This window comes from Crocodylus siamensis, chromosome 4 (assembly GCF_052110815.1).
Source record: "Crocodylus siamensis isolate JL-2025a chromosome 4, ASM5211081v1, whole genome shotgun sequence".
NCBI lineage: Eukaryota > Metazoa > Chordata > Crocodylia > Crocodylidae > Crocodylus > Crocodylus siamensis.
In genome coordinates this window covers 85,820,478-85,876,327 of record NC_143398.1, presented here as the reverse complement: position 1 = coordinate 85,876,327, position 55,850 = coordinate 85,820,478, and the positions used below count along the sequence as shown (strand labels likewise).

Below are 55,850 nucleotides of genomic sequence, written 5' to 3'. Positions count from 1 at the left end.
TTTAAAAAAAAACAAACAGGTTGCTGTATGTGGTGTCATTCTCTCCCTCTCCCCCCAATATATTATTTTCCATTTTTTCTTACTTAAGGACAATTTAAATTTTGTCTTTGAAAGGGGAGGATTTGCTACCTCGAAAAAGTACATGAAAGTTGTAATAGGAAGGTTTTATTTTTTTTATGACTTTTGAGTTCTAATTATTGGGGATATTTTGAATAACTGTAAAAAACAAAACAAAAAACAAACAAAAAAAACACCTTCTCATGGTCTCACACCTTAAAACTAAAACTAAAAAATCTGCTTTGCTGTCCAATTTATTATTGCTCTATTCTGGAATATTTATGGTCTTAATTTTCTGCTTTTTTCCTCATTCCTTGGTACATCTCCTATTTGATCTCTTTCTTCCCATGATTTTTCTTCTTTGCTCCTTCCTGCAACTCCTACTGGTCCCATCTGTTTGTTGTTCTCCCTTATGTAGCCATTTGGAAAGATTGGCCAAAATCCCCTCATCTCAGTAGGCCACACGCAAAGCAAGATCCTTCTCTGCCTGAGAAGAAAAAGGAGGGGAGGGGAGGAGAGGCGCATAATGATCCTCACCATCTTGCACCCAACTTACTGTAGAGCTACCTTGACAATATTCAAGTAAAAATTCCACCTTATTCAACATATTAGCTATTCCTTGGTATCTAGACCTATTTGCTCATTTTAAAGACTAAAGAAAGAATTACCCTAGGGATTTTTTTTCTTTACTTATGAGACTTGCAGGATCAGTATGGAATTATTTGGGCTCCTGCTCCTTGCACATCAAGAGAATCAGTTAGTTAGTAAATTAATCCCCATTACAGCTATCTAGTCAAAGGATTGCAAAAATGTTACTAAGGGTAGGATTTAGGTCACAGTGTCTTTTACTACAGATGATGCAGAAGGATGAAAGAGCCACATTTGAATTTCAGACTGAAAATTATATGGTATTTCCTGGACTGCCAGGAAATGAAAAATCCTTTTAAAACTGAGTATGTTTGATATGGAAATCAAAAGCAACAATGAATTTGGAACCCCTTTATGCTTGTTTATTCACATTTTTCAGAAGAGCTACGTGTTAAAACTTTATTAAAGGACTGCTTTGCATCCAAAACTTGTGTGAATTCATCTTTTTTAGCTTTGTGGGAGAAAAACCATACAATTTTTTGTTACTACATGTTAATTTGGTATTGCATAGAAACACTATGGATTTCATGCTACTTCAAAAACTTGATTTGTTTTCATCTCTCTCCTAAAATTGTCAAGATACTCATCATAAAGTGGTTATAAAAATCTGTACTGAATCATCAATCTGTACATGAGTTTCTCTAGTAGAGAGACAAGTATTAAAGACATGATCTACGCCTACTGTTCTTGATCTTTGGGAAATTGTAACACGGGCAGTTCTGGTACCTAGGGTTATAAAAACCCCTAGGGGAAGTAATTGTAATTGTAATTCTTTTGTCACATTTAAAAAACTTGTTTTTATTTATTTGTAGTGATCTGGATATCTTGAACATGCTTCTGCTGAGTTGGAAACATAATGTGACCTTGGGACAGGCATGATGCAGCTTATTTATTTATTTATTTATCTTGTCTTAAACTCAACCAGAGTGCCTGGAGATCCTTTTGAGTGCTACAGGCTATCCTACCCTGCTAGGTGCGTAAATATGATTCGCAAGGTATAAACCTAAAGATTTCACACAGGAACCCATGTGTTAAAAGCATCCTGGGTGGAGATAAAGCATCAGTGTGGGGTTTCAGAGGTCTTTGCAACAGAAGAATTGGTCTACTATTATTTTTCCACATTTAAAAAGAGGGAGAACTTAGAGCTGGCGTTTTCCTAGAGGCTTGAATCTGAAAAGATTTGAGAACCACTGCCCTGACACAAAAAGGGGCCTATTGCACCAGAACCAGTTTAGTTCTTCCTCTAAGCAGAAATCAATTTTCAGAGAGATTTTGGCAGAGGGGTGTGTGTGTACGCACACACTAACCAGAGGGCAGGGGTCTGCATGTGTTGGTCGAGGGGGCAGGAGAGGCAGTGAGTCACAGCCGAGGTTCAGCGCCTGCCTCCGGGGGCGGGGGCGGGGCTGAGCTCTCCCGCCGCGCCCCGACCCGTTTCCCCAGCAACGGCGCGTCTCCCAGCGCTGCCTCCCGCTTCCGCGTTCCCGTGGTGCCCCACGGCGGCTGGGCCCGGCGGCCCTCCTGGTGCCGGCCGTTGACAAGCGGACGGGTCCCGGGAAGGCTCATGGGAGGGGGCGGGACAGGCAGTGGCGGGAGCCGAGGCGCCATTTTTAAACGGTTGGTGGCTGCCGAGGGGTGAGTGTCTGCGCGGCCGTGGCGGGCGGGGGTCCTGGGCGGTGCGGCGGGGCCCGGGCTCGTGGCGCCTCAGAGTTTTCCATCCGAGTGAGGCGTTGAAGGAGGGAGGCGCCGCGGGCCCTAGGGCGAGGCCGGGCCGGGCTGAAGTGGCGCAGGAAGCGCGGGCCGGTCTCGCCGGCTGCCGATGCCCCGTTCGGCTCCGCTGTGCGGCGGCGCTCAGTTCAGCAGTGCTACCCGAGGCAGGCAGGGGAAGGCCGACAGCTCAGCCCCGCGTGCCGCCTGCGGGGCGTGCCACAGCGTGTGCCCCGCACCAGGCACGTGAGCTGCTTCCAGCCCCGTCGCCTACACGTAGCCCTCACGTTGCCCGGAGCCCGCTGCCCAGGCCGGGTCCAGCACATGAGGCCGGTTTGCAGCGGGGGCTGTGTGCAGTGACACTCCAGAGCAGCCCAACAGGTCGGCAGGCAGGGTGCAGGGCTGGGCTGAGGCACGTGCAGTGTATGGCGCCCTACCTGCTGGGTCTGGCACAGGTGGACCTGGCTTTAGGCCCAATCTAGACCAGCCTCAGATCCCAGATTCTGTCTTTCCCCGTCTGTGCCCCTGAATGTCCCTGTGGAAATTGACATGGCATGATTCAGGACTGCAGGTCTGGCAAAGGTAAACACCATATCTTGTCATTAGGAGCCTACTTAATTAGTGATTTTTGCAGAGTCTATGGAAACTTGTGAAATCATACATCATCTGCAAAATCAAAAGAAAGAAAACAACCTTACTAAAAAATAAAATGCTGGCTCCCCAGTGGGATTCAGTGGTCCTTATGGTCACTAAAGCCCAGCCTCGAGGCTGGGGAGTCCTGGGGCGAAGTGGAGCAGCCAAGGTGGCATAATCCAGCATTTCCCAACATTTTTCACCCAACCGCACGCTTACCTAAATAAAAAAACACCACAGCATGCCGGATGCCAGGGGAAGGGATGGGAGCTGTGGCGCGCAGCCAGCCAGATGCTGAGAGGGAGAGATGGCGAACGGTCAGCCAGACGGCATTTTGGGCTGGAGCCACACCCCCTGTCTGGCAGGAGCCACGCTCCCCATCTGTCTGTGTCCATAATAACGTGACGGTAACTTATATGATGGGCAAATTTGTTTGTAATGTTCCTTCCAGTACTGATTTTCAGTTACAGAAAGAGATATACCACTTGCAAATATAGCTTGAGCTAACGTCTTATCTGCTTTTCCTTGATTTTTTAACATTTTGTCCACAAAGCTTGATTATCTTGAACAGCTACTCATGGTGGATCACGTATCTGGTGACAATGATCCTAAAAGCAAGGATCCTGCTTCTTCCCCCAGACCTGGCAGCTCAACATTTTTATTTTCCATTTTTTGCAAATCTGCTATTTCAGTTGAGCTACCAAGTTCCAACAATGAAAAGGGAAAAAGATTTTTATTTTAGCCTAGTCCAGTCTGGCCTCATGCATGAGAAAGAGAAGGAGAACCAGCATAAAGCTTGCTTCCCTCCTCCCTTCCAGAAATAACACTGCTGCTCAGCTTGCTGCTCAGTTGCCTTGGGACTGCAGAGCCAAAGGGAAGTATAGTCTGGCCTCTCCTCTCAGTCAGAGGACTAAGCTTGCTCTTCGGGATTGAAACAGTTAACTGTTTATCTATTATGTATTTAAAAAAAGATATTGTTAAGCCTAAATCACTTTGGGTGCTTAGCACAAGCAGAATACAAGTAGAAAAATAGAAAAGCAGGATACAAATATTTTAAATAAATAATAGTCCAGAGTTGCTTTAACAACTTTTAAAATTATAATGTTTTAAAACAACATAAATGCTAGTCTATACAGATGTTGTTCCACCACTTTGTTGCATTAGCTTGCTGTATATGGCTTGTGCTCTTTCAGGACATTTTCTACATGTTATTAAATATTTCTTCATTCTTGTTGTATTGTTAGCATACTCCTGCCCACAATATTTACATCTACCAACTTTTTTCTTCCTTCAGTGGCTTGAACTTCTCTATAATGATGCCACACACTAGTTTTTTTCTGATTAGGCATTATTATGACTCCTTCAAACCAAAAGCATTAAAAACTAACAACTCTTATGCAAACACTTACAACTTCCCTGAGTCAAGAAAAATGAGACACTGTTCTGTATGTTTGCTGAAATGAAAGTGAAACAAAAATTAATCACAGTTTTAGTTTTGGTTTTACTTCACTTGCAGTCTGAGATGAAATAAGAATTTTAGCTTTGTTTTTGATCTGACCTGCACAGCCAATTGGGTGAATTCATAACTTGATTTTTAGCTTGGATTATTATGTGAGTGTATTTATCCTCCTGCTCACAATCAATAGAACAAATATGTACTCTCTCACACACTCCTTAGGGATAATCACCTGAAAAACATTAATTACAGCTTTGAAACTGCCAGGCTTGCCTAATATTGTATTGCCATCCATTCATTGTTACTAATGAATTTTATGAAACAATGAATTTTTAGAAATGGAAAATTTCCCATGGAAAAATAAAGCACTGGAAAATTTTCTGCCCCACATCTCTGTTTTTTTGTTGTAACTTATTGTTTGAGTTGCATATTTTATTTCTCTACCCAGAAAGCTAGACTACCATAGTTACAGTAAATTCAGTTGTAGAGGCCTGAAAGGGAGGAGCTGCTAGTTTTAGGAACAGCTATGTGCAAAATACATTTAAAATTATGTATGTATCATTTACCTGTTTCTTGCCTAGTAATTTTCTGAATGTTTTAATATATGTTTCTTATTAGAAGCAAATGCTGTAGACTATGCAGCCCAATGGTTTAGTTCTTTTAGCCCCATATATGTCCCTCCAAAGAGTGAATATTGCTTGTTCTAGGCTAGTTGTGGCTAACCGTTTTTTGTCTGGCGTGCCACAAGTTAAGCCCTGAGCTTCCCTAAGTGCTGCGCTGATCTTTGCCCCTGAGGCGGACCTGCCTCTGCCTCCATTCCAGCACTTCCCTTTCCCATGTCCCTCAGGCATGCAGGCTGCATGTAGAAGCTACCTGTCATGAGAACCAGTTTACTTTGGTGGGAAAATGTGCATATTGAGGAGGCAATTTTCTTTCTTTCTTTTGTTCTTTCATTCTCAGGAGAGGCACAGCCAGGCCCAAGGTCAGGGAGGACCTAGTTAGGAAACTTCTGGTGTGGCTGGACACATTTAAATCAGCAGGTCCAGATGATCTCCACCCCAGGGTGCTGAGGGAATTGGCCCGGGGTCATTGCGGGACCTCTGGCAAGGCTTTACAAGCGCTCATGGTGCTCTTGCCACATGCCAGAGGACTGGAAAAGAGCTAATGTGGTCCCCATTTTCAAAAAAGGGAGAAGGAGGACCCAGGTAACTACAGGCCCATTAATCTTACTTCGGTCCAGGGAGGCTCTTTGAGAAAATCTGCACCCCAGGGTACTCAAGGAGCTGGTGAGCGTCATAGCCCAGCCCCTGGCACGGATCTTTGAAAACTCCTGGCGCTCTGGTGTAGTGCCTGAAGACTGGAAGAAGGCCAATGTGGTACCGATCTTCAAGAAAGGGAGGAGAGTGGATCCGGCTAACTACAGGCCCATTAGCCTGACTTCTATCGTGGGGAAGATCTTAGAAAAGTTTATTAAAAAGGCCATCCTTGATGGACTGGCCCAGTCTAACATTCTAAGGGATAGCCAGCACGGGTTTGTTGCGGGTAGGTCTTGTTTGACCAGTCTCATTTCCTTCTATGACCAGGTGACCTATCACTTGGACAGAGGAGAAGAGATTGATGTCATATATCTTGACTTCAAAAAAGCCTTTGATCTGGTATCCCACGATCACCTCTTGGCCAAACTGGCCAGTTGTGGCCTTGGCTCCACCACGATCCACTGGCTGGGAAACTGGCTCCGTGGTCGGACCCAGAGGGTTGTAATCGATGGCAGTCACTCATCGTGGTGCCCTGTGACCAGTGGGGTCCCTCAAGGCTCTGTCCTGGGACCCATCCTGTTCAACATCTTCATTAATGATGTGGACATTGGAGTCAGGAGTGGACTGGCCAAGTTCGCCAGTGACACCAAACTTTGGGGCAAAGCATCCACGCCAGAAGATAGGCAGGTGATCCAGGCTGACCTGGACAAGCTCAGCAAATGGGCGGACGAGAACCTCATGGTGTTTAACACTGAAAAATGCAAGGTTCTCCACCTTGGGAGGAAAAACCTGCAGCATCCTTATAGGCTCGGCAGTGCTACGTTGGATAGCACTACAGAAGAAAGAGATTTGGGGGTCATCATTGACCACAAGATGAACATGAGCCTCCAACATGATGCTGTGGCTAGTAAAGCGACCAAAACGCTGGCTTGCATCCATAGATGCTTCTCGAGCAAATCCCGGGACGTCATTCTCCCCTTGTACTTGGCCTTGGTGAGGCCACAGCTGGAGTACTGTGTCCAGTTTTGGGCTCCACAATTCAAAAAGGATGTGGAGAAGCTTGAGAGAGTCCAGAGAAGAGCCACGCGCATGATCAGAGGTCAGGAAAACAGATCTTACGATGATAGGCTGAGAGCCATGGGACTCTTTAGCCTGGAAAAGCGTAGGCTCAGGGGTGATCTGATGGCCACCTATAAGTTTATCAGGGGTGACCACCAGGATCTGGGGGAACGTTTGTTCACCAGAGCGCCCCAAGGGATGACGAGGTCGAACGGTCACAAACTCCTGCAAGACCGTTTCAGGCTGGACATAAGGAAGAATTTCTTTACTGTCCGAGCCCCCAAGGTCTGGAACAGTCTGCCATCAGATGTGGTTCAAGCACCTACACTGAACACCTTCAAGAGTAAATTGGATGCTTCTCTTGCTGGGATCCTATGACCCCAGCTGACTTCCTGCCCTTTGGGCAGGGGGCTGGACTCGATGATCTCCCGAGGTCCCTTCCAGCCCTAATGTCTATGAAATCTGTGAAATCTATGAGGCTCTTTGAGAAAAATTTCCAGGAACACATCTGCAAGGGACCGGCAAGGGAGATTATGCTCAGGGGCAACCAGCATGTGTTCATTAGGGACAGGTCCTGTCAGACCAACCTGGTTGCCTTTTCCGACCAGGTCACAAAATTCTTGGACGCAGGTGTTGCGGTGGACATAGTCTTTCTGGACTTCAGGAACGCCTTCAACACTGTCTCTCACCCTCTTCTCATTAAAAAATTAGGCAACTGTGGCATTGATGCCTTCACAGCAGATGAGTCACAAATTGGCTGGAGGGCCACACCCAGAGTGTGGTGGTGGGTGAGTTATTTTTGACCTGGAGTGATGTGGGCAGTGGAGTCCCCCAGGGCTCGATCCTCAGGCCCATACTGTTCAACATCTTTATCAGCGACTTGGATGAGGGGGTGAAAAGCACCTTGTTCAGATATGCGGATGGCATTAAGATGTGGGGAGAAGTGGGCACTCTAGAAGAGACGGACAGGCTACAACTAGATCTCGACAGATTACAGAGGTGGGTGGATGAGAATAGGATGGGTTTCAATATGGACAAGTGGAAGGTGTTGCACCTGGGGAGGAAGAACCAGCAGCATACCTACAGGCTGGGGAACTCCCTTCTTGTCAGCACAGAGGCAGAAAAGGATCTTGGAATCACTCCTGATTCCAAGATGAACTTGGGCTGCCAATGTGGGGATGCAGTCAGGAGGGCTAACTGCACCTTGTCATGCATCCACAAATGTATCATGAGCAGGTCCAAGGAGGTGATCCTCCCCCTCTGTCCAACATCGGTCAGGCCGCAGTTGGAGTACTGCATCCAGTTCTGGGTGCTGCACTTCGGGAGGGATGTGGACAGCATCGAGAGGGTCCAGAGGAAGGCCACTCGCATGGTCAGAGGGCAGCAGAGCAGGCCTTACAAAGAGAGGCGATGGGTCCTGAACCTTATCAGCCTCCACAAGAAAAGGCTGAGAGGGGATCTGGTGGCCGTCTGTAAACTTACCAGGGGTGACCTGCAGGGAACGGAAGAGTCTCTGTTCCCCCAGGCACTACTGGGAGTAAGTAGGAATGACAGCCACAAGTTGATTGACAGTAGGTTCAGGCTAGACATCAGGAAGCAGTACTTCATTGTCAGGGCGGCTAGGATCTGGAACCAACTTCCAAGGGAAGTGGTGCTCTCTCCTACCCTGCGGGTCTTCAGAAGGAGGCTAGATAATCACCTAGCAGGGGTCATTTGACCCCAGGGTTCTTTCCTGCCCATAGCATAGTGGTGTTGGACTTAATGATCTGCTCAGGCCCTTTCTGACCCTACCAACTATGAAAACTGTTCATTCTTTCTTTCATCTTTTCTATCTTTTGTTCTTAAACGTTATGTATAGTAAATTTTTTAAGTGATCATTTTGAAGGTTAGATGATGGATTACTGGGTAGAGTGTTAGTAATTGGTGTAAAGTGCATGTTAAATGCAATTTATCACATTGTTTCTACCATGGAGAGCATATGCAAATCAGTCACTAATGGAAGAATGTAGATGGGTTTTTTAAAAAACTGCAAACTTCAATGTTTTTTACAGGTATTTATAAAACTTGCCACAAGATGTCACTCTAATCTAAAATAAAGCAGTTATTTTGCTAAATACATATTACTTACTGTTGGATATTTTAAAAAATATATTTTGTAAAGTAGGAACGGCAGAGGGGATATCTTTTAGTAGACCAAGTAGATAGTTGCAAAAAAATGTCTGTATTGCCAAGCTTTCGGGCACACACACCCTTCCTCAGGCATAGTAGAATGCAAAGATTGTAAAATTTCTCCTAGGTGGAAATGAAAATTCAGTTTTGTAAACTACACCTTTTTTGTTTTCAGTATCCTCTCCATTTCCCCTTTAGCTTTGTGCCATGCAATGTCTCTGCAGATAAACATTTCAGAGATCTGTATGCCTTGGTTTGCAGATCTTGAACTCTCTGATATATGTAAAAGTCATTAGGAAGGCATATGCATTTCTCCACCTGTGTTACTTCGGAAGTAAGGGTGTAAAGATTTACTTTCTACCTTCTTGCCAGTAGTCTTTTTAGTGGGTGATGAATTCATTGTACGTCTAGCTCCCATTATTTGCTTTGGTTGTACGCCCACTCTGCTCACAAGAAGTCAGTCTTGCCCTGTTCCTTTTGAGAGTCTCCAATTCATCATCTGAACATGGATGTTTAGTGTATAAGCTACCTTTTCTCTCCAAAGTTGGCTTTCACATTCTGAAGCCTTAGCTTGGGACTTGAAACTAGTGATCTGTTTCATTATTGCAAAAGGTTAATTTTTAATGGTGGCCATTATGACCCTTTTTAGATGGTACTTTCTGGTTTCGGAATTTCTAAGAATATGTGGCTATGACTTTCTTCAATTAGGAGAGATATCTGGCCTCTAACATTGTTTATAGCCTTTATGGGTGCATCCAGACAAGCGTGCATGCGCCTCCTGCCCTGCCTCAAACCCCTTTGAGGCAGGGCAAGAGGCACATGTGAGAATGAAAAAAATTGTGGGGGGAGGTTCATGGGTGAGGCATGGCAGGGGGGTTTGGGGAGTGGTAGGGGGGCTGCAGGGGGTGAGGACTTGGCTCAGGTCAGTGCGGCTCACTAGTCTGGCTTTGCACCAGACTGGATTGCATGGCTGTGGGAGACGTGCACAGGAGCCACACCTCTTGGAGGCGTGTGACCCACTCTGGTGCAAAGCCACATTTGCAGAGAGCCACATGGGGCTGTGCACCCCGCCACAGGCACAGCGGGGCAGAGGCAGGATGTAGTGCACAGCCGGCCCTGGGGCCTGTCTGCCACGTGCCGGGCCCAGCTTGGTTCTGGGGCCCCTCTGCTGCGTGCCGGGCCCAACCGGGTCCTGCCACCCTTGGGGCCACTCTGCCACCCAGCTGGGCCATTCCTATAGCAGCAGAGCCCGGCCCGGTGTGCGGGGACCGCACGGATCTGAGCCGGGTCCTGCCAGCCCTGGGGTTGTTGGTGCTGTCTGACTTGGCCAGGCGGCACCAGCAGCCCCAGGGCCGGCAGGACCCGGCTCGGCTCTGCACGGTTCCTGTGCACTGGGCTGGGTCCTGCCACTGTAGGAATGGCCTGGCTGGGCGGCACCAGCAGCCCCAGGGCCAGCAGGACCCAGCTCAGCTCCATACAGTCCCTATGTGCCGGGCCAGGTCCTGCTGCTATAGGAATGGCCTGGCCAGGCAGTGGTACTTGGCTGGGCCTGGCACGCGGTCCCCACGTGCCATGCTGGGTCCTGCCACCACAAGATTGGCCTGTTGGTGGCAGAAGCAGCCCCAGGGCCAGCAGGACCCAGCTGGGCTTGGTGCATGGTTCCCCCACTGCTGCTGTGAAAGGTCAGTTATGGGCCCTGGGCGGGGGGTGTGGCCCTCCACGGTGGAGCTGGGACCCTGGGCAGGGGGGCTGGGGCCCTGTGGGGGATAGGGGTTGTGGTCCTCCAGGGTGGAGCTGGTACCCTGGGTGGGTGGGCTTGGGCTATCCAGGTTGTACCCTGTGGGAGCCAGGGGACCCACCCTCCTGAACAGCCCCCCTGTAGCAGGGCACTAGGGTGCCTGCTACTGAATGGTAGTGAATGGGCTCAGCTGCTACTCAGCAGGGCAGCAGGTGAGAGTTACCATGGTAACAGAGTGGGTCAGCTGACCACCAGGGGGCAGGGCCTGGCCTTTATAAACAGTGAAGGCTGAGGCCAGAGGCAGTTCCCTCTTGGCAGCCACAGGAGCAGGAGCTTGGCGGGAGAGCTGATCAGACAGAGTCCAGGGTTACAGCCTGGCTACCCTGACTGGCCACATGATAAGACGGGGTCTGGTGAAGAGCTGAGTGAGTGCGGACTTTGGGTTACAAGCCAGGAGGCTTCTTGTGTTTGTGTTATAGCTGTTTGGCTCATGGTTTAGTTATAGTTATACCGGAGGACCAAGTGAGGCTGTAGGGGAGTGAGGAGGCCTCATGGGGCTCCCCAGTAGTTTGGGGGTTCCTGGTGTCCATTAGGGGCACAGCGAGCGGTGTCAGGGTGGCACAGCGTTTGGTGCCACAGTGGGCATGGCGGGAGAGCGCCGGAGAAGCGCTCGGTGTGTGGGGTTGGGACCCCAGCCTGCAAGGGCGGTTGCCCAGTAGGGCACATGACCCGGAGGAAGGGTCAGGAGGCCAGGCATGGCTATGGGCCACCTGAGCCCAAGCGCAAGAGGGACGGCGCAACGCGGGAAGCGCGGCATAGGCCCCGAGAGGGTGAGGGAGCGCGAGAGGCGTGGTATAGGCCCGAGAAGCGCAACATAGGCTCTGAGAGGGCGAGGGAGTGTGGGAAGCGCGGCACAAGCGCAAGAAGCATGACACAGGCGTCAGAGGGGGCAAGAAGTGCGGGAAGCGCGGTACAGGCCCAGAGGGCGCGCAGCACAAGCGCGAGAGGAGCGGCATAGGCCCAGAGAGGGCGAGAAGCCCAGAGGGGCGAGAGGCCCCAGAGAGGACAAGGAGCGTGGGAAGTGCAAGGCAGGGCCCAGCAGAGGCGTTGCCAGGTGCATGACCAGCACAAAGGCGCTGGTAAAGAGGTGCAGGTTGCGCGGCAAGCCCGGAGGTGTGCTGGAAAGGGGCACTAGTGAGGAGCCCTGGAGCCAGGGGGTAGTGAGGAACCCGGAGTTAGGTGGGTAGTGAGGAGCTCAAAGTGAGGAGGGGCGAGGAGGAGCCCCGAGAGGGAGAAGGGGTGGTAAGGGGCCCCGAAGGCAGACAACGGGCCATGGCATAATAACATGGCCCAAGATAGATTACATCAGCACCATCGGCAAGGCTTGGGCTGCGGTGCAGGGGAGGAAAAGGAGCCGCAGTCAGCGTCCCCTGTCATTGGGGCGCACACAAATGGGCAGCTTCCCGCTAATTCCAATTATCCATCATTTATAAATAAGATAAAGGCGTGGCAGGTGAGAGTAGGCGGGCGATCGGCCCATTACAGGGGGGCAGAGCCGCATGTCCGGAGAGGCTCCGAAAGTGGCACCCTGTCACACCCCCCCACAAGGTCCCGCACACCGACAGTCCCCCCAGCAATTGCCCCATACCTACCCATAGACCAGCCAACCCACATCTGTCTCCACATACCCACCTGCCTTCCCCCACACCCCTTCTTACCCCATTCCTGCAAACACCACTTTCCCCCATCACACACCCATCATGTGTGAAGAAAACCAAAAGCACACATCAACACATATAGGTATTTAGAATTTATTTTATCATGATGATAGAGACACTGGTAGGCTTCTAAATTGCTTTAAAACTGTAAATATACCAATAAACTCTTACCCAACTGATCGCTGTCTCTCTATCTGTCTGTCTGTCTGTCTCTAGGTGTGTGTGCGTGTGTGTGTGTGTGTAGAGTGGTTTTTTGTTTTAACTGGAAGAACATGGATTTTTGGGTATTTTTAGAAATGGATTTGGGATGCTGCTGCAGCAGTCCTGTTGGCACAAGGGGTAGTGTCCCCAGGTACCAATTGGCTGGGCCCCAGAAGCTCCTGAGAGCGAGTAGCCCTGAGCTGCTTACCAGGGCAGCTTTTTGTATGGATCGGGCCAGGACAGGGCAGCCTTTTATACTGCTGGGGACAGCACAGGTGCTGGCCCTGCTCCCCCTGGCTGCAGATCCGGGAGGAGCCAGGCAGGGTTATTTTCCTCCAAGTGGCACAACTTGCTCCACAATAAAGTGCATGTCTGAGCACATGTGCTGAGGCAAAAAGCCCGGGCTCAAATTTGCACTGCTATTTGAGCTGCTGAAAGCACACATGCTTGCATGTGTGGACGTGTCCTATGTGTACAGAGTTGAGGTTGCAGGGTAGCATCTCATGCCCTACCAGAATGACAAGTTCAGCAACATTCAAACTAAAGGAAGCTAGGCAATGAAGAGTTAAGGTACTTCAGAACTGAATTCAAAGGCAGAGAGAATATGTGTCTATGAGGTCATTGTTCAATGAGTTACGGTTGCATAGGTGTTTATGTTAACTTTTCATTTCCTGTTTTTCAGAATGTTGTGGTTTAGCATTAAAGGATCATGGGACTGGAAGGGACCTCAGGAGTCCTCTGGTCCAGCCCCCTGCACAAATATAGGAATAGTATTTCTAAACCAGTGGTGTCCAAGTTTCCCAATCCGCAGGCCAGATGAGTGCTCAGGGTCACTGTGTGTGCCCCATCCTGTGCATTTGGGTCCATCCCATGGGGTTTCCCACAGAGGTTTCTTCCCCTGCTGGAGCCTAGTGCAAGGGAAATACCATTACCACCAAGGTGGTTTTCTTACTGGCAGGGGAAAACAAAGAATGTGACATGGAGCAGTACCCTGACCGAGGTAATACAATTAAAATGGCACTGTGTAGTGGAGGGTTGCGCTTTTGTCTGCTTGCGGACAGGACTCCCTGTGAGAGTCTCATAGTTAGCCTCCCACTTGAACTCCCAGTGGGAGGATCTCGGGTACATGCCAACTTTATTGAAATGGGAAACTGTTCCCTAACTTCCTCCTATGGCCCTACAGCTGAGGGCACGCAGAACTCAGAGGCATCCAAACCCCAAGCTTCCAGGCTGTAGGATGCCTGCCAAAGGATTTGGAAGTTTCTGAAACCCCAGGCGTGAGTGGGGGATGCTGGCTGGTAGCAGGACCAAGTATGATTCTTGAATGATTCACATGGATTTGGAATTGATTTGGAACACGAAAAATTTTCCTCAAAAAAAAAAAGGTGTAGGATTTGGCAGTAATGGTGTGGGGCATTACCATTGCCACTTCTCCCCTGCTGCCAAATTTCTGGACCATTATAGAGCCCTGTGGACCAGATGTCATGACTTCACATGCCAGATCTGGCCTGTGGCCCAGGGGTTGAGGGACCCCTGTCCTAAATTATCCCTATCAAATACTTTTGCCTAATTTTAGATTCTGAAAGGTATGAGACACCACCCAGAAGTCATTAACTTGCTTCAGCCTGGTAAATTCAATGGTAATTTATATTTATTTTTTATTTTAAAATAATTTTTTTTGTAGGAATCATGTAAATTTGCAGGTCAGGGCTACTGGACCATGTAAATTAAAAAACAAGGATATGATTCCTCAGGGTACCTCTCCTCTCCTGTAGACTTTGTTATAGTGGATCAAGGGTTGTAGGCATGTACTGAAATACCTGGTGTATGTATTGACTGATAGAATTGTTGCTAGGACCGAAATGGCAGACTCTTAATTCTGTAAAAGCTCTGATACAGCTGTGGGCATCTGAGAAAAAAACTAATGTATGGTTTCTTCTCCAGATCTAATCTACTATCTCCTGTAGCATATTGGTCCTTTCACTCTTTCCAGTCTTCTCTCTCTTCTTTCATGAAGTCACTGGCATTTTAGAAGCCATTTGTACATTATAAAGCTGTTCCCTTGCTGTCTGGTGCTTTATACATCTACATGCAGGTGCAAGCCTATAGAGGGAGGGGAGAGTTGTACACTTCTTCGGTTATGTAGCCCAGGTCCTAAGTCCATACTATGTTTTCCATCCATTTGGGATCCTTGTTCTTACTTTAGTTAGGTCTCTGAAGTGGTGTCCTTGGCTCAGCTAATTGCCATAACCTTCTGGCTAGTGCCTTTTCCACTGCCTCCCTCTAGCTAGTTCCTCTACCACATACTACAGGGTATTCTGATATTTTCAGAGATTTAGGTTGGATTATCTTTTGGTTCCCCAGGGCAAAGGAGGCAGGGAGAGGGGGCTTGGACAGTGCTTGGAATGGGGGTGATGGCTTCCCTGGATTCCAACATAGGGCCTAGCCATATGAAAGTCTAACCAATTCTGACTCTTGAGGCATGGGGAGGGAAGGCTTTCCCCATATGTATATGGTGTGGAGAGAGAAGAGCTTGAGACAGTCTAGATTCCAGTTTATGCGGGGGGGAATGCAGACAACACAGGAGGGAGGTATCTCTAGATCCCATGTGTTTTACAGTATCTGTAGAGTTTAACTCTTTGAATAGTGTTTTCAGTATTGCTTCCTTAAAGGAATAGTGGACTAGTTGGAGTAAATACTGACTGAAATCTGTGAAACCGATTAGAGACATGGTTTGATTCCTTGCGGGTATAAAACCACTGTTGCAGTTTGCTTGTGTGCACATGTTGGGGGGCTTCTTTTTTTTGTTTTTGTGAAGGGACTTTCAAATGACCCCAGACTTAAATCACTAACATCACCTGGCAATTGGAGGGTATGAACACATTACAGAACAGTAGTTGCACTGCAGCGACTGTCCTTGGGCCAGCTTTTACCCAGCAATAAGTTGGGCCAGCTTTTACCCAGCGGTAAGCTTACCCTGCAGTAGGTTAACGCTCAGTGAAAAGGGCTAATTTACCACAGGTAACCTGCTCCTTTTTACTTCTCCGTAATTTGTCCATAAACTGAGGAAACTTGTCTGTGAGTGATTGAAAAAGCAGTTAAACAGAAATAGGTTAAGTGTGTGTTCATTTCAATGTGAGGTTCTCAGCTGAAAGAGAACAAACACTTCCTGGAGATGAATGCAGAAGTGCAGAGTTCAGGCTGTATTCATCTCTCCAAGCCTCCTTCCCTTAATCCCAGGACTTGAGGGCTTCTGATATGTAAAGCAAACCCAGTTTTAGTTTTTCACCCAGTCTCAACACTGGTTGGCTCATGCTTCCATCATGCCTGTTTTCAGTTCTCCATCTGCAGAAGTAGGGCTTCCCCAGAGTTTAGCTTACATGAGAGGCAGGGAGAGGATTCACCAGATTTCAAGTCCTATGGGTAGGTAGGCAGAGGTTCAGGCATTTGCAGAGATGCTGGACCGTCCCTAACAGCCTTCATTGGAGGGGGCAAGGGACTTGTATACTGTGGGCAAACATTGGTCCCTTGAAGGGAGAGGGCTTAGATACACAGAGGGGAAGGGACATCTTCCCCTCTCTACTTGTGGCTGTCTACTTGGATTTTAAGGCTTTTGACACAGTAGCACACCCAATTCTTACAAGTTAACTAAGTAGCTGTGACATGGATTTCTTCACAGTCAGGTGGGGGAAAACTGACTTATGGGATGCACCCAGAGACTGGTGGTATATGGGTTGGTTTCTACCTGGGGAAATGTGGGCAGTGGTGTCCCCCAAGGCTCTGTCTTTGGACAAATCCTATTCAATATCTTCGTCAGTGATTTGGATAAGGGTGTAGAAAGCACTCTGTCCAAATTCGCAGATGACACCAAACTGTAGGGTATAGTAAACACACTAAAGGGTAGGGAGCAAATTCAGGCAGATTTGGATAGACTGTGGAAGTGGGCGGATCAGAATAGGATGCAGTTTAACAAAGATAAGTGCAAAGTGCTGCACCTGAGGAGAAAGAATCACCAATACACCTACAGACTGGGAAGTACCATTCTAAGTAGCACAGCAGTGGAAAGGGATCTCAGAGTCATAGTCGACACAAAAATGAACATGAGTCGCCAGTGTGGCAAGGTAATAAGTAACGCTAATCGCACTTTATCTTGCATTAGTAGGCGCATCACAAGCAGGTCTAGGGAGGTGATACTTCCCCTCTGAGGCATTGGTGAGGACACAGGTGGAGTACTGCTTCCAGTTTTGGGCACTGCACTTCAAGAGGGACGTGGATAACCTGGAATGGGTTCAGAGGAGGGCTACTCGTATGGTTGAGGGCCTGCAGGTAAGATCCTATGAGGACAGATGGAGGGTCCAGAATCTCTTCAGCCTCTGCAAGAGAAGGCTGAGAGATGGTCTTGTGGCTGTCTACAAGCTCATCAAGGGGGTCAGCAGGGAATAAGGGATACTCTGTTTACCAGGTCACCCCTTGGGGTCACTAGAAACAGTGGCCATACTCTGAAGGAGAGTAGATTTAGATTGGACATCAGGAAGAAATTCTTTATGGTGAGGGTTGCCAAAATATGGAATGGGTTTCTAGGGGAGGTGGTGCTTTCCCCTACCTTGGAAGTGTTCAAAAGGAGGTTAGACAGGTACCTGTCTGGGGTTACTTGACCCCAGTGCTCTTTCCTGCCCAGAACAGGGGGTCGGACTTGATGATCTAATAGGTCCCTTCTGACCCTAGAAACCTGTGAAATGCCTCCCCTAGGGTCTTGGTGCACATGTGAGGAGCAGGGAGCGATCTCAGAGGGCCACATCTTGGTGCAGGCATGGTGGACTGACAGGTCAACTGCCATCCATCCTCATTTATCCCTATTCCACTACTACCTAGATATCTATTCCCCCTGTTCTCAGTCCTCCCTCTTTTGTTTTCCATATTCTCTGGGCAAACATTTATATCTGTAATATGTCTGTCTTTCTGAAAATTGTTTGAGTACTTTTGGCATCTTCTGCTGATTTAATTCATACTGTGGATGTGTGGAGGGGAGGGGGAAAGAACGAAAGAACATGTGAGAGGATAATTGTACCAAAATACCTCCTTTACTTTTATAAAGATTTATGTCAGGAGACAGTTTAGGAAGGACATGGTCAAGTTGTATTTAAATGCTGCTTCCTGTCTCATTTTGCTACATAGCTCATGTGAAGACTAGCAGGCCAGAAAGTCTTTTAGCTGCTTATTTTACTCATGCTCTGTGTGATCTATTTGTCTTGTCAGTCTTAGGTGCACACTTTTTCCTCCTTAAGGCATCTGGGGGCGCTACGTTACTAGATGGGGATAAGTAATTTTGAGTTATAAATAAATAATTATAAAAATAAATAAATAAGTCACTATTTTTGAGCACTTATAGAAAGCTAACTTTGAAACAGAATTTGATTGTCAGTCTTAACTATGCCAGGGCTGTTGCTCCACTGTAAAGAAAACACAAGTGTTTGTCCTTGAACCACCAATGAGTTTTATGCATTTGTTTGCAGCAGGTAATTTTACTTTCTGAGATGCCACAGGCGAAAAGATAGATGGAAGTCTTTTGAAGGTCCTGATTTTGGACTAAATTCATTACTACGTGGCTGTTACCAACAAGAATGGATACTTTCACCAGCCTCCTCCCTCCAGCAAGTGGAAGTGGTAATCTTGCTGGTTCACAAGAAGAACTACAGAAGCTTTTAATTGATGAAAGAATGCGGTGTGAACATCATAAAACAAATTATAAAACTCTGAAAGCAGAACATACACGGTACGTACTCTAAGTTGTTGCTTTCCTTAGTTTGAGCCAAGGCTAAGTGAAGAAGAGTTTCCTTTTCATCTGTTTAGATTTCCGACAGCGAAATCTTTCTAGTTACATAGTAACAATTCAGAGGTCTCCTGAACTGTAGGTGAGATTTTCTGAATTTGTAAATACTGGTCAACTTCAACATTTTAAGATATTTGTTATGTCAAATACGAGGGGAGGAAATGGAGCTGATACCTGGTAAATGTTTTCAGACTTGCTATTTTTTTTACTTACGTATTTCTGTTACCTCTGTGATGGATATTTTTCAGTGTGATCAATTATTTCTTAGACTGTATATGACCATTCTTAGTATTTTTTTAAATATATTTTGCAGGTTACAGGATGAGTATACAAAATCACAGAATGAGCTCAAGCGGTCATTGGTTGAAAAACAAACCAACAATGATAAATTTCAGTTTCTTCTTGCTGAACTCCGAGGAGAATTATTAGATAAAACAAGAGAACTAGAAGAACTGAGGATGCAGGTGAGACATGTTACCAGCAGAGAGAAATATTACTTTTAGTCTTGTTGTAGAAATCCATCTAGAACTGTATATATCAGGGGTGGACAAAATATGGCCTGCAGGCCAGATTTGGCCCACCAGATGATTCTGTCCAGCCCATGGCTGCTCCTCTGAAAGAGAATTGTATTCAGACTGCAGCTGCCCTGGCTTTCAGTGCCTCTCCCTTCCCCTTCATGGGCTGGCCCACCCTGCCCCACTCCACTGAGTCTCCAATATATGGTCCAAGGCAGGGGGAGCTGAGCTCCTGGCCAGGCTTCTGTCTGGTGAGGTTGCCTGCATGCAGCTCCGTCTCTGTGGCCATTTGTAGACCAAACAGTCCCTGGTGAGTCAAAGCTCAGGTAAGGTTCTCCCCACGGATGAGAGAAGTTGTGCAGGGGGAAGAGGGCCAGGAGCTGCAGGCTGTCTGTGCTCTGCTGAGCCAGGGCCCGGTAGGGACATGACTGCTGCTAACGTGGTGCTGTGCTGTGTTCCTGTGCACTGCTTCAGGCTGTGCCACATGGGCAGAGCTGGAGTGGCTGGCTTGGGTCCTGCCCAACCCTAAGTCCCTGGCATGAGGTTGGGCTGGACAGAAGCTGGACCCACGTGGCCCAAAGCGGAGTGTAGGAATACAGTGAGGTACTGGCCTGGCCTAGCCTGGCTGTGTGCCAGGGACTCAGGATTGGGAAGGGGATGCAGGGACAAGCAGAGGACAACACGGCACTGGTTTGGCTGGGCTTGGGTAACTGTGGCTCTCAGTTCCCTTCTCCCTGCACTCCGTCTCCTACCTCGAGTCCCTGGCATGCGGCTGTGCTGCTCTGTGTTCCCACACAGTGCCTCAGGCCATGTGAGTTCAGCTGGCATGGCTCCTGGAAGCAGGACAGGCAGGAAGGTGAGGGCTGGGGCCAGAGCTGAGATCTTAGGGCAGTGACAGTGTAGGGCCAGGGCCTAGGGCAGAGGTGTGACCTGCTCCCTGCGTGTCTCTGTCTGCAGAACTGGTGCCCATCGTTGGGACATGTGAGGAGCAGATCATGGCTCTGTCCCCATGCTGTCACAGTCCGAAGATTCCAGCTCTGCCCACCCATCCTGCTCCCAGAGGCTGCTTCTTACTCATATGTGGCCCCATCCCATCTGACCAAGTGAGTGGGTCCCAGGCTGGTCTCTATGGAGTGTCTGCCTGCTCGCTCTGTCTAGCACACTCAGAAATGGGTACAGAGCAGACAGGGGCAGGTAGGATCAATGCCCACCCCTGCAGCCCCTGTAGCAGCTCACTAAAACTTGTAAAGTGGTCCTCCAGCCCAAATAGTTCTCACTCATGATCTACAGAATAGGTGACTTGAAGAATTTCAAGGATTATATAGTGGCTAGATTTTTTTCACACATTGCAAAAGCTACTTATGTACATATACACAATGTTACAGGATTTTTCTCTGAAATCTTCTCAACTTTTGGAGGGTTAATAAAGTTTTTACAAAATAGGAAATGCTTAAGAGCAAACTTTATGAATGGAACAGATTAAAAAAACCTCTATGTACAATTCTTTTGTTTTTAAATAAAGAATGTTTTGTTATCCAGCATTTGTTGTTTTCCAGTGTAAATCACTTGATGATACTTGAATTATTTACACCACCTTTTGTTTTTTCTTCATGTCAGGTGCTAACTCCTCAAAAGCTGGAGTTGTTAAAAGCACAAATACAACAAGAATTGGAAACTCCAATGAGAGATCGATTTAGGAAGCTAGATGAAGTAAGCAATGAGTATCTAATTCTGTTTTATTTGCGGGGGAGTTATTATTTACTGTTTCTTTTGGCATGGGGGTGGGGTTTAAATAAAAATGACTTTATTTGAGAAGGGGATGTGGATATTTTATAGCCAGTGTTGGTAAAATAAAACAAATTTCATGTGCTTAAACTTATCTTTGAGTGACTGTTCCACTTTCTAATTTAGGAAGTAGAAAAATACCGAACAGAATATAATAAACTGCGTTATGAGCATACCTTTCTAAAATCAGAATTTGAACACCAGAAGGAAGAACATGTTCGTGTTTTAGAGGAGAAAAAAATAAAGTATGAGGCTGAGGTAGGTATAAAATATTAAACTTGAATTAAGCCACCATAAAAATGAAACCACTTTAGCTTTTTATGAGGATTTTACCATTGTCGTATTATTTTTCATATATGACAGTTTTTGCAATCCCAAATTTTATCAGCTGGACTGATTGTTCTAAGTCATTTGTGTTCAATCCTTAATAAGCTCATGAGAGAAAGATTTAAATATAAAACCTTTAATAGAATTCTATTATATTCATATAGTATATTAGTAGTAATATATTTAGGACAGAGTATGTGGGCATGATGGAGTACAAGCTACTCAGGCTCAGAGCCTGTTTCCTGCCTCTGATCACAGTTGTGTCTAATTAGGAGAGCCAGGATGACTTGAACAGTAGCTTTAAAAGCCTGACCAATGGGGGCCAGTAGACAAAGGAGTTTGGTGTGGTGCAGCTGTCTTTTCTTGTCCTTTCTGAAACAGCAGGAGGAATGGAGGAGAAAAAGAAGATGGTTGCATGTAGAGACTGTGGGATGTCCTGGATTCTAGGCTGGTTCTGTGTAGAAGATATGTATGCATGACTGTCACAGGGTGGGATCCTTAAGAATGGCCGTGTTACCCCCAAGGCCCCCTCGACCATGCCAGTTTGGCCCAATGCGCACCCTCTATTCTCACCTGCCATGTCTTGTTGGAATAATTGATATAGGGAGGCTGCCTTTAAGCCTATCTGAGCACGGTTCTGATGGACTTCCCTGGGCCCCATTTCAAAATAGATGTCCCTGGACACCCGAGCCTTATGTGCTATATGCATGGCTCCAACTGCCCCTTTACCATACCCCAAGCCTTGCAGATGGTACCGGCATTGTCTTGCCTAGGCCTTGTTATAATTCAACCCAACGAGGATCAAAGGGAGCAGGAGAGCACACAAGCCTCCGTGGCTCACCGAAAGCATCCGGGAATGTCTCCTTGCTAAAAAGGAGGCTTATACCCAATGGAAGGAAGGGGTCATCACCAGGGAGGGCTATTCTGTAGTTGCTTGGGGATGTAGGGGGGTAGTCAGGAAGGCCAAGGCAGAGATGGAACTGGGACTAGCTTCCCAGATTAAGGACAATAAGAAGTCCTTTTTTAAATATGTAGGGGGTAAAAAGAAAGGTCCTGGGTAATGTGGGGCCCTTGCAGGACGCCATGGGAAACTTGGTCGTCACACCAGACGGCAAAGCTAACATGTTTAACGATTTCTTTGCCTCCGTCTTCCTCAGTAGGGACCAGAACAGCCACCTCCCTGCTGGGCCCCCCTCCGGCCCCAGGGGAGGCACACCTGGGCCACGGGTTAGCGAGGATTTAGTTAGGGAGCTTCTGGAGGGAGTGGACGTATTCAAGTCAGCCGGCCCGGATGATCTCCACCCTAGAGTTCTAAAGAAACTGGCCGAGGTCATTGCAAGTCCCCTGGCACAACTTTATGAGCACTCGTGGTGCTCTGGTGAGGTACCAGAGGACTGGAAGAGGGCCAACGTAGTCCCCATCTTCAAAAAAGGCAGGAAGGAGGACCCGGGAAGCTATAGGCCAGTTAGTCTCACCTCGATCCTAGGCAAGCTCTTCGAGAAAATTATGCTGGCACACATCCAGGAGGGGCCAGCAGGGGACCGCATGCTTAGGGGCAACCAACATGGGTTCATCAGTGGCAGGTCCTGTCAGACCAACCTGGTGGCCTTTTACGATCAGATCACCAAATCATTAGACGCAGGGGTAGCAGTGGATATAATCTTCCTGGACTTCCGGAAGGGTTTTGACACTGCCTCTCACCCTGTTCTCATTTAGAAACTGGGGGGCTGTGGTTTGACCCACACAGACAAATGGGTCTCCAACTGGCTGGTGGGCCGCACCCAGAGGGTGGTAGTGGATGGGTCCTTCTCAACCTGGAAGGACGTGGGCAGTGGGGTTCCGCAGGGCTCGGTCCTTGGGCCCGCACTGTTCAACATCTTCATCAGCGATTTGGATGAGGGGGTAAAAAGCACCCTGTTCAAATTTGCTGATGACACTAAGATGTGGGAACATTGGAAGGATGCAACAGGATACAATCAGACCTAGACAGGTTACAAGGGTGGGCGGACGAGAATAGGATGGGCTTCAACTCAGACAAGTGCAAGGTGATGCACCTCGGGTGGAACAACCGGCACCATACCTACAGGTTGGGGAACTCCCCTCTTGTCAGCACGGAGGCGGAAAGGGATCTGGGGGTCATCATTGGCTCCAAGATGAACATGGGCCGGCAGTGTGGGGAGGCAGTAAGGAAGGCCAACTGCACCTTGGCATGCATCCACAGATGCATCTCGAGCAGGTCCAAAGAGGTGATCCTCCCCCTCTGTGTGGCACTGGTCAGGCCGCAGCTGGAGTATTGCATCCAGTTCTGGGCGCCACACTTCAAGAGGGATGTCGACAGCATGGAGAGGGTCCAGAGGAGGGCCACTCGTATGATCAGAGGACAGCAGGGCAGGCCCTATGAGGACAGGCTGCAGGACCTGAACCTGTTCAGCCTCCAAAAGACAAGGCTGAGGGGGGATCTTGTGGCCTGTTATAAACGAGTCAGGGGGGATCAGCAGGCATTGGGGAAGTCACTGTTTCCCCAAGCACTGCCAGGAGTGACCAGGAATAACGGTCACAAGCTGGCAGAGGGTAGGTTTAGGTTAGATATCAGGAGGCACTACTTCACAGTCAGGGTGGCTAGGGTCTGGAACCAGCTTCCAAGAGAAGTGGTGCAGGCTCCTACCCTGGGGGTGTTTAAGAGGAGGTTAGATGAACATCTTGCTGGGGTCATTTGACCCCAGTATTCTTTCCTGCCATGGCAGGGGGTCGGACTAGATGATCTGCTCAGGTCCCTTCCGACCCTAGAAACTATGAAAATATGAAACCACTTGTCCTCACTTGGCTCTCTGCAGCCCTGTCGCTGCGCCCCTTGGCACCGGGGTCTGTCCACCCCAAATGCTGTGCTTTCTCTGGTGCCAGGGTCTGTGCACCCCAAATGCCATGTCCTCTCTGGCGCCAGGGTCCCCACTCTGTAGTGGGTCCCCAATGAGTCCTCCTTCTCCTAATAGCCTCACCCAAACCACCAGTGTTATGAAGCAACAAACAAAACACAAGCCCCTGGGCTGTAACATAATAGAAGAGACAAGGGTGTGCTCTGCCACTTTAAAAGCATAGAACTTCCTCCCTGGTACTAAGTATCTAGTAGGCAAGGGTACCTGAGGAGCTCATGGAGCCCCATTAGCCCTAGGTGCAGCATGTTAGGCAGTTGCTATGTCACTGGGCACTTTCTCCCTGGAGCCTCCTTCCCCTCTGGCTGCTAGCAGGGAACTGACCTGCCTGGTCCTAGCCCTAGAGTTTATATGGTCCTAGGGCCCTGCCTCTTCTGGCCAGCTAACCAGGTGTGGCTGTCGCAGAGCACTTAAGCAACCTGTTCCTTTAGAGAGGGGAAACTGCTAAGAAAGAGCCCGAGCAGTGAGTGAGGAGCCCCAGCTTCTGGTTGCCAGGGCAACCAAAGTTCACTGGTGACCCACACCTGCCAGCAGTCAGCTGTCCGGAAGGGGCAGGGCCTGGTTCACATTTAAACCCCAGGGCTGGAGCCAGGCTGGCAGTTCCCCACTAGCAGCCAAGGGAGAAGGAGCTCTGCCGGAGCAAACAGAGGGGAGAAGCTCCTGATTGCTGTTATGTGATGGAGAATTCCCTGGTAGGGATGGAATGATGTTTAGCTGGCCAGCTTAGATTTTATGTCATAGCCTAGGGGCTTGTATTTTGTGTTTGCTGTTTAGGATCCGAGGTTTGGGTGAGGCTATCGGGGTTGGAGGAGGCCTCATGGGGAGCCACAGCAGCGTGGAGACCCCAGCCCCAGAGAGAGTGGCAGTGAGAAGCCCCAGAGAGGGTAGCAGTGAGAAGCCCCAGAAAGGGGGGCAGCATTGACGAATGCCCAGTGCGGCGCCCTGCAAAGCAGGGCCATGGAGAGCCCAGGGAGGACAAGGGGGCCAGAGTATAGTAAGGCCCAGACTAACCAATGTGAGTACCATCTGTGAGGCTTGGGCTGCGGTGTAGGGGAGGAAAGGACCTGCAGATAGCACCCCGTTGCATCAGGGCAGTAAAATGGGCAGACTTCTGCTTAATTAACATCTTCTAATTAAGCAATTAACAACAAGGCATGGCAGGCAAGAAGGTGGGAGGTTGGTTCATAACAGGTGGGCGGGGTCACCAGTGGACAGACTCCAAAGGGACACACCTGTTACAGCAGCCAATTCCCTATTAGCTAGTTGTCATGGCAACCTGCACCTGGGCTCTTATCTGGCTTTTTGTGTTCCCTCCCTGGGCAATCTCTGCTCTAAGAGGAGCAGGCACCTTAGTGCCCTCTGACAATGAAATGGTTTTTTCGGGAGAGCTGACAAGCTTATGCAAGGAAGTGAAAGATCTTAAGATCAGAGGCAAGATGGAAAGGAGGGCAAGATGGAAAGCTCTCACTGGGTGCATCTACAGAAGCAATTAATGTGAAGTGATAAACTCCAGAGTACTTTGAGCCAGTGTACATTGCTTCTGGGTGTAGTATCTACATGTGCGCCTGGGACAGCAGCATTTTGAGCCAGGATGGAGCAGGCTCGGGGAAGTCAGCTCTGAGCTCAGGGTGGCAGGTTGGACGGCAGAGGGGCTGGGTGGGGCATGAGAGTGCTGAATATGCTGCCTGGGCTGACTGGACACAATTTATGCCTGCTGTCACTGTCTTCACACGTGTTTCATCACAGGTGACTATTACTCTGCCTTAAGGTAGTATTGTCCCCAACAGTACTATTTTATGGCAGAGTCAATTTCCTGTGCCCTACTACTGACACACACGGAGATGGTGATGATCTACTGCTTAGCTAATTAGTCTACTCTTCAGTTAAGCACATACGTGACATGCCCACTAAGACCAGGAGACACCAGGTCTGTTATTGGGTAATTCGTTGCAAAGAAATGCTTTTTTATCACCACAGCTGATCCAGAAAACAGAGTGAGGTGCTGACAGTCTGCCCAGTGGAAGATGTGGTTGTGAGGTTGAAAAGAATGCTGAAGTGAGTGGAACAGAATCTTCTGATAGTTGTTAAAGCAAGGACAAATGACAGCAAGATTCCCCCTTGTATAGGTTAAGGAAACCATGACAGGTGGGAAGAGATCCTCAACGTTCTGGGTATCATTGGCAACATTTTTCTCATCTGTAGAAATGATAATTTAAATCAACAAATGTCTCAAGGATTGTTGCTATGTGAGAGGTTTGTGGATGTTTGATTGTTGGGATATGTTAAAGAAAAATTAGTTTTGAAAGATGGACTCCATCTAAATGCCTGGGTAAAATGGCCATCTCTCACTGAGGATGCTGTGATTGAAAAATGAGACTCACATAGTGTTTACACTTGGTTTTGATTCATCGAGTGATGCAGCAATTTTTACTTGCTTTACAGCTGTATTGTCAGTTGGCCATTTATAAGAAGCATGAGATTAAGTCTACAGCCTTCTGCACTATTCTTTACACCTGAAGCACAAAAGACAGGCACTGGGATAATGTACCTGTCTGCCTATTACATCACACCACCAGTTCTTGCTTGCATTCTTATTGGGGAGGGTTGACACAGGGGTTAGAATTCTGCCAGCCAGATGTCTATTCTTGAGTCCCTGTGTTTCCGCCCAGTTTCCCTTTGATCAAGCCTGTGTGTGTCTGTGTGTCTGTCTATATTTAGCATATTTACCTGGATCCAAGATGACTTTGAATTTAAGATGGCTGGCCTCCCTAATAATTAGATTCTATACATGGAAAATTATAAATTTGTTAAAATGTTCCATGTCTAGAATTGAAAGATCATCTTACATTTGCCCCCCCACACTTCTTTCCCCCACTGTTGTGTTGGGGGCAGGAGAGCAAATAAGGCGGAAAGCAGTTGTGGAGGGGGAGGCAGATGGGGGGGACGGTGTGTCACAAGCCAGCTGGGCACTGTGAGTATATCAATTTAGTTGCAGACTGAGCACTGCAACTTTATTAGCCACTGGGCTTTCGGGATTGAGGAGGTGATGTTGGAAAGGAAAGAAATGACAAGTTTCACTTACAAAAAGGAAGGAATTTTACTTATGACAACGAAAGGTATAGTTTGCGTATAAAATAGTTAATAAGGCTAAGCTAATAAACAGACAATATAACAGTACACTAACAATAAAATTGATAGTGATAATAAAACGGATAAAGAAATTAACCAAGAGTTCCCACTTGGTTAGTAACTTATTGATAGTCTGTCGGTTAGAAGATTCACATCAAGTTGAATCAGCAAAGTCAGACGTCTCTGAACTGGGCTGCCCGAAGGAGAACCAGTGGAAACCCCTCAGTCAGGATCTGGTTCTCGCTGTCACAGGGAGTAAGAGAGATCCATGGGGGTATGGGACAGCAATGACCCTTCTGTTCCATCCTTCCCAAGGGTTACTATGACGTGTGTGTTCGTTTATATTCTAATTATACTAATTTTTTAGTTATGTAGCCATTCATAATATTGCTTTATAGCTGTTATCTTATGGATTTAAAAGGTGTTAGAAATTATTATAATAAGTTACTGCCCAAGCTTGGGTTTATCCAATAAGCAAATTGCAACATAGCATCTTCAGGTTTGAAATTAACATTACCCCACCTAAATCCAGCCCCTTCAGAACTCTCTGACTATGCTTTTTTGAGATGTTTTTTCTTGAAATGTACTAGATAAGCTAGGTAGTTGAATCCAGTTTTTATCATTATCAAGGCTAAATTCTGAGCGAGAAAGAACTATTAGGTTAGCTAATTTCACAGCTATAGCTTTGTCTTTGAGGCCTAGTCAGTTCCACAAACAGTTACAAGTTACATTTTCGGGTTACAAAAATACAAGCTTCATATTAGACAAAAGTTCCAAATGCCTCCAAGAAGCACATAGTTATTGCTTATTAATTTCTTTGGTTCTGGCTATCACAAGGGTGGGGGAAGCAAGAGCCTGACTCCAGTGCCTTCCCTCGTGCCTTCCCGCTACCCATGTCTTGCTGAGCGGATTTGTGCCACCCTCTTCTGGCTGTTTTTTCATTTGATTCTAAGATGGGGCTTTGTTTTCCCCATGTTGAATTGAGGGAAAACCTTATCTTGGAATTGAGTTAATATGGTAATTTTAATACGCTATTTGAATTAGCCAAACAACAGATGCCTGTCTTTCTAAGACCCAGGGAACCATATAGAACCAGTTCTGCAATCCTTTTGGGCACCAGATGGCGTTGATTAGATTTATGTCCTTGTGAAAGTGAACAGAGGGCTTATTATTATGCTCTGTTTTTGGGGGGCGGGGTGGAGGTTGGTGGGACACTTGCTGTTTTCTCTTCTTATTCTATGATCTTCTCTGGAAATGCTGCTTTTAGTTTTCTTATCATGGTTATAAAGTCTATAATCTATTATAGTACAAACTGCATTTGATATATTTGGTTGTATTGATTACTGCTTATGTGTTACATCCGCAGTGGCTAACCTTTTTGGCAGGTGTGCCACAAGTTAAGCCACCTCCCCTCTTGAGTGCCACTCTCATCCCAGCCCCCCAGAGGTGTACCTGATAGAGTTTGTGCCCTGCAGGCCAGACTGGAGACAGAAGGGCTCTGACCTCTAGCTGTGAGGAGGACACGTCACTGCCAAGAGCCAGGTTAATGCTTCCCTGGCCCTACAACCACTGCATTTTTATGTGGTGAGCAAGAATCTAAAGCCCTTAATTTGGCAATTGCAGCTGGTGACTAAAAACAAGTTTGGGAGGTCTCCTACTTTAATAATACTTATGTACCTTGGCATACACCAAGGCTGGTAACACAATAGATAGAATGCACCTGTAGGTAGAAAGATGGATGTAGCAACAAGAGAGAAATGCTGAGATTTGAGAAGAGTAGTCAGGCAATATAGATCAGGATAGGAGCATCTAGTCTGGTTAGAGCAGTGATTCCCAACTAGGATGCTGGAGCATCCTAGATCAGAGATTCCCAACCCCTGAGCCGTGGCCTGGTGCTGGACCAGAAATCCGGAAGTGACCAGCATACTGTGGACCGGCAGCCAACCTTTTTTATACTGAGTATAAACAAGGATTGGCTGCCAGTCCGTAGTATGCTGGTCACTTCCAGTTTGCAGTATGCTGGTCTGCAGTTTGCTGGTTCATGGTCACTTCCAGTCTGTGGTTTGCCAGTCCGCAATCTAAAAAGGTTGGAAACCACTGTCCTAGATCCTTTGAAGAGTGCTACAGAAAGTATAAGGAGATAAGTGAGGTGATAAGCAGATAAAGGCAAGCTTAAGTTTTAGGTGTGAGGACATAAGCAGATTTGGGCAGGCTCAAGCTTTCCCTGTCTAGTTGCTCTTAACTCTCACTTCGTGCCCACATTGGAAAAAATGAAGTCCCATAGTAAATCAGTTTTTGAAATGGGGTGTCACTCAATTTACAAAAGTTTTGGAGGGGGTGCCTCAAGAATGATGGATGCCTTGAATCTAAAAAAGGTTGAGAATCACTGCACTAGGGTGTGAGATGTGGCCAGTAAGAAAAACTGAAATGATTATGTAAAAGTTCCAGGGGACTGAGCAGGAACTTGAATTAATGGTGCACTCTGTGGCCCTGGACAGATGTTAAAGTAAAGGCGCAATGGGATCTGATGTGGGATTGCAACAGTCACACTTCCTGCCATGCCACTCATATTCTAAGGAAAATTTCAAAAGCTTTTGCTACTAGGGACCTACCAAGTTCACCGCAGAAGTGGGGTGTGTGGCGTCTCCTTTAATCTTGCACGTTTCCCCACATGTCCCTGTGGTGCTGATTGGTGGAACGACTGCGCTTGCAGTGCGCTCCTGATCAGTGTGGAGGCAAAAACTGTGGTTTTAAATATGGTCCCATTTTTGCCTCCCGACACTGATTGGCTGAGGAGCTCTGGCATCCCCAGTGCTTGGTGCTGAGCAGCGGGAAGCCCAACACCATGCCATGTTTAAAACCATGGATTTCACTTCCCCGCTGATCAGGAGGGAGTGGTGGGGCTCGTCTGCCAATTAACAGGGGGGATGAGGGGAGTGGGAAGAGGCACATGGGAGAACATGGAAGATTAAAGGAGACACTACACAGCCCACTTCCACCGTGAATTTGGTGGGTCCCTAGCTACGGCCTTGAACTTGTGATGTCTGAGTTGTTAACTGTGTGCCTTAGCACCTGTACTATCCCAGCCTCCATAGCTAAAACTGCTTTAGAAACTGGGTGAATTATGCTATAGATAATAGTTGTCTCAATTCACAGACTTTTGGGGAGAGATGGTGATTAACCTAGCTTTACATCCCAGAGTACTGAGAGCAAAGTCAGTCATCTGTAGTGGACCCAGGGACTGTCTTATTCAAACAATGGAAAATTTATCAGCTTTTACACACTAATTGTCTACTGTATGTACTGAATGATGCATATTATTCTCCTTAATCGCTATTAGATAACAAGACTGGATAAAGATAAAGAAGAACTGCATAATCAGCTGCTTAGCGTTGACCCCACCAGAGACAGTAAGCGTGTGGAGGCACTTCTGAGGGAGAAGGCTCAACTACATCAAAAAGTAAAAAGTTTGGAAGCTGAAGTAGCAGAATTACAGGCAGAGAGAGAAAATTGTGGTGTCCAAGCAGAAAGTGTCCAAAGAATACAGGTGCGACAATTGGCTGAAATGCAGGCAACAGTGAGATCTCTGGAGGTGAGATTCTTAGTTGTCTCCCAATGAAATATGGTAAACTTTACATTTTTTGACACTGGGCCTGATCCAGCCTCTGTTGAGGTCAGTTCCAATGATTTCCATGGAAATAGATTCTGTTCCTATATCTATATTACCAAATAGAATGGGCCACATCCAAACTGAGACCTTCTCAGTCCCTTTCCCTTCTTAATATCTCAGTTTAAATTCTTACTTGCAATCACTTAAGATGCATTTACTAGCATCAACTACAGTTACTTCATCTTATATTTAATATTGATAAAATGGTTGCCCCATACCCTTGGATACAATAAATATTTTGTCTTTTTAAAGTCTGAATCTTATAGCTGCCTTTCCCTTCATCTAATCAGTCCCTCTCCCTTGTTTTGCTATTGTTTTTTCTTTTTGCTTGCCTACCACCTGGTTGTCCTCTCTTCTGCCCATGTTGTTACAACTTCATAATTCCTTTCTCTTGCTCCCTTCAATGTATATTCCTACTGCAAGGTCCCAGTTAATTCTGGTCTCATATATGCTTCCCAGGTGTTTCTTTTCTGTTGGACATTCATTGCTGGCTCTAGGGGTTTAGTCCTTTGGTGGTTCCTGTGTTTCTCTGTTGGCAGTTGCAGTCTCTCTGGCTGCTATCGCTCCATATGTAGATGCAGTTCAGTCAGGCTGGCTTTTTTCCTTTCTGTTCTTATAGGTATTTGTGACCTTTCTCACAAGAAAAACTAGTCCTGCATAGTTACCACAGTGCTATGGATCATTATGAAGTGGTCCAAACACTCCAGTCTGAAACATTGCTATAGAATTTATTTTAAAACCCTGGAAGGCAGTCATTCTAAGTTTTCTGAATACTTCACTTTTTTCTATTTTAATCCAATGTAGTAAAAATATTAACTTTTTAGAGAAGAGTGACTTAACTGAAGAAGTAAATGTCCTATATTTAGCAGCTTTTTGCGATTTTACTGACATAATCTCTCTGTCACATAAAATGTAGAATACTGTAGGTATATTTCTCCTTTAAAACTTCAGCAGAGCCATGCTGTTGATATTCTGCTGGGATATCTGTTTGCAGACTTTTTGAGCACTGTGGATACATGCAGCCGTCCTTAGAGCCCACGGTTTTACTGGCTGAAGATATAAATATCTGCCTCCTAATTACAGGATTGTTGGTGTAGCTGTGTTGGGCTAAGGACATAGGCAGGCAAAGTTCTTTGGGTAGATGTGATCTCTTTTATTAGACCAACTAAATAGTTGGAAAACAGTTCTTTGCAAACTTTCAGTTACAAACACCCTATTTCAGGCGTAGGGAGACTCTTCTGAAGTTGTGTGTTCTCTTTTCTACCTTGGAGAACACATAGCACCAGCAGTGTCTCCCTATGCCTGACAAAGGGTGTTTGTATCTGAAAGCTTGCAAATAACTTTTTCCCAACTATTTAGTTGGTCTAATAAAAGATATCATATCTACCCAAAGAACCTTGCCTGCCTCCTAACTGAGTCTCAGTTTCTCTGACTTCTGAAGTGGGAGGGACATAATTTTGTATGGCGAACAACTGTTACTTTGAGTAAGCTACAAACAGTCCTTTGGACAATATGTTCAATTTAAGATGAATTATTTTGCTGCTTAGTTAATACCATTGATGCCCGAAAACCTACTAAAAACTGGAGTTGTATTATTCTATGCACATTATATATCAAAAGACAGTCCCTTTCTAAAAAACGTCTATTTTTATTTTTTATTTCAGGCAGAAAAGCAGTCAGCTAAACTACAGACTGATCGTATTGAAAAAGAACTACAAATGAGTAATGAGCAGAACACACTCTTAACCAGCAAACTGCACAAAGCTGAACGAGAAATCAATGCCTTGACTACTAAAGTTGGTGTTTAATCTTTTTTACTATATTTTTTCACATCCAGCTTTAAACTAGAAAGACGGTGTTATGATTTGCATTTATTATTAACTATTTTTAATGTAAAACTGTTTTCTGCCTCTTGTGATTATGTTTCAACTGTGATATATATTGTTTAATTTCAGGTGGTAGGCTAGATGCAGTTGGTGATGCTACACAAAACCATTATCCCTAATTAGTTTCTCTAGAGAGTGAGATTGTCTTTCTTATTTCATTCTCCGCATCTTTAAATGATGTGTGATGCTTGAGAGGTATGTCTGTTACTACGCTAGGGTTTTCCAGTATTCATTAACATATACTTGTTCCATCATGCTCAAGTGACAAATATATGGTGATGAAATTTGAAAGCAAAAAGGAAATTGGATTCTTCTGATAAGGTTTCTGCTGGTAGTCTTTAAAATAATTTTAGCTAAAAACAGTTTTGCTTGCCTTACGATCATTTTTTGTTGACTGAATTGAAACATTTTTACATTTTATTTTTCCCCATGGAATTGTTCCAGAAACATAATTTAAGTCAAATAATATTTATGGAAGATTATTTTTTATTTGTATTTCAATAAATACAGCATCTAATCATACGTAAGCGACAAAAGCAACTTTCTCAGTTTCCTTTAGAACAATTTCCTTATTCATGTTGTATAATCAGAGCAAATGCAATATGCATCTTCAGTGGGAATTATTTATTAAATCTGTAAAATTAATTGAAAATTCACAAGAATTAAATTTAAAGTCTGCTGTTCTTAAGGCTTTGTTCTTTCTTTTTTAATAGAAAGGGTAAATCTGTGTAGCTTTTCACATGAAAGTAGTTGTAACTGCCTTCTCTTGACTAGGGGTTAGTTTTTTTTCCTTTGATTGAAATTTATCTCAATGTGTATGGTTACCCCTCCCAACTAAGAAAAAATTTCTTGGGTTATTATTTTAATCTATATATATGAAAGGCTGGAAGGAATTCAAGTGGAGGAAATGTGTGGCAAATTAACAGCTTCTAGTTGTAAACTGAAATGGGTGTCATTTACATATTGCGGTATTGACATAGATAGGCAAGGCAAATGTTTTAAGTGAAGTATCTGTTCAGTAGCTGAGTGAAAAGGATTGAACAAGTCTGATGGAACTAGACACCTCTGCAGGCTGCGCTTACTGGCAAGTACATGACCCACATGTTACTAGCTCTAATGGCAAAAAAGGGGAGTCAGAGATTCAACATTTATAGCATTTCTGATTGCTACACACCTGTGGCAGTTGAGCATTCTCCATGGACCATGTGGAAGGTTGGTGCTTGTAATGACTGAAATAAGCATTGGTTGTTTGAAGCTTGTTTTTGCTGCATAAAGCACCATCTGGAGGTGACATTAAGGTTCCTAAGAGGAATTTCCTTTAAAGGGTTAATTGAGGTAAAACAGGAGCTTTGTGGATTAAATGCTTCATTTTAGCAAGGGTAGATGTGGCAAGCCTTTCATGTTGTGAAGCAGATTCTGCAAGGTTGCTTCTCATCTGATGTCAAAAGGGATATTAGAAAGGGCTGGCAGCCAGGCCTGATTAGTTGTACGAGTGCCGTTTTATATATGTGGTTTCATTCAACTGAGTCTACTAATTTATTGTGAGGAGAGCTATACCACACTTGGGAAGCTATATTTTGCAACAGATGGCATAAGATGAGCCCCAAATGTCATGACACCTCTGTTGATTTCCCCAACCCGAACCCACTATCTTGCTGACCAGGTTGCTTCAGGTCATTTTTTTCTTTTTTTCAATGAGGTCTCGGTAGGATATTCCTTGAGATGAATCCATAACTCCTAGGTACATGAGCCTTGCATTGTGATTCTGTCTGTCTCCATTCACGAGCATGTTGTGCTGTTTGTTGGCAGGGAGTGGGGGTATATGCACTGCCCCCATTGAAGAAAGACTTGGACCACTTCTCTTCATTCATCTCAAAGATAATGCCAATAGTTGTAATTGCATTTATTCAATGTACTCATTTCTGCCAGCAGAAAAAAACCCCCTAATAATGTTCTTAATCTGTGTGAGAGGTCATAGTTGTTCAGCAGGCCACACACCACTTCCTGAACCAGCTGGGGAATCCAAAGCTTCTAGATAAACATACTGAATTAGCATGCAGAATACCTTCAGCACAGTTTGATTTTTTTTTAACCATTCCAAACAGTAATATACTGCTTTTTGGAACTCATCCTCCAAAATAAATGACATACATTTGACATTACCTAACAGTTACTGTTATCAGGATAACATGTCTCCAGAATATACCTAGCATGAGAAAGGTGAACTATGGAACAGATTACAGGCTAGTTTTTTACAATCCCAGGAGTGCTTAAAGACAGGTTTTAGCATTTCCAGTACTTAGAACACAAAACCAAGTCAGTGTCAGCCTGAAACTAGGGGTGCACCAATAGAGATTTTTGGGGCTAATACCAGTAGCCAATTTTGAAGGAGATATATTGACCGATACCGATCCGATTTCCGATACCAGCAAGTAGCTTGAAGAACTGCGTGAAACTGGTAAGTTTATTATGGTGGAAGGGAAGGGGGAAGGGCAGATCAAGGCCCCTGCAGTGAGGGAGGAGTGGGACTGGGGCAGGGGCTAGGGCAAGCGCTGCCCAGCCAGGGCATGGGATGGAGCCGTGGCTCGTCTGGGCGCTGCGTGGAGGCATGGACAGTTCCGGCCGTTGCATGCCATTTGTCCTAGAGCCACTTGTCCAGCACTCACCTACTCATCTAGCAGCTCCTGCTGCTGCTCCCACAACTTGTTTAGGACAGGTTTGGGGAGGGTGTGCCCCTGGATCTTTAGGGGACAGGGTGGGCTCTTTCCAGTGGAGGGTTGTGCTCGGGGCGGGCGGCAACAGTGCTGGGAAGGGAATTCAGAGGGCCTACAGTGAATTTTGGGTTGGCTGCAGCTCCACCCCTCTGGAATAGCCCCCTTCCAGTGTTGCTGCTGCCCACACCAAGTGCAGCCCCACCCCTCTGGAAACAGCCCACCCTGCGCAGATCTGGGGGCACATGCCCCTCCCCTCCATGCCCTCCGAGATGAACTGCAGGAGCAGCGGTGGGAGCTGCTGGATGAGCAGTTCCCGGATGAGCGGCACACAGGAGCAGGAGCCACCCCCCCTTTCCCTACGGCCCTCAAACGAGCCGCAGCTTCATCCCACACCCACCCTGCCCCAGCTGGGCAGTGCTTGCTCAAGCCCCAGCCCAACTCCTCCCTCATCGCAGAGACCTTGATCTTCCCCCACCCCCCTCTCCCCTTCCCTTCCACCACCATAGACTTATCAGCTGCACGCAGGTCTCCAAGCTGCCGGGCTGTGCTCCTCACCACCTACGTACTGCACTGCGGCTGCGCAGATGCACAGGCCATTTATTGGCTAAATTATTGGCCATATCAGCCTGATTTCGGATACAAACAATTTTCTTTATATCAGTGCTGATCTGATACTGAAACTACTTACCCACCCAAGAACCTAACTTAATGGTTCTCAGTCTTTTTTAGATTCAGGGCAGCCCTCCATAACTGAATTTGACAGCACTCCAGGTAAAAGCCACTGTTGTACTGTCTCAGCTTACCTCAGCAGTTTTCAGTTGGGATGCTGTAGCACCGCTTCCTCTACTTCCTTCCCACATTGCCCCCTCCATAAATCTACAGCGGACAAGAACCACCTCCTCATGCCACAGCTGTTTCTCGGTCTGGCTCCATCACCTCCTAGAAACAGAGGCCTGTGGGGCAGTTACAACTGGTTGCAGCAGTGCTGAAGCCATGCAGCCCTTGATAGAGTCTTGTGGCACCCCAGTTCAGAACTGCTGGCCTAGTCTTCTTTAGGAATAAGGCAAAATTAATCTTGCAAGCTCCCTCATATAGCATGAGGGTGGGGGGGTGAGAGAGAGTAATTACAGTTGCACCTGGGAGCTTTAACAAAGGATCTGAGCTGTATCAACTAGACATATTACACAAGAGAAAAAAGTTCCATCTCCAGAAGGTGACACTCCATACATTATATTTAAAAAAATACTACCCCCCCAAAAAAACTAACCTTATCCTTTCTTTCCTCTTTTCCCCTGTTTCTCCCTGTCAGAACTTGTGCAAGGGGTGGTTCAACTTTGGGGGTTGTGTTCACTACTGCTTTTTGAATGACCCCAGGCATGGTGAGAAATTTGAATAACTGTTGGTGTCACTTGGAGAAGGTGGAGACTTATTTATCTTCCTTTTGTCACTTCATGAAAAATTGCCCCTACGATGAGCAGTAAAATGTCCCCTTCCTTCCACTTTGTGCCAAATTTAGCCCTAAACACAGGCCCTTTGAATGCCCAAGTGGGTCTTTCACCCCAAAAGGCCACCTTGATTCCTTGTTGAATATTATCCTTAAAATGTTCTCAACTTCATATTTAAGCAACCAGATCTACAATATGGTTTCTTAATAAGCTACTGTGTCATTCTTAACCTTTTGCAAGTTGTATATGCTAGCAGGTTGTAATTATATCTGTCACTGCAAATGGATTTTCATTATAAGTGCTTTCCTCTAGATATTTAATTCTCACTGACCATGTAATTACTGTGCACAAAAGCCTAAACTATAGAAAGTTTCAATGCAGGCAGTAATTGTCTTTAGTGATTTGATGTTCTACTTTAAACTACTGTTTTTATGAGGGAGTTTGAGGTACACATCAGTTTTAGAAAAGATTTATTTCGTTTAAAATGCATTTTAAAACTGGAAAGAACCAGATTTTTAAAAAATAGTGTAGCAATATAGGATTTCCAATGGGCTGTAAGTAGCTGTCTGGCTGAAAAAAATAGGGATTGCAAGGAATATTGTTTTGTTTTCCTGTATTGCTTTTTATTTCATGTCACTGTCATCTTTCTAGCTATATTTTAACCAGATTTTGAGGTTTTAGCAACCAGGAAAATAATTTAGAGTCAACATCATAGTTTTCATTTAAAGTGACAAGGCATCAAGTTCTATAATAAGGCACTTCAAGTGAGAATCTTTTATTTCAAGTTCTCCATTATTAGGACAGCCAACTATAGGAGGTATAAATTTTATGAAAATAGTGAGATGCCTTATTTTGTTTAGAGCAGTGGTGGCCAAACTGTGGCACGGTACTTGCAGCTCCTGGAGACAGTGCACCCTGGCACCTCCCGCTGCTCCTCCATCTTTCCCCTGCCGCAGAACACACTTCCTGCAGGGAAAGCTGCAGCAGCTAGGTGGTGTGGGGGTGAGTGGGAAGGGGGTTCACCTCCACTCCGAGTCACTCAGCACCCTCTCCCCTTCCCCCCTGGCTCTTGATGTGGCTCCCAGGGTGAGTAAGTCTGGCCCCCCTGGTTTCAAGATTCGGGCTGTATCATTTTGTATGTAGGTAACTGGAGAGTGGTTTTGTTTGTATTCGTGTTGAACAAGCCAGCTACTAGGGCTGTGCGAAGCTTTGGTTGCTGATTTGATTCGGCAGAAATCCAGCCTGATTCAGCAACTGAATCTCTGAATCTGAATCGAATCAGGAGGCCCATTAATTTGACGGTTCAGACATAGACACAGCTTTATATGTTTTTTCTACATACGTCAAGGTACCAGGCAGCTCGTGAATGCTGAGATGGTGGGATGGATGGAGTGTGGCAGTGGTCCCCAGCATGCTTGGCATTGGACCTAGAAGGGAACAGAAGCACTTCCAGTCCACTTTCGGGTCTGCCACAAAGCATGTAGAGGACCCCGCCCCCCTCCTCACCCCCCCAACCCCCCCAGCTTGGCAACTGGTACCTCCTGAGTCGGGGGGGGCACACCCGGGATCCCCCTGTGGCCAATTGCCAAGCTGAAGGAGTGTGGGGAGGGTCCACCACTGAGCACATGGGGAGCGCCCCCCCCATGCTCCTGTGAGATGCTCCATCTGCCCCACCATCTCAGCATTCATGAGCCATACCTGGTACCTTGAGATATGTAGAAAAAACATAAAGGTGTGTCTATGCTGTCTATGCTGATTCTCCAAATCAGAATCGAATCTTCAGATTTGGATTCGACTGAATTGAATTGGGACAGTGATCCAAATCAGCAAATTGAATCACTGTCCCCCAAATACGGGTTGAATCTGAATCGAATACGGCCCACTGCTTGCACCTCTACCAGCTACTACATCTCAGTAGTTTGACACTCTGTTTAGTAGATTGCTTATCTTCTTTGAGTACATCTTCACTATCTGGACATGCAAGCCTATACAGTGTTGTATTTTTTTATTCAACCTAATTGCTAATTTATCTGATAATTTTTTTTATCTTCATATCTGGAGGATCTTTAAAAAGAAGTGGCATATTAGAATCTAATATAGAGGGTTATAGCTTATAGTCTTATTAGTATTAGCATGTGGAATATGTAGCAAACTTAAAGATAACCTTGACTATTCTGGAATTACTTCATGAAACGCAGCAGAAAGAAGAATGTATTCAGCATGCTGTATTAGAATAAGAGTAGTACTGTTATGTAAAATATGTTCTTAGCAGTGTGTTTTATGAAAAACTCAGACCCAAGAAACTGCTGGGATATGTTATTTGGCTTTATTTTGTAATCCACAGGTAGAAGAACTTAAGCATTCACTCAAATTAGAAGTAACTAATGTGAAACTGGAGGCAGCAAAAGCAAAAAGTGAGGTAGAAAGAGAGAAAAACAGGATTCAAAGTGAAATGGATGGTAATGTGCAGTTAATTTCTAGTGGCTTCTGTTTGTAACCTGTAAATATAACTATACTGCAATGAAAATTAACCTCCCCAAAACAGACCTGATTGTGGCATACACATCTGAAAATTTGGACTTGCTGTTCGGTCAGAGAGGCTAGAAATGGTTTCAGCCAGGTCTAGAAGTTAAAGCATTACTTCTGTTTACAGCAGTTAATGACTCTAAAACACTTCTTAAACATAAACCTTTACTCAGCTTTTTATCAATATTATATAGTCACCTTTTTTTTTCTCTTTCTGCTCCTAAAATTTTAATCAGTAAGGCTGTGCAAAATTTTACCTGGTGTTTTGTTTCAAAGCTGTTTTGATGTTTCAAGCTCAGAACAGCGAAACTAAAATGAAACAGAAGCCTTTGAAATGAAACAAGGACACTCGAAATGTTTCAAAAGTTTCAAAACATTTTGAATTTCTATGCCAGGCTTACTTGGCTTCAGTTGTGGTCCCAGCCGGCAGCAGCAGCCTTCTGTTATACGGCAAGCAGGTCAGGGGCCTGCCTGCACCCCCAGAAGGGCTGTAGGGCTGTGCTGGATTTCTCCTGGGGGTGTGGGCACCTGATCTGCCTCCTGGATGACAGGAGGCTGGTGCTGCTGGCTGGGACCGACACTGGGCACAGCCCGCACCCAGCACCAGGAAGATCAGTGCTGCTGCTGGCCCCAGCCGGCAGCACCAGCCTCCTGTCATCTGGCCAGGAGATCAGGGGCTTGCCTGCACCCCCGGGAGGGCAGTGGGGGTGTGACAGACTGCTCCCAGGGGTGCAGGCTCTCATCTGCCTGCCGGATGACAGGAGGCTGGTGTTGCTGGCTGTGGCCAGCAGCACCCAGGGCCATCCCTGGGGGCATGAGTCGGGGTGACCTCCCTGGGCCCCACACTCTGGGGAGGCCTGCAGAGCCAGGTGGAGTGGCCATGGTGACTGCGCTGCCGCCGGCTTCACATCTGGCAGCTTGCTGACCAGAGCCCACCTGAAGAGGGTGCAGGGACACGCCCCTGCTCAAATCCCATGTGCCCTGGATGCGAAGAAGCTGCCACAGTGCTGGCGGCAGGAGGTGGAGGGGGTAGCGAGTGGCCAGATGCAAAGTCGGCGGCAGTAGTGCAGAGTTGTCATGGCCACTCCACCTGGCTCTGCACAGCCCCCAAAGCGCAGGGCCTGGGGCAGTTGCCCTGATTCGCTCCCCTCTAGGGACAGCCCTGGGTGCTGCTGGTCCCAGCCAGCAGCACCAGCCTCCTGTCATCCGGCAGGTAGATCAGGGGCTCACCTGCATCCCCAGAAGGGCTGCGGGGGCTGTGCCAGACTCCTCGCAGTGGTGTAGATCCCCAATCTGCCTGCCAGATGACAGGAAGCTGGTGCTGCTGGCTGGGGCCAGCGGCAGTACAGATCTTCCCGGCTCTGGGTGCGGAATAGCCTATGGGCAAAACATCGAAACAGCATCAAAACTGTAAAACACTTTTGACGAAACAAAACAGAACAGTGCTTTCGAAACTAAACAACACTTGAAACAGAACACTGTTCCATCAGTAACCAGCCTGAAATAGTAACTTGGTAGAGTGTGCCAATGCAAGAAAATAAAAATGAATTCAATAGGTAATAACTTCAGTTGGGGGAATTAAATAAAACCCCCAATTTGTCCACTTTTTATTGAACCTGCTGTAGAATTTCCCTGTCTCTCACTGAATTGCCTAAGAAACCAGGGGTCATTGCTGCAGTGTATGGAGCCAACTTGCCACTGAGTGCCTGTACCTTGCTGATTACATCTTGTCAGATTTTAAAACATTGCTAGCCATTGTTCTAGTGTTAAATCCATTCCAAACCACATGACTAGATAACTTATGCTATTCATAATATTTTCTCAAATCCCAGTTTTCTGCCAATCTCAGGTTCACCTAATATGTTGGAGTGGTGAATTTTAGATATTATTGACACTTCTCCCCCATACTTGTTCTACCTTATGAGAGTGGTTTAAAACAGAGGCTATTCTCTAACTATATCACTAAGCTGTCATTACTAATTCATTGTCCGTTTGTTATTGACTTCACTTTGTATTTTCTAATTATAATCTGTTTGTTTGCTTATCCCTTTTTCATCTGCAGTCAAAGTGTCATCCAAGGGCATTTTACTGATACTGCAAAGACAAGACTTTGCCTGTTTTGTTCTATATTTTAAAAACCATTACAAAGAGTCCTAATGGTGTTTTTAAAACGGTATCTGAAGTATTTTTGTTTGTTGCAATAAAAACCATGGGGAGTTGGGGTGGGGGTGGATGGAATTGCTGCAATGGGAGACCTGAACTGTGGATTTATAGTTCAATTTTATCAGCTTGTAAAATAACTGTATTAACTGATTTGATTATTTTTATGTGAATATTGCAATGTAACACTTCTTAATGTAAAAACAGGACTGCATTCAGACAATGAGATTCTGAAGACGACAGTTGAACGCCACAAAGTGCTTTTAGTAGAAAAGGATCGTGAGCTAATTCGTAAAGTGCAAGCTGCCAGAGAAGAAGGCTTTCAAAAACTTGCAGCACTGCAAGATGAAAAGTATGTTTGTTCATTTGTTGCTCATTTTCTAAAAGGAGTAGGGGAGGGCATGGTTTGCAAAAGTTGTTATTAAATGTTAAATTAAACTGTTGCACATTTCCAGTGTTGTTTTGTCACAGCTCTTAAGTAAATACTTAAACTTGTTGCAGGTTAGAACTTGAGAACAGATTAGCTGAGCTAGAGAGGAATAAAGTGGAACAAGATGCTTGGTTGCAGTCTGAAAAGGGTCAGTATGAAGAGAAGCTACGTGTTGTGCAGGTGGCTGAAGAGTCCAGCAGAAGAGAACTTCAGAATGTTAGGTAATGAGATTTTTTCTAACATTGTTTTTGTTGGGGGGGTTTTGTTAGGGTTTTTTAAGTAGCACCTTAAATATTCAGTAAAAAATATCCTGCTGATAGGGTGTTTGTCCCAGTAAATTAATAAAAAATGTCTGATTGCTGTTGTAGGGAAAAGGCAAGGAAAAAAAATTATAGTTAAATCATATAACAGAAGTGTCAGGGTTGCAGAACTTTAATCAAAATATCCCTCATTTTTCAGTAAACACAGTAGCACCCAGCAGTCGGGGGGGGCACACATTTTACAGAACTAATTTAAAATTGATTTCCTGCTGAATTAGTCCCACAGTAGCAGAAACTGTCCTCTGTTCCTGTAATTAAGCTCCAGGTGGCAAGTCAAGAGCCATAATCTGAGTTCTCCCACTCTTAGTTCCTGGTGTCCCACTATCTTAGCTTGGGAGCTGTCAAAGTTCCCAGTGAATTTATCATACCCTTCTAACTGGATGCCGGGTTCCATTGTTAAGTTGAAGGCATTAGTAATCAGGCAAATAGTGGAATTCATGATGCCTCTGACAACAGTACAGTACTAATCATGATGTACAAACAGGATTTCTTCTTTTATTATTGATGATAAAGGACCTTCGTTTGAAAAATTAATCAGCCTTTCAAAAGTTTTAAGCAGACTGATCTGTTTCAACTGCTAACAGATTAAACAGTTACATTTTAATTAGACAAAAGTGTACTATATTAAATTTTAGGTTAAAACTTCAACAGCAAATTATTCAGACAGAAGGGTTAGAAAAAGAGAAAAGCGAAAATGCTGATCTTAAACAGGTAAGAGTTTGTATTGTATTGTGATGTTTTACAATAAAGGGTTGTCACTTCTTCAAACAAAAGCTCTTCATTTTAAACTTCATTTACATTTTTACAGTGCTCTAGGGAAATTAAGGCCAGAATCTGTTACAGATGATACAAAGAAAATATGTACACATACAACAAACATTTATCTGCCTTTTATAAACTGATTTATCACAGTCCTTTGCTTCAAAGGCATATTTCACTACATACACAAAGGTTTTCAAAGCTTGGATTGTTTATATTGTAGTTCTTTGCTTTAATGAATACTGTTTATGTATTGTTAAACTGGAAGTCAGGATTCTGTAGACTTATAAAGTCCTTCTAAATAATACTTCACATTTATGCTTCATCTTTTATCTGATGTTCATAAAAGCTTAAGAAATGCATTATAGAGGTGAATAGGTTGCCTGCATAGCACAATGAATTGGTAGTAGTACTGGAAATAAAATCTAAATCTTGACTCAAGTAAATTTACTAGTTGCTGATTCAGCTAAGGTAACCCAGATGGAGTTACACAGGGAAGATGCACTTAATAATGCGTCTTCTTCAATAAAGCAGGATGAAGGTTAGTTACACTGTGATACTTTTACTCAAGACAAATTCATATTTTTCACTTTTATTATTCAGTGGATGCATCTACACAAGATGCCAACTGTGCAGTAGCTGAAAAATACTGCACAGTAGCGCATCACAGGACGGATAATGCTAATATGCTACTGCATAGAATTATTAAGCTACTGTGCAGTAGCATCAGTTAAAAGCCATTCACTGGTGCTAATATTCAGTAATTCTGGTTACTGTACATGTATTTATTACTTGCTAATGCACGTACTAAATATGTGTACAGTAATGACTGTGTAGTAGTATCTCGTGTAGACACGTCCACTGTGTTTGCCTTTAAGAAAACTATTCACATATTCTTTTGTACTTGCAGCTGAGATACGGAGGAGACCTGGAAGGAGGAGGGGGAGTCTTATTCATTTTAAAAGGCCCTTCACAGATGAACAAAGCTGAACCATAATCTGCCCCCTTTGTGTTTTTTGATAAATGAAATGCCTGTTCTATAAAAGAAGCATTGCAGACAGTCTTTTCAGTGTCTCTGTTCTAGGTCCAAAAAAGGGATACCAAAGAATGACTTCTACTTTATACTTTTCTCTCCATTTCAGTTGTAACCTCGGAGGAAGTAGTCTTCCTTATCTAGAGAGCATTTATTGTAAAACTTTTTTTTTCTAGAGAGAGGCTTGGGAGGAAAAAAAAAAGAGAGAACAGAGAAGATTTACAAAGATATAATAGTGAGCCAAATTAGCAGAATTATCAAGCCAGCTGCCTCCTACTTCATGCCAGTGTCCCGAAGCAGTTGTTAATTCCATGTATTTCCTCAAATGAAAACTTATTTCTTTTGTAGCAAATTCATGATTTGCAGCTCCAGGTGGCCTCACTTTCTCAATCAGAAAATGACTTGCTGGATTCCAATGAAAAACTTAAAGAAGTGTTGGAGAGACTAAAACAAGAATATCGAAATGCAAGAAGTCAAGCAGAAAAGGCTCAGCAAGAAGCAGAGAAGTATGCATTTACTTTTTGTGTCAGAACAGATTTTTTTCTTTATATTTAGATATATTTTTTACAGTATTTCTTTCCAGGCATCACAGATAATAGTGCATCTTAGATACACTATTTTGTCCAGTCTTAAACCTACAGTGCATTTTTGTAGTAGCAGGGTTCGCAGTGCATACAGGCAAAAAAATGGCTTGTTTCTAATTTTGGTATGATTATTGAAACCCTTTTCCAGTCTCTTTCAGTGTGTTACACATGCCATGTGGTAGGTAGGATATACCGAAAAAAGGGTTTACTCCAGATTGAAAATTGATTGTTTTAAATAATTTTGATCACTTTCAGTTGATTTTTTTTCATTCTTCTGCTTGTTAGGAGCAGCTAGTATATGTACAGTGAAAACTCTTATCCAGGGCAAACTTGCTACCAAAGCTTTTTCCCAACTTAGGGCTGTTACATTTTAAAGATGTTTTAATACCTTGCTGAAAAATACCAAATTATTAACAAACAGGTAACTTCAATACTTGCATTTCTTCTTTTAAAACAAAGTATATATCTTGAGGAAATGAGAGAGATTGTAACAGGTGTGCTATCACATTATTGGCCCTAGATTTACTTTTGCTGAGCAAAAGTTATTGTCTTAACAATTTCTGCTTTACTGACATACTTTTTAAGTGCTGCTCTTTAACTTAGCACAAGTTCTAAAACCTGGTAGGCTACAAATAAATTTCAGTTGTTAGCTGGGTGTTAAATAGTTTAATTTCTTTTGAATGCTTTATTTAAGTGGAGAAGGGAATGTAACATCTTGGATAAGGATTGGCACCCTTTTAGGGTTGTGAAAGGGCTGTAAAAACTCTGTCTATCCAATGGAGATTCTCTTACTTCATGCACTGTTGAAAGTAGCTTGAAGCCCCGGTGAAAAACATGGCATTAAGCAGCAGGTAGGGTACATCATGGCCTCAGTAGGGCAGATTCTAGGAGGCTTTGAAGTCTATAAGACTGTCAGTTGCTACAACTACTAGGTCTGCTTAATTATACTGGCACCTTTTGTCTCTGAAGCAATCTGAGAAGTTCAGGTGCATCTTTTTTAAAACAATTGCTTTCCCTGTTCAATTTAATAATGCTACCTACTTGAACTCAGAGGGTTAAGTTGTACTAGAGGTGGGAGCTGCCTTGACAGGAAGTGAAACTGGGACCAAGAGATAAGATGCCTGCAGTAAACAACTTCTCCGGAGTTTTTTTTTTTAGAAAGCGGGCCATCAATTGTGAGGTGTCAGGGAACTGCCTGTATGACTCATCTGGGTTAGAATAAGTTTCTCTTCACAAATCCAGGCAGAAGGCAAGGCAGAATGGCACCTTATAGACTAACTGGTTCAGAGAGATGGAGCTTTCATAGGCTAGCCTACCTTTTAAGATGCTATGAATGGACTGGCAGAGAACAGGGGTACTAAATTGATAGGAATAAAGTAATTTAAATACAGTAGAGCTAGAGAAAGAGTTTGCTGTGTTAGTCTGATGTCAGGTGGAAGGTAAGGTAGGGGTGCACCTTACAGACTAGCTGAATCAGATGCATAAGCTTTCATGAGCAACAACTCACTTTGTCAGATGCTATGAAAGGACATGTAGAGGCTATCAAATAGGAGTGACTTAAATACAGAAGACAGGAAAGGGGGGAAGGAGAGAGATGGGGTAAAAGGCAGGAGGAGTTGGGGAGAACGAGGAAGCAATAAACCCATGGGGACATAGAAGCTAATCCAGGTAATGAGAAGATTCTGTAGTCCCAGTTTAGACCATACTTCAAAATCCAGTCTGTGGATCATTTCTTGTTCTACAATTCCACATTCAAGTCTATTTTTTAAATTTGCCAGTTTAAGAACAGCTATTCTGAGGTCAGTAACAGAGGGCATTTGTACACGTTTGTGCTGCAGTGCTAGGCATTTTTAAAAGCGCCTGGCGCTGCGGCACATGCATTTGTATACGTGCTGAAATGTGCATCAGCACTGAGAAAATGGTGACAGTGCGCTTTTGAACTAAAACACATCAAAGGTGTTTTAGTTCAAAAGCTCACCATAATCATTTTCTCAGCGCTGATGTGCATTTCGCCATTTCTACAAATCCATGCAACGCAGCGCCGGGCATGTCAACTTGCATACGGAGGAGACTCAATTAATTGAGTCTGCTCTGATGCACCAGATCTCCAGCGTGTCAGAGCAGACAAATGTATGTGTATAAATGCCCAGAATGTCCAGAGAGTTTGAAGTGTTTTTCCACAGATTTTTTGTGTATTTCTGGACTTGACTTCAGACCAATATCCATTTGTTCTGGCACATAAGAATCTGTCAAGTATAGATGACAGAGGGATACTGGGTAAATGATGATATTAGGTTTTGTTAGAGGAACAGGTGAATGAACCATGGATTTTGTTTGGTCTGGTAGTGATATGGTCTGTGTTGATGAAGGGACACAAGCAGGCATCTGGATCCATTGTAAGGCCTGGTGCCTTGGTGAACATAGGAATTAAGTAGCCTGTTGCTGGACTGTTTGAGGTAGGGGTACTACCTAGGCCAAGCCAAGCTTGTCCTCCATGGTTACCTTGGTGGTTGTCATTTTCCAGGAGTAGTTGGGTGTGGTCTGAGTCAGTCTCTGTTTTAAATGGTTATGGCTTGGGGGTTGTATTGTATGTGTAGGAATCCCTGCTCCAGCTCCTTATAGCATACAATAATTATACAATAGGGATAGGGAAAGGGAGAGGAAAGGAGGGAGCAGTGCTGAGAGGGGCAAAGGTGGGTTGAGGAGATCAAAGACGATAAACAAAGTAAACCCATTGATATGATATAAGATTTATGAAAGCTAATGCAGGTAATGGATAAGAATCCAGAGCCTCGGTTGAGGAAAACATGGCTAATCACCTCTCTCTTCTCAAACTAAGCCAGGGAGCAAAGACTCAAGGAAAAGGAGCAAGAAAGTGGGTCAGCATTCTGTCAAGCTCAGAGCCAGGTGTGGGGAGAAGGTAGGAGCCACAGGCAGGCTTCTCCAAACGAGACCAGCTAAAACACTAAGCAGCATATGATTGAGCCTTCTTTGTGGTGTGTTACAGCATTCAGACATATAGGTAACTTCTGTTTAATGTTAAATCATACTGTTCAGAATCTCTGCTTCTTACAGAGAAGTCAACAGCAGGCACCTGGCCTTATTTGAAATAGTCATGTTGTTTCCTCAGGGGGATCTAAAAGGGTTCCTGGTCCAGAAGTGAGCAAGATGGAATTGCACTGTAGATAAAAATCTGAAGTTTGACAGCTGTAGAGTTGTATCCAGTGAGACAATGCAAAGGGGCACCAGTGCAGCTGGCTCTGTGATTGTAGTCCAAGATTGGGATGGTACGGAGGTAGATTAAAGGTTGCCTTTAATGTAGGGTACCATGAGCTCAATGCCATATCTCCTAGAAGTGCAGCTTGGACTCTCACCCTTTGTTTTTGTACAAGAAGGTAACTTAGATCCGCAGCTGGTCAGTGAGTAAGTCAGTCCTGAGGCTGCACCAACTATTTGGACGCTTTTGATGTAGCAATAACTGTACCACAGCTGGTACATCTACAGAAATGAGATCTACTGTTGTGTTAAGAGATGAGAACGGCAATGTATAAAACTGAATATATTTTGATTTCTGCACTTTAGCTAGTAACCTTGGGCCACTTTGCCTTTCTGGTTCCTCATCACTAGATTAATCCTCTGGTCACCTTGATGATGTAGATTAGTTGGTATTAATCAGCACAGGATTGTGACTTGCTGTGCATGTCCGTATAGGGACATAAGGTGCTGTCTTGTGCCCCTCAGGTGGGCTACCTGCATTCTGGGTTGCAGTACCCATAGGTGTAGAGTTGAGGGGAACATGCTTTGTGGGCTGGGTGGGTAATTTGATCTAGTTTTTATGCCTTTACAGTGCTTTTAAACATACAAATGACTGCATACATGCAAATAGTGTTTTGATGTTTGCTCAGCTGGGGTACTGTTTTGTGCATCCCAGTGCCCATGGGGCAGCCTGGTATATTCTCTGACCAGTGCTGTAGACTGTATGCTACTCTGGCCTCATCTACACGTTACGCTTGAGGTGTGATGATTAACCAGTTAATTATGCCTTAAGTGGTCACCCAGCCTCATGTTCAGTCAATTCATGGTGTGATAAAAAGAGAAATAAGCTACAGTTATTCCACAAAATATGTGTAATAACTTTGTAGCTGCTTCCTATCACGCCATTAACTGAATGTGCATCCAGGGAGCCTGTGTGTGCTGATTGGAGCTTCCAGCTGGGGGACCATGTGCACCCGCCGAACCTGGGAGCTCCTACCTGATCCTAGTTCCCAGCCCCTGTGGGTTGGAACTGATCCTAGTTCTCAGCTGACAGGGCTCCCAGCTGTGGGGACACCCCACACATCCAGACAGCTGGTAGACCACAGCTGATGCAGTCTGTCAGCTGTGGGGGTATGTGAAGCACTTGTGGAATGGCAGGAGGTGCAATGTGAATTGTGTGTTAGATCCCATTGCACTTTTACACGATTCACAAGAGAAGACTGCATTACAGCAGCCTGCCATATTATGGGCTTGCAAAACCAGGATAGCCTTTGTAACTGCTGATTTTGATTTTGGCACTGCTCTGCTCACTTTCATTGCAGTTTAACTTAGCTTCCCTGGGTGAAGGCAGAAATGTGTTTTGTGCATGTTACTTATGAATGATCAACATCCTGTTCTAAAGCAGACTGCATGTATCTGACTAGTTTGTTTGATTCGGTTTGTACACATTGTACTAAATCGATGATTAAACTATGCATTGTAAATTCTGTAGTCATTGAACTCCAAGCACAATTGAAATTTAAATAGGATATTTGCAATACGTGGCCTAAAATAGAGTGAGGAGGGTGAAACGTACAGTATCTGTTCCAAGAATCCTAGTTGTTGACATCTTATCCATTATTGATTCCTGAACACTGACTACTCTGGTTTTCATCTATCTTCTTTAAGGAGTTTAGAAGACAAACGCATAGAATGGTTGGAGGAGAAGCATAAATTAATTCAGCGCATCACAGAAAGAGAAGAGAAGTATAACCAAATGAAAGAGAAACTTCATCGGGCTGCTGTTGCTCAAAAGAAGGTACAGATATTACCCGCATATTATTATGGAGAAAGCTCAGTTTTGAATTAGTTATTTTTGTATTGACACTTCACAGGATGTGGTATATATAATTACATAAGAGAAATGTACCCAGTGCTTCAAGATGCACATAAATGCATTATGTTTAAAATTGAAGTGGTTGCATTATACTATAGATGTGCCAGTAGTATGTATGTGTCCTGAAGTAGTCATTTTTGTTGATCAAACAGTTCTGCATGTGGAACAAGAGTTAATCGGTAAGGATGTTTTATTAAATATTACCAAGAAGATGCTAGTAAAATCCCTATGATACATTTTTTCTACTCAAACAACTGTATGTTGCATTTGATGTTAAGGTACATCTCTACCCTGCCTTCTTGGTATTAGTGATACTCTTGATGAATTATTGAATTTTATATCTTGACTAGCAAATTGCCCATCAAGAATGATGGGGGAGGGGGCTGCTGCTCATGTGGCCCCGCTCTACCCCACCCCCCTCCTGGTGTTTTGAATCTGACCTCGTCTTCCCCACCACCACCACTTCAGGTCCAATCCTGCTCCCCCCTCTCCCCCACAGTGCTTTGGGACCAGCCCAGCTTCCCCCCTCCCCCTTGCTGCTTCAGGTCCAACCCCCCCCACATACACTTAGGTCTGGCCTCGCTCCCCCCTCTCCTCCCACTGCTTTGGGTGCAACCCCGCTCCCCACAGCGCTTCAGTCTGGCGCCACTCCCCCCACCACCACTTTGGGTCCGACCCTGCTCCCCCCTGCCCCTCCTGTCACTTTGGGTCTGGCACCGCCCCCCCACCACTCATGGTCTGCCTGGCCCACATCCACCTGCCTTCCCACTCCCCTCCCTCCCTGCCAGCTGTTCTTGGGGGCGTCCAGGCCAGGCAGTGGGGAGGGGGTGCCTCCACCGTGATCCCCACACCTTCACCCTCAGGCAGGGAGGCATGGGGAAGACCCGCTCTTCAGGCAGCCAGGGCATGTTCACTGCCGCCAAACTTCCCCAACAGTGGTGCAAACTTGGGCCCGAGCAGCCGGTTGCTGCCTGCCCTCTTGGCAGCGCATGCGCAATTGGCCAGAAGCGCTATGAACGCACAGACACACAGAGAGACAGACTGAGCCTTTTATTATATTAGAATTCTTCTCAGTATACATGCCATGAAACATCTGGCATACAAATCTCTGTTTATTGGCTGTCAGCAACCCCCAGCACGCATGCCGGGCCTGACACACGAGGCCATTTTGCTCGGCATGCCATGGCCAAGGTAACTGCTGCCAGCGACAGAGGTCAGGATGCTCCCAGTAGGGCTTGCAGTGTCCTAGCTGCCTGCTGGGAGCAGCCCAGGCTCCCAGCTGGCAGCAGCTACCCAGAGCTGGGGCCTGCTGCAGCCAGGAGGCTGCAAACAGCTGCACTGGGCTTCAGAGCCCAGGCATCAGCTCTGTACCGGCATGTGCATACACACCTCAGAGTGGGCAGTGGGGGAGGGGCCTGAGGGAGCCCTGGTCTCTTACCTGCTTCCGGCACAGAGCTGGTGACTAGGCTCCGGGGTCTGGCGCAGCTGTTTGCAGCCAGCCTGGGCTTTCGGCAGCTGCAGCAAGCAGCGGGCAGGCTGCAAACAGCTGCGCTAGACTCCACAGCTCTGGCATCAGCTCCATGCTGGTGGCGACTACGTGCACACCTCAGAACAGACAGTGGGGCAGACCATAATAAAGCTCAGAATTAGTTCACAGCTTTTATAGGCCAGAAACATGCATGAACTATGTAGAAGCCTGCACATGGTGGAAGTGAACTAGACCATTGGTGTTCAACCTTTTCAGCTGGTGGGCTGGATGGGCAGTGCCCAGGCCATCTGTGGGCTGGATCTGGCTGATGGGCCTAATCTGGCATTGAGTGATCATGGCAGGCTCTATCTGGCCACATGGAGTGGGGCACGGGGCATCCTGGCTCCAGCCTGGCCCTGTCTGGGAGGGTGGGGAAGGGGGCATGGCCTGGCCCTGCCGCGGGGAGGAAGAGAATAGGTGGCATGGCTTGCCCTGGTCCCAACCCAGCCTCACAAGGGGAAGGGGACTTGAACTTGTCCAATGCGGGGGAAGGGGTTTTAGCCCAGTCCCATCCAACCACAGGGGAAGATGTGTGGCCTACCCCCAACCTGTTGCCGGGGTTTGGGAATTTGGCAGCTGGGGGAGGGTGGCCATATTTATTGCCACAGTTCCCCTACCACCACATTTCCTGATTTGTGGGGGGGGGCCTTATGGGCCAGATACTCATGACTCTGCAGGCTGGATTTGGTTTGGGGGGCCAGAGGTTGAGCATTCCTGAGCTACATGATCTCATGAGGGCTGTTCCAAAGCTAGTAGCTTGTCAGTCTGTGCTCTAATTTTCTTATTTAAAAGTCAGCATTCACATCGCTTGCTGGTGACGTTGGAGTGGGAATAGTGTCTATAGTTTCCAATTCATATTTCTAAACACGTACTACTTTGATGAGATTATCCAATTGTGTCATTGTCTAATGCAAAGTAATGTTAATAGTTTTCCAGCTGATGACTTACAAAACTCAGTAACTTAATCGGTTTGTTTCCTTCTGCACTTGGCATTTGAGGATTCTAAGCATTTTGTTTTCATTCATCGCTGTTCTAAATCAAAGAGAGAATGAAAAATAAATGTATGAAATAAGCCCTTTGAAATAAAACTGAATCTCTGTATAAGCTAGTTGAGTCTTTGAATAAGGGCAAATGCAATTTAGACTTGACTTAATCTGAATAAGACAGTCCTTGACAGCTTGTAAGTATTCAATGTGTTTTCTGTTTGACAGAGAAAGGCTCTCACTGACAATAAGCAAAAGAGACTGCAGGAGAAAATAGAACTCTTGGAAGCCAAGAGAGAAGAACTAGAAACAGAAAACCAGGTGTTAAATCGGTAATAAAATCTTACTTTTGATTGATATGATCCTGGAAACCATGGTTGTGGAATTGTGTGTTTGTTTGTTTGGTCATCATAATTTTTTTGAATGAAGAGGCAGTACAGCCCAAAAGCTGTACAAAATATATCCAGTGACAAAATATTGAAGGGCATGCACATTATGGGCAGTTTAGTCACTTGAGTTCAATCGAGTTGTACTTGCTGAAGAAGTTTCCCCATGAGTGAAGCCTTATTGAAGTCAGCCAGGCTCTGATGCACTGGTCAGTTAACAGATGGTGGGCTGCACAGAGTGTGACCCTTTTCTTATTTAGTGCTGTTTCATCACTGAACAAGTGTAGGGAAGGAAGAGAGAGATTTGAAGACAGCAATGAGAGCTGAATTCAAGGGAAGTATTAATCAGGGTATAGTGGTCATGAGAAGGTTAGTAACAAAGAGACACTGCATCTAGCAGTATTGTAGATGTCAAAGAGAGCAGAAAGGAAAAAAGAACCCTGCAGAAATGTATATTATAAGATACATAATAATTTTATACTTTATTAAATACACAAGATTAAAACACATTGGAAACAGATAAGGGAGGTGTTGGTTCTTTCACTAATTACCTAAATTTCACTAGTATTTGAGTTTCCTAATTTGCCTTTAATTTTAAAAATTCAGTTGTCCATGTAATGCTTCTTGCTAAGTATAAATGCTTAAAAATCTCTTCTGTTTTCCCTTTTGAGCTAATTTGGGTTTCTAAGGCAGTAGTTAATTCAGCTCAGGCATGAATATTATTTTTGCCTGCACATTTGGAAAGAACACACCTAAAGGCCTTACACTTGAGTTGCGTATGGGATATACCAGTGATTCTCAATCAGCGCCAGATTCTCTGAAGGGTGCCGTGAGGTGTGAAGAGAAAAGCAGGGTGTGAAAAGATAAGCAAAGCAGATAAGGTCAGGCTCAGGCTTGTCAGAGTCTGACCAATCCCTCACTCCCAGTGCCTGGCCCCTTTGCAAGGAAGTAAGCACTGTAATATAGATTAGTTTTTGGAACTGGGTGCTACTCCATTTGCAAAAGTTATGGAAAGGTAACTTGAATCTAAAAAGATTAAGAACCATGGGGAGATGCATACACTTCCATTACAAGTCATCCTCACTCACAGAAAACTGGCTAGCAGCATGCAAGATGGACAGATGTACTTCTGATGCAATGTTTTGAGGAAGTCCAATCTCTTAATTCATAGACAGAACGTTCCCTATGAAGAATACACACGTCTTCAGAAAAGACTAAAGGATCTGCAGCGCAGACACAATGAATTTCGGAGTTTAATTCTGGTTCCTAACATACCGTCACTCAATCCAGTCAGTATAATGTCATCTACCTTGATCCCTGTGCCTGAAGTCTCTTTTCCACACCTGCAGGTGAGGATGTATTAAATAAATGTTGGACTCAAATTTATTATTTTATATCTTGGAATAAAAAGGCAATTTGACAGAAATACAAATAGTGACCAGAAGAGGTATTTTATATATACAACACTCGTTCCTTTGTACATTTAAGTATCTGTCCATATATATATTTGTATACAATTTTTTTATATAATTGTATTTCTGTCCAATTGCCTGCATTGTCAGTGTACAGGATACTTAAACCTACAAAGGAAAGAGTGTTGTCCAGTCTGTGAACTAACTTTCAGATTTATATGAAGACACTGAAAAATGCATCTCCTCACAGCAGATCTGATTCCTTCAGTACATCTTTGCAATCTGGAGTTACTGATGTATAGGTAATATTGAGAGCAGCATGGGCATGTAGAACAACTCTTTCTTGAAAACTGGAGTATCTTCTGTTTCATGAAATTGCTCCAGGACTTGAAAACATTAAAAAATGGGACTTGTAAAGTTACTTATAGAGGACATGGGTTGCCACCAACGGGCCTGTAAGTGTTGTAAAAAAGTACAAATCTAATTATTTGGTTTGTCCATAACTTCAAGGAGGAGCAGCATCAAAGGGAGCTTTCCTTGCTTCGCAAGCGACTGGAAGAGCTAGAAACGACACAGAGAAAACAACTCCAAGAGCTTGGGCCATCTGGAGAGCGAGGTAGGCTGGGACTGCACAGTGATGCTGGCAGAAACAGGATAGTTGAAGAGGACAACACGCAAAATGAGGACTCCAAATAAAGTGTACAAGATTTGATTGCTGCTTCCTTTTAAGTGCTTTTTAGTACTTTGCCACAAACATATGGATGTGCATCAGACTAGAAGAAATATATTCTGCATAGTTTTCTATGTATTTTTGATAGAACATAATGGTTTGTCAAGCACTAACTTGAGAGAAAAACTAAGAAAAAATTGTCTTCCAAATTAATTATTTATATATACCAAAATAAAGCATATAGAAAGATCGTGTTGTATAAGCCTTTTAAAGAATATTTATCAAGGTTTTTTGGATCGTGTTAACAAGTTTTTAAAAAAACACAACACAAGTTATTCCCAGTAATTTTTCCAGACAACTCTTGGAAACAAGTGAAAAGAGAGGCTGGACTTACGTTTGGCTGCTAGCACATGCAGAAGGACAGATGAGAAAAGCAGGCCAAAAAGTGGACTTGCTATTCATGACAATCCAAGTCTCTTTCATGATTCAATTATGAGAGCAGCAATAATCAAGTTTTTAACAAATGCTGCATTGTAGATATATGCATATTTGCCTTTTTTCAGGAATCCTAAGTTTGTATTTGTAGCTAATGGGTTGTGTGTCTGTTTTACTGATCATTAACATATTTATCTATTCAAGGGTTAATATATTTTCTTAACTCTCCACTTGTTCTTGTATTATTTCCCTCTCTGACTTCAGTGAATTTCAGTGGATTTTTTATAATGAGTAAGTAAAAATCTTCCTACTAGTGTGGTGTAACAGTTCTCCACTTGCATTGTAAAAACAGCTATGAGCATGTGCAGTGGTTGACCAAGCAGGAGCATTACTTTCTTTTTTAATGGTTTATCCCACACTGTTTAAAAATGCGTCCCTTTCAGATAAATACTGCAGAGTGAGCAGAAGACTGAGTGGCTAATGAGATGATCTGGCACACTTCCAGTAGCATCTATCCAAACTCTTCTCTTCACCATCTGCATTTCCAACTTCCCATAGATCATGTACATTTGTGTATTATAATACGTTTTTCTGGGAAAAAAGTCTTAAATTATACACACCAT

At 45.1% G+C, this 55,850-nt stretch overlaps 1 protein-coding gene across 3 annotated transcripts; it reads left to right on the top strand.

Moving 5' to 3' along the window:
- The first annotated feature begins 2,205 nt into the window (after positions 1-2,205).
- CEP83 (centrosomal protein 83) lies at positions 2,206-55,455 on the top strand. 3 transcript variants are annotated; one of them, XM_090042704.1, is made up of 16 exons: positions 2,206-2,337; positions 18,156-18,412; positions 18,783-18,933; positions 20,602-20,694; positions 20,896-21,027; positions 30,496-30,747; positions 32,490-32,621; positions 39,215-39,329; positions 41,764-41,908; positions 42,058-42,207; positions 42,942-43,017; positions 44,447-44,604; positions 49,606-49,735; positions 52,553-52,656; positions 53,882-54,059; positions 54,633-55,455. In XM_090042704.1, exons 2-16 carry the CDS (start codon positions 18,261-18,263, stop codon positions 54,816-54,818), a joined length of 2,154 nt encoding a protein of 717 aa, XP_089898830.1. In that variant the 5' UTR covers positions 2,206-2,337; positions 18,156-18,260; the 3' UTR covers positions 54,819-55,455. The 3 variants fall into 3 exon arrangements, with proteins under 3 accessions (XP_089898830.1, XP_089898828.1, XP_089898829.1); XM_090042702.1 differs by having other exon boundaries at positions 18,153-18,412; XM_090042703.1 differs by lacking the exon at positions 2,206-2,337 and adding an exon at positions 16,799-16,965 and having other exon boundaries at positions 18,153-18,412.
- The last annotated feature ends 395 nt before the right edge of the window (positions 55,456-55,850 follow it).

Bases quoted from the DNA above. Each gene is read 5' to 3' on its own strand.
- CEP83 (XM_090042704.1), top strand. From the start codon at position 18,261: ATGGATACTTTCACCAGCCTCCTCCCTCCAGCAAGTGGAAGTGGTAAT. The intron at 18,413-18,782 runs GTACGTACTCTA...TATATTTTGCAG, and splicing joins CTGAAAGCAGAACATACACG to GTTACAGGATGAGTATACAA. The intron at 21,028-30,495 runs GTAGGTATAAAA...AATCGCTATTAG, and splicing joins AAATAAAGTATGAGGCTGAG to ATAACAAGACTGGATAAAGA.